Source organism: Centroberyx gerrardi, chromosome 19 (assembly GCF_048128805.1).
Source record: "Centroberyx gerrardi isolate f3 chromosome 19, fCenGer3.hap1.cur.20231027, whole genome shotgun sequence".
Lineage (NCBI taxonomy): Eukaryota > Metazoa > Chordata > Actinopteri > Beryciformes > Berycidae > Centroberyx > Centroberyx gerrardi.
Genome location: NC_136015.1, coordinates 25,159,530 through 25,222,240, shown reverse-complemented (window position 1 = coordinate 25,222,240; position 62,711 = coordinate 25,159,530). Strand labels below are relative to the sequence as shown.

Below are 62,711 nucleotides of genomic sequence, written 5' to 3'. Positions count from 1 at the left end.
TTTGTAAATTAATTCTTCATTTAAAGGCAGTAATGTCTCCCAGAGTTTCCCTGCCATTAAACAGGTGTGGTGTCTCTCTAGTTTTAGTGTCCCATGATGGTCTGAATGCTGTTTCAGAGGCTTTTCCACCCTGATGAGAAGAAAACTCTGGGGGAAAAACAATGAATACTTTTCTGAAAGTTTTGGGCATGAAAATGGTCAAATTTAAAGATAATGGATATTGGCATAAAATATCAGCTGTTGGCAGCTTTAATACCAAAAGTGTCGTTATCAGCCTTGAAAAACCAAATCAGCTGAACCATAAGGCATGTCGTCGCTGTCGGGTGAAAATCCTGGATCTCCAAAATGTCAGCTTCTGATCACCATGTGTTTCTGAGTTCATCTTAAAGGTTTCATAAGCCCACAGAGATCCATGCAATCCTTCAAGTGAAGGTACAGCTGCTATAAGAAGAAGTTGCTGCTGTAGGTGAGTTCAGGAGGAAAGACATAAAGTCTCAGGAAATTCAAACCGACACAGGAGCGACCCGCCCACTGCTCCTGGTGAGTGACAGCAGGAGTGACAGACTGAAAATATCAGCTAATGGCAGCTTCAATACCAAAAATGTTATTGGCTTTGAAAACCCCGTATCAGCTGAACAGCTGAACTAGAGCTGCAACGATTAATCGATTAATCGATTAGTTGTCAACTATTAAATTAATCGCCAACTATTTTGATAATCGATTAATCGGTTTGAGTAATTTTTTAAGAAAAATAAGTCAAAATTCTCTGATTCCAGCTTCTTAAATGTGAATATTTTCTGGTTTCTTTACTCCTCTATGACAGTAAACTGAATATCTTTGGGTTGTGGACAAAACAAGACGTTTGAGGACGTCATCTTGGGCTTTGGGAAACACCGATCGACATTTTCTGACATTTTATAGACCAAACAACTAATCGATTAATCGAGAAAATAATCGACAGATTAATCGACAATGAAAATAATCGTTAGTTGCTAGTGTGTCAGGACCTTAAGCTGAACCCTAATGCATATATGCAGAATGTATATTATCTCTGTATTGTGTTGTCTCTGCACCATGCGTCAGTAAATACTGTCTAATTATGTTTATTATCAGTATAGTTTTCCTCTGTATCAGAGTCACAAGACAAACTCCTGTGTGTTTGTTGGACTCGGTGAATAAAGTGATTCTAACTCTATTTCTTTCACAGACAAATCAGCTTCTTTTTAAAATTATCCGCACACTGAGCAGACGTTTAAACTCACATTAAAATAACACTTTGTCACTTGCTTTGAAAATTGCCTTTTAAGTAAAACACACATAAAAACCTCCTGCGGTCCAAGGGATCTCCCTGACTAAACCTCTTTTTTTATAGCAATTTATAGCAGGAGTTAAAAATCCTTAAATGGACTGGAAATGCTTTTATAAGCTTCATAACAAATGTGTTTGAGGAACGTTTGATTCTTTAACGAGGTCCACTCTGCTTGACCTGATCCAGGAACTGAAGCTTATTTTGCTGCTGAACTCGACTCAGAAAGTCGGATAAACGCCTGAAATAGAAAACGTTAATGTGAAGAACTCAAGCTGTTTCTCTAAAGCCTGATAATAATAAAAAAAACATTTTACAGCTTTAACTCCCCAGAAACACAAACTGTGTACAGAATATAGCTGTCTACACCTTCAACACCGGGCTTATCGGAGCTGGACTGAGCCTCTGTGTGTGTGTGTGTGTGTGTGTGTGAGTGTGTGTGTGTGTGTGTGCGTGTGTGTGTGCGTGTGTGTGTGTGTGTGTGTGTGAGAGAGAGCAATAAAGAGAGAGGGAGTGTGTCCGGTCCTGATAAGCGTCTCTCTCTGCAGAAACAATGGGTGTCAGGCTCCTCTCTCTCTCCCTCTCTCTCTCTCTCTCCCTCCCTCTCTCTCTCTCTCTCTCTCTCTCTCTCTGACTGACCTCATCTGTTTCTGTCTTTTCTCTCATGTGACGGAGACTGGAGACGAGGAAGAAAGAAGGGAGAACAGTGACGGGACGTTTTTACCAAACTCACTCCCACGCTTCCCGTTCCTTTTCTATGTAAGCGGCTGTGCGATGCGTCCCGGCAGCGGGTTTCCAGAGGCGGTGCGTCACGTCGGCCGCTCCACATTTGCATAAAGCTGAGGTCTAGTCGACTTTATGCAAATCAGGGGCGACCGAAAGAGACTCGTCGCTTCTCGAAACTCCCAAATCTCATGAACAAACCTTTAAACCAGCCGTTGTAGATCTAAAATGAGTCAAGATTCAGAAGCTGAACGGACGATTTCTCTCCTCAGATATTTTCAGAAACAGATTTTGTCTGTTAGCTAGAGCTGTTCGATTCCAGAAGTTTTGGAATTGACTCAGATTCAAAGAGTCTTCTTGATTCTCGATTCCAAAAACTAAAAGATTGGGGCTGCAAGCAGATCTTGTAAAATAAACAGTGCAACACCGACGTTGTTTTGTTGTAAGCCAGGCTTTTGTTGCAAATGTGACATCTTACTTTGCTTTCATCTTCCTCTAAACTGAAATACAGTCACACTACCGATGCGTCAGCGACAGAGTCTTAATCTAGACTCCATAGCGCCCGAGAGCGCCCGTCATTTTTAAATCGTTTAAAATGTACCAAAAACTGAAAATCAAGTTATCAGCTTTGTTTTATATATACTTCAAGTTGTCATCAATGAACCGGAACCGGAAAATGTATCTGGTGACACAGAGACGTTTGATTTCCCCCGGGTTTAGTCGTCCTCCACCGGTAGATCTAAAAATGTCTTCGCCGGCTAAGCGTCACGCTTTTAAAACCTTCTGGAAGCTGTCAGATTGTGCTGTGAGACAGAACCTGACCCGCCGTATGTAGTGGAAAGTTACGAAGACGTTGTGAGTTGAAGTGTTTTGATCGAAATCGCTTGTTCTTGTTCGATAAAACAAGACACAAGATCACCTTCACTAAACAGCGGGACCCGCCTGCTCTCACCGCCGGAGACGGACGCTGTTTTCCGGGAGGCGGTGCGCCGAAGAGTCGGTAGGAGGACCGGCCGGGTCGCCGCGACTTTTATCCATATAAGTTTGGCAACTTTTTCCATATTTGTTTGGCGACTATTACTGTCTGACCTTATTACTGTGTGGGCTGAAGCGCTGGAGGTTTTGTATGGATTTTGAAAGCTTATCGTTAGCCAAGATAGGAAGGATCTGTTTTGTTGTCATACTGTGAATGACACTGAAGGAGACGCCCTGAATCACCTTGCCATGTATTTGGTACCAAATTAAAGGGAAAGTTGTGTTTTTTTTAAATGGAAAAACTTGTGATTGTCAATTTCTTTTTTATTTTTGAGATATAGCTGTTTGTTTGGAATGAGGCAGAAGTGAGAATTCCCAGTGAACTGCAGCAACATTTTATAATTCTACTGGGGTCTAGAGGGTTAACTGGTCTAATCTCTCCCTCTCGCGCTCTCTGACTCTGTTGCCGGGCGAACTGGAGCCACTTGTCACTTATCAGAATCTCATCAGAATCTCTCACTTATCTGAATCGACTCCACAGCTTTGGAGTCGATTCTTGATTCCCAAATGCCTGGAATCGAAGAATCGATTCTTTTTGGAATCGACTCCCGGCCTACTGTTAGATGAAACGTTTCCGAACAAGCCGCCATGTTTTTCCAGTTAGAAAACAAGTGAGGCAGAAACCAAGGGACGGCCAAACAAGCGGTGTGTTCGACCAATCAGACGCAGCCTTCGGTCCGTGGCAACTGTTTTTACACAACTGCTGTTCCAACACAGTCTGAAATAAACCAGGAAGACGTTACAGTGGGTTTTGATGTTTGGGAGGAAGTTTCGGTAAAGGAGATCACCTGTCAATCATCTATCGGGACTCCGCCTACATTACACCGCTCGTTAACACAAACAGCCCGCTCCTCCAAACAGCCAATCATGTGGCAGCAACTCAATATATAATCATGCCGATGTATTACAAGTATAAAGTGTTTCTCCCAGATTTTTACCTGAACCAGGGTGGAAACATGGCTGGATGATATCCAATATTTAATAAAAGGCCAATATATCAGCAAATCAATATATTAGTCTAACCCTACTACTCATTTACTTTTACTCATTTTCTCACTTGGTGCTTCTTTTACTGTTTGTTCTCCTTCCTACACCTCCAATGTTTCCTGCTGTAATGATCCAGTTTCCCCTCAGAGATCAATACAAATCAATACAGATCAATACAGTTCAGTCTGTTTGACGACTCACTCTTGAAGGCGGGGAACATCGGCACGGTGTTGGTGATGAGCGAGGCGTCGTATCTGGACTCAGGAGACGTGGCCAGCTCTGTCAGCACACACACACACACACACACACACACACACACACACACACACACTATCATCATCATGTTCAACCATTTCTACACACAGAAAGGACTGTGTGTTGAATTAATGCGTGTTATGTTGCTGCAAACTAATGAGCAGTTTTACTCAAGGTTCCCAGTGCTCACTGAGATGTCGTCGTCATACGAACATCACAGAGAGACAGCAAAAACATTTCTGTTCAGCTCACACATGCAAAATCAACACATAAGTAATTAAATCAGTTGCCAGATCTGCATCAATACACAGTAATGTGAATAGGTAGCGATGCACCTGCACATCTGCTTCTAATCTGTAAATCGCTGTTTCTGTATCTGTATTCTTTCATTTGTTGCATTATTCTCAATGTGTTCTGTAGCAACTGGTAAAATAATGAGTGCTGGATAATCCCATAACTTATTTATAATGTATGCAATAAAATGTCTCTCTAAATGTCCAAAAAAATGTCCCCTCAAAAAAAACTAAAAAAAAAAAAACTCTGTAAATGGGTTGAAAATGTAATAAAACCTGTTCATACAATAAATTACATCACATCATCATATTAACTGGTAGTTATTGCTTCATAAGCGGTGTAACGTATTTTTGATTGATGATGTAACAATAATATTGACTAATCTGTATTAGCAATTTATCACATTAAAAGGCTTTATTTAATTTTCGACCCATTTACAGGGACATTTTATGACATTTTGACAAGTTATTTTATTATCTGGCAGTTGCTACATCTGCCAGTTTTTCTGTATCTGATGTTTCTAACTGAACTGAGGTTTGGTCAGGTTGTGTTTGGGCCCCTGGGAGCCGGACGGGCCGGAGGGGCCGGAGGGGCCGGATGGGCCGGAGGGGCCGGAGGGGCCGGAGGGGCCGGGCGGGCCGGGCGGTCGTACCGGGGGGGAAGAGGAAGCCGTGGCCCAGCTGGCTGTGCTGGCTGTAGGAGCTGCAGCTCTGGCTCTGCTCTGCTGACACTCTGGGATCCACTCTGACACACTGAGCGCCTGCTGGGACGTCCGGCACCGGAGTCATGTCCTCCTGAGGGACACACACACACACACACACACACACACACACAGACACACAGACACACATACAGACAAGTGGAGGCAGACACAAGCTTCAGTTCCCTGCAGCAACCTTTCACTGTCAAAATGTTTGCTGGGCTGCTGTCAAAGATCACAAACACTTCTGTATTCCTAGAATGATCATGTATGATAGAACATGTATGATAGAACCTGTATGATAGAACATGTATTGTAGAACATGTATGATAGAACCTGTATGATAGAACATGTATTGTAGAACATGTATGATAGAACATGTATGGTAGAACTTGGTAAAACAGATTTGTTATAAAGTTTGAATGTTGTAAAAACTGTTTCCAAAGCTGCTTTAATATGAATTTTTACCATGCCAGAATATCATATATCATATCATCATACTGTGAAAATGTTGTGCTTCGTTGGGTTGACCTGTCATTCGGCCTCCTGCAGAATGACAGGTGTGACTTTCAGTTTAGTGCTGTATTCACACAGGTTTCCATCATATCAGCATCTATTCAACAGCAAGCATTTGATAGGACTGTGATGTGCAAGTTGAACACCAACCCAAACAAGCATATTTTCCATAATAGAATAGAATAGAACAGAAAAACTTGAATGTCCTCATTGAGGCAATGTGGTTTGCAGTTTTAAAACAGTTAGCAGACTTATTTCAACACTCAGCACACAATCATATCACATGATAAAAGTGCTACTACAATAAAATGCATTCTGTGCAGTAATAATACAGTTTCTGAGTTTCAAGATGTGCCAGAATGATTATGGCACTGTAAAAAAATCATATTAAAACAGCTTTGGAAACTGTTTTGAACTGATATCAGCAAGGTATTTAGGTTCTGATTTCACAAAACGATGCAGGCAGCAGCTGTGGATGAATACAAAGGTCTCATCTGTCATGTTGGAGCTGAATTTACACCAGTTTTCAATGTTCATTCAACTGTGGATTAGAAGGTCAGCTACCTAAAATGTAAAATATTTGCTGGGAATGAGAGGGAGACAATGTGGAAGAGAGAGCGCAGGAGACTGTGTGTGTGTGTGTGTGTGTGTGTGTGTGTGTGTGTGTGTGTGTGTGTGTGTGTGAGTGTGAACGTATAACTGTGAAACAGAGGAAGAAGGAAAAGACATGAAGGAAGAAAGAGAGGTGAAAGGGTGAAAGAAAAAAAGAAGTGTGAGCAACATGAGATGATCTGATGTCATCAGCAGCAGCAGGCAAATAAGTAAGAGTGTGTTTCTGTTGCCAAAAGAGCCACACACACCTACTGCCACTGTGTGTGTGTGTGTGTGTGTGTGTGTGTGTGTTGAAGTGAAACAGTGCTAAAAAGGTGGGGGTGTCTGTACAAGTGCAAAAACATGTGCATGTGTTAATGCAAATGTACATGCATGCCTGTGTGTGTGTGTGTGTGTGTGTAGGTATTTACTCGTGTGTGTATGCGTGTGTGTGTGACCAGCTGCACCTCATAAAACTGGAGTTTGCGTGTTTGCGTAAACATGTGGTAAACACGCGTGTTGTGAGCCTGAGAGACGAGGCTTGTGTGTTTATTGGTGTTTTTGTTTCTGTTCGGATGTTTGGGTCGTGCTCCGCCTCACACACACTTCCTGCAAACACAAACACGTATGTTGTTGACGTGTTGCGGCTTTAGTTTTCACAGCAGACACCAGAGTAAATAAAACCCAGAGAGTCGTGACTTCGTTCTCTTCTAGTGTTTTCTAAGGGTTTTATTCATCTTGTCAACACTCAAAACGTAAAGCTCTTATTTTCCTTTTCACTTCGTTTTCTGTAAGCATTTCAGTACAACTGAGCATCGTCAGTGAAAGCAGTTTAGGAGAAGAGGAAGCAGTTTATTTACAAAATGTGTGAAAAAAGTGTTCATGGTTGCAATCAAGTGTTACACTTCACCTGAGGACGGCCTGGACAAAATGCTGCATGTCTTCTATTTAAAGTGTTATGATTGCAAACATGAGAAACCGTACATATGGCCGTTTTTTCAATCGTTTTGTAGATATTTTGGTGAAAATTGAAGTGGGAAAATGTTTTTGGCATTCAGAATAAATGTACAGTGTGTGTGTGTGTGTGTGTGTGTGTGTGTGTACCTGTGGGGGCAGTGTGTATGAGGTCCACAGCGGCATGGCCAGCTCCTTGCTGTACCCGCTGATGAACTCCACATGGTGCAGCAGGCTGAACCGGGTGTCGAACATCACCGCCGGCCGGCCGAACGGCAGCTGGGTGGAGTCTGGAGCGCAGCAGGCAGACAGGCAAGTTAAAGCTCTGTGTGACTCTGGTAGAGTCTTGTGTTGTGTCTCTTCCTCCATGATAAAACCCCCAAAATCAGTGATTCTGTGATCTGTTGCTCCGGTAGAGCAGACTGGAGAATTGTGTTTTTTTTCTCTCTCCATTCACTGACATTGTATGGAGGAACAGTCTGAAAATCACTTCTAGCGCATAAAGGAACGCCGACAAAGCAGATTCTGACTATACTTAAAAAAATAGTCCTGCTGCTGGATTGTGTTTAAGTGAATCTCTTTCTTTATGTTTATTAAACCTTTCAGTTTGAACAAGTGGAACACTCCGGTCGGAGGAAACTTATGCAGATGGAACAAAGAAAAATAATACGTTTATCAATAATTGTAAATAGGAGAAAAAAGTGAGAGACTTGTTTTTTATATATTGGCAGAATCTGCTTTGTCAAAGTCTTGTCTGCTAAAGGAGTTTAAGACTTTCCCGCCCCACTCTCAGTTTCATACATTTCAGCTCCAAAGGCTAAAAAAAAACCTCGTTCTCAAGCCAAAAAAAACAAAAGCCAAAGCAATTTTATTATTCCAGTATTCAGCATGGTGATGTATTCGCTCTTCACTAGACGTTTCAGTTGGGTTTCTGCTCTAATTAGCTAGCTTACGTGTCTCTATTGTCAAAATGTGACTTTAATATTAGTGTCTGTTACACTGTGACCTGCTGGTGTTGTTGCAGTTCCACCGGTCGCCAACAGAGGTCGATAAAAGTCACAGATTACTTGCTGCCTATTTAATGAAAGTCAGAGGGAAACTGGAATGATGCCTCAATACTGCAATAATACTGAGTCAGTGAACTGATCAGTTTGAGAAAACACTCTGGCACAAGTTAAAAACAGGCTGAAAAAAAAAAAAAAAAATCAACTGCTCTTCTTTTTCAAGTACTTGATAGAAATTCAAATATATAGTGGTGCAGGTCTGACGTCGGTTTAAAAGTGGGTTTTTTTTTACTTTTTATTGCATGCTTCTGACACTGCTGCTCTACTTTTGCTCCATCTCCAAGAGGAAATATTTGGGGCATCAGGTTCTGCTCTCTCTTCAGAAGTTACAGAAGCTTTCTGATTGAGAGGAATTTGGTCTAACGTGATCCTCCTTTCTACAATTCAAGACAGACTGGTCTGCAGCACTAATGCAGGGCAGATGAAGGATACACACATGGAGGAGGATTTCTACAACGGCTGCCATGGAACAAATCGTTCTTAAATCGTTGTCCGGTGTGCCTGCTGCACTTTTCACCGACTGTATTATCCATGAAGAGACTCCAGCGGAAGAGAAACCTACTGTAAGCGTAGCCTCCGTCTGGAGCCGGGCTGAAGGCCTCGATGATCTCCTCCACTTTGTTCTACAACACAAAGACACAAAATACACTTTTACACAACTCTTACTAAGGGCTTTCCTCAGTCGTAAAGCAGCGATCACTATGCTTCTGTTAGCGTTTCATACGTAGACTAATATTGACCAGTCAGTCTACAGCAGCAGTCACTTATAACAGCGGTTCTCAACGTGGGGACCGGGGACCACCAGGGGTCCTTGAGGGGGCTCCAGGGGGTCCCCAGCAAATTGATGAATTGTTAAACTTCACCGTTATTTCATTTACAAGATGTTGAATGAATGTAGAAGAATGACTGTTTTGATCATAGTTTCTGTTTTCTCTCTACCTACAATACAGACAGTCTTGGGATTCTGGACAAAATCATGTCTGACAATAAAAATATCCTCAGATTTGGGTCTGAGAGACAAAATCTCATCAAATGGGGGTCTGTGGCTCTAATGTGGACTAGATTAGGGTCCTTGATATGAAAAAAGTGGAGAATCACTGACTTCTAACACTGTAGAAGCAGATTATGGAAAACTAAATCCCTGATGCTGAGGCAGGATGCATCAAAACAAAAATACCTAGCGTGACTAATTAACATTTTATTGAATTGTCCTGTCACCATCCAATTATTTTCCTTTTTTCTTTTTCATTATATTTCCCATGATCCTTGTTTCCTTTCCTTTTTATTTCCTTTACTTTCTTTTTTACTTATCTGTATATTTGTATATTCATAAATATACATATACATTTTTAAAATGTATTTACTTATATGCTAAATTGTTATAAAAGAGGAATGTATCATTGTATACGGACATGTGTTGTAATGCTCAAATAAAGATAATTTAAAGGAAGAATTTGCATATTTTAAATATTTTTGTCATGAAACTCCTACTTTGTGTTTTTCTCTTCAGTGATATTTTTCATTACAGAGCAGCGTTGTTTCTACAGTCGTCTGAATTTGATCTGATATTTGAAACGATAATACTTTGCGATGTCACTGTCCTCCGCTCACCTCGTCATCGCAGCTGCAGCCGAGGTCGTGGGTCACGGCGGCGTCCGGGTCGGACGCCGGCGACGGTGATGTCACTTCCTGCGGCATGCTGGGCTGGTGCGGCGGCTCCCTCAGCATGTCGTTCAGCGTGCCGTGCGTCCCGTTGTTAGGAGCCGGCTTCAGACCCAACAAGTCTGGGGGGAAGAGAAGGAGGAGGGAGGAGGAGAGGAGGGAGGAGAGAGGAGGGAGGAGGAGGAGGGAGGAGGGAGGAGGGGAGGAAGGAGGAGGAGGGAGGAGAGAGGAGGGAGGAGGAGGAGGGAGGAGGGAGGAGAGAGGAGGGGAGGAAGGAGGAGGAGGGGGGAGGAGGAGGGGAGGAGGGAGGAGGAGGAGGGAGGAGAAGAGGAGAGGAGGGAGGAGGGGAGGAGAGGAGGGAGGAACAGGAGAGGAGGAGGAGAGGAGGAGGAGGAGGGAGGAGAGAGGAGAGGAGGAGGAGGAGGAGAAGGAGGAGAGGAGGGAGGAGGAGGAGGGAGGAGGAGAGGAGGAAGGGGGGAGGGAGGAGGAGGGAGGAGAGGAGGAGGAGAGGAGGAGGGAGGAGAGGAGAGAGGAGGGAGGAGGGAGGAGGAGAAGGAGGAAGGGAGGAGGGGAGGAGAGGAGGGAGGAACAGGAGAGGAGGAGGAGAGGAGGAGGAGGAGGAGAGAGGAGAGGAGGAGGAGGAGGAGAAGGAGGAAGGGAGGAGGGGAGGAGAGGAGGGAGGAACAGGAGAGGAGGAGGAGGAGGGAGGAGAGAGGAGAGGAGGAGGAGGAGGAGAAGGAGGAGAGGAGGGAGGAGTGGAGGAGGAGGGAGGAGGAGGAGGGGAGGAAGGAGGAGAGGAGGGAGGAGAAGGAGGAGGGAGGAGAGGAGGGAGGAGAGGAGGGGAGGAGCGGAGGAGGAGGGAGGAGAGAGGAGGGGAGGAAGGAGGAGAGGAGGAAGGAGAGGAGGGTTGGTACAGGTTATGGGTCCAGAATTTAAAAGTGATTTAAAAATTATTACTTAAAACATTATCAGGTGTAATTGGTCACAGGTCTTTTCGGTTTCGGGTCCTGATATTCCTGGGTTGGGTTTGGGTCCGGTCCTTTTATTCAGTTCTGTGTCTTTTGAAAATAGCTGGGTTTTATTTGGTTAGGATCTAAGGAAGACCTCTGTTCTGTACCTGGGCTTTTGAAAAACAAATTTCTCCTTCAGCGGATCCACAAAGTAAAAAATAGTTAGTTGAGAAAACAATTTTAAATTCCTTTGAAAATGTAAATCTTTGCACCAGGTTCTCTAAGAGTTTGACTCAAAGATGTAAAAAAGGTTTTGGAACTATTTTAACTAAAAGTGTTGACCTGTTCTTTACAGGCCCAATCCTGCTGAAACACTGTCACCTCATTATTGATTTACATTTTGATAAACTGAGGGTAAAACTTTTTCCCCCTCTCAAATCAATTGATGGAAGGGCAAGGGCCAAAACAGTATGTGATAACAAAACATGAATTTTAAAAAAGTATTTTGAGACTGTTTATATTGGTAATATCAATTTCTAGACTTCTTACCACACATGACGTTGTATAATTCTATATTTTCAAACGCTGGCACTTTTTTCTGGAACTTGAAGTTCGGTCCATGGCCCATGAAGATCGTCTGCATGGAGAGAGAAAAAAAACACTGACATCAGAAATTTAAGCAATAGGCCGGGAGAAACAGTAACACACCGTTATATTCAAATATTTAATAAATATTAGATTTTTAGTTGATAACAATTAAATACTAATAATTAGCCTAAATGTTATTCCCCTAAGCAAATACATTGATAGTTCTTGAACAGTAGCTAAACAAAGTGGTTGCTACAGTAACCGACACATAAGAAGCGGTGTGAGTAGAGGGATTTTCGGTTAGCGCATTAATATTTAAATTAACTGTTAAGTGCAGTTTAACACAGGTGTGTGTTTATCAGGTATTTTATAATAACTTAACCATGACTCAGCCAATCAGAACTGAGGACTGTGTAAAACACGTTAGCAAACATCCTTCTGGTTAGCGTTGGTCAGGAACCGGAAAATATATTATTTTCAAGCTTTACAGATGAAATGCAATAATCCAGTAACTAAACAGGTGTACCACAGTAAAGTATAGTACAGGAGACCAGAGTACAGAAGAGTAGAGAAGAGTAGAGAAGAGTAGAGAAGCAAGGAATACAAGAGAAGACAACACAACACTACACAACACTACACAACACAACACAACACAACAACACAACACAACACAACACAACACTACACTACACAACACTACACAACACAACACAACACAACAACACAACACAACACAACACTACACTACACAACACTACACAACACAACACTACACAACAACACAACACAACACTACACAACAACACAACACAACACTACACAACACAACACAACACAACACTACACAACACAACACAACACTACACAACACAACACAACACAACACAACACAACACTACAACACAACACTACACAACACTACACAACACAACACAACACAACACTACACAACAACACAACACAACACAACACAACACTACAACACAACACTACACAACACTACACAACACAACACAACACAACACTACACAACAACACAACACAACACAACACAACACTACAACACAACACTACACAACACTACACAACACAACACAACACAACACTACACAACAACACAACACAACACTACACAACACAACACAACAACACAACACAACACTACACAACAACACAACACAACACTACACAACACAACACAACACTACACAACACAACACAACACAACACAACACTACACAACACAACACAACACTACACAACAACACAACACAACACTACACAACACTACACAACAACACAACACAACACAACACTACACAACAACACAACACAACACTACACAACACAACACTACACAACAACACAACACAACACAACACTACACAACAACACAACACAACACTACACAACACAACACTACACAACAACACAACACAACACAACACTACACAACACAACAACACAACACAACACAACACTACACAACACAACACAACACAACACAACAACACAACAACACAACACAACACAACACAACACAACACAACAACACAACAACACAACACAACAACACAACAACACAACACAACAACACAACAACACAACAACACAACACAACAACACAACACAACACAACACAACACAACACTACACCGCCCAAGGTTTCTTCCAAGTTTTCCCACTAAGGTTTTTCCTGGGAGTTTTTCCTTGTGTGCATTTAGGGTCTAAGGCTGGGGTGCCGGGTAGGTTAGGCTGTATAGAATAGGCAGATTGTTTGTCTCGCTAAATCTGCTCCTTCCTACGTTGTGTTTTTCATTTTGCTTGTCCTACAAAATTTTGTTTACCACTGATTGTGTTTAGTTAGACCTAGCTAGACACATTCTCTGTAAAGTCCTCTGAGACATGCTTGTGATAAAGGGCTATATAAATAAATAAACTTGAACTCGAGCTTACCCTCATGCTGGTGATCTTGTTGTCGAAGCCGTGGTCACCAAAGAAGCCGCACCTTGTCCTCTTTATTTCCGGCATTTTCCTGAAGCAAATACAAAAATAAAAAGTTTTTCCAACAGTGAAACACCTCTGTGCCCTTTGGATAGAAATAATAGAATGTATGCCATGGATATTTTTATTTTGCAACAGAAAAAGAGGCTGTTTTTTATAAGACGTACCGCAGTGTTTCCCCCTAATGTTGCATGTTGAAAGGAATCAGCGAGAGAATTTGAACAGTTTGACGTTAAAACTCTCAAATCTTACTTAATCTTGTATTGTTTTCAGGAACTAAAAATAAACCGCCTTGGTTTTAGCTTGACGACTGCATTTTTCAGTCAATCCAGCTAACATTTTAGCGTAGCCGACACTATACTGAGTGATAGCAGCTCCATGCTAACACTTTAGTGGAGAAATTGGCACCCGAATTTCCCCACGGGGATTAATAAAGTCATATCTTATCTTAGCGTACACTATATTGAGTGATAGTAGCTACATGCTAACACTTCAGCATACACTATGTTGAGTGATAGTAAGCCACTAGCATTATCCAAAATATGAAGAATTTAGGAATCCTCAAAGCAAGCAATAAGACATTATTATATTACCTGTGTCACACTTTTTTATCAATCTCTCCCTGAGGAAGTAGACTAACCTCCTTACAGGAATTAGCTAAAGGGCCTTACAACGCCTCTTTAATCATATGATTCAACAAAAAAATCAGTTACCAATTTGCCACTAAATTTTCTCTACTTAAGGAAGAAGACCTTCCTGATTGCAGTAATTAGTCAACTGAGCTTATATGGTGTCATTTTTGATTTAAGAATGTCTAATTGCCTTCCTGTGAGCCACTTTCTCTGTTTCCTACCTGAGGAAGAAAACCTGTCTAATTACATCAAGGCATCAGCTGCCAACAGAAGACTGTGAAGTGAATATGAGAGTGAAGCAGGACTTTGCTTAAGAAGAGCAAACACTCAGCAAAAATAAAGCTGCTACATGTTGCATTTTTAAACACCAATATATCTTTTTTTTATTAATTGTGATTGTAATTACTGTAAACAAAGGAGAACATGATCAAGACGATTGGTTGCATCTATCTCATTCCAGTAGTATTGTTAGTGCCAGTGTTTCTCCACATTAAGACTACATTTCCCATCAGCCCCAGCAGATTTCCCTCCAGAGCCACCAGGTAAAGGAGAAACAATGGAGGATGCAGAGTAGAGGCTGATAGAGGCTGACAGGCTGACCGCTGATGGTCTGGTTTGTTTACAGTAATTATACTAATGTCTCAAAATTAATGTACTGATGATTTATTGATTTTGAAATGCTACATGTAGCAGCTTTAATCAATAATGAATTGATTACCTGGCGATGTGCCACTTCCTCTCCATCAGCAGATGGACGTCTTCTATCCTGCGGTTGTTGGCGTAGTGAAGCCTCTTGGGCAGATGCTGCTTCAGGTAGGGCTTGAAGTGCTGCGTCGGCATTTTACACTGAAACAACAACATGGAGCGAAAAGAGGTGAACGACCTGACCTCACACACACACACACACACACACACGCACACACGCACAAACACACACACATGCACAAACACACTGCACTGGACACAGAGAACTGACAGGAAAAACTCTGACCCAGATTTTTTTTTGCTTTTGCTTTTAACATATATATATATATATATATTGTGTGTGTGTGTGTGTGTGTGTGTGTGTGTTTTCTTTGAGTACTTACGGTAAGGTTTGCAACCACAATTTTTGGGTCATCTGGAAAAGGGGAAACATAATGTTATGATGTAATCTGCAAGATCCTCTTTCATCAGAAATGCTGACATCGATCTGTCAGCTTCTTTACTGCTGAAATCAGCAAAATCTACAGTAGAGCACTGAAACTGACATGTATCAGCAGGACAGACTGTTCATCCTGCAGAGAGAAGATGTTTGAACAACCTTGCTGTGAATTGTAAAGCTGTAATGGTTTAGTGAACAAGTGCAAAGAGGTGGTGAGCAGGTGACCAGCAATAAAAAGTTAACTTCCAATATGCTTTAGATCCATTTTGGAGAAAAACATCATTGCATACAATTTGTTTTTTAGCATCTAGGTGGAAGTATGGAAGGTCCAGTCTGTAAAAGTATCAACATTTTGTCATCTAAGGACTTAAAGGGTAACTTCGGCATTTTTCAACCTGGAGGGTTTAGGGTTAGGGTTAGGGTTAGGGTTAGGGTTTGGGTTAGGGCTATTTTCCCATCTTTTTGTGTCTAAGTGACTAAAGGGGACAACAATTTTTGAAATTGGTCCAGTATTGAGCGAGATCGCTTCAGCCGGCAGCCGCGAAACGAGCTGCGATGTAATCCGACGGGGCAAATCGCACCGTCAATGTACGTCCACTAAAAGTTCTTGTTTTTGCCACTGACAGGCTCAGATTGTTATTATAAGTGTATGACAACATTATGGAAAGGACCCTACAGAGAAATTAAACGTTTTTCTTTACCTTTAGCTTGATCCGGTCTGTGTGTAACCAAGTCTCGCGAGAGTTGAGTTGTTGCAGGAAGTTACATACAGACTGGATCAAGTGAAAGGTAAAGAAAAAAGTTTCATTTTTCTGGCTCGCTCAATACTGGATCAATTTCAAAAATTGTTGTCCCCTTTAGTCACTTAGACACAAAAAGATGGGAAAATAGGGTCCAGGTTGAAAAATACCGAAGTTACCCTTTAAAGGAAAAATCCACCCTAAAACACTTTAACAGTGTTAAAAACAGCTATTGGTGATGTACTTGTGCATTTCTGGGTCCATTTAGTTGTTTGGTGCATATTCTCTGAAGGTATGTAAGAGACTAATTATATATACATATGTCCAAAATCGCTAAATTTATCCTTTAACTGCATGTTTTCTGCTTTTCTGCTGCACTGTTGCCTCCTCAGAGGAATCGTCCAAAAAAAAAAAAAAAATACAGTATATATATCCTTTTTTCACTTTTTTAAGCCACCAGAAGGAATCGTATATGAGTCCACTGTTTGAGAAGCTGAGTTCTGTATCATGCTGTACTGCTGCATGTCTCTTCAGGTTTCTGCATCATTACAGCAACACAGAAGCAGGGCGGCAGCAGCAGATCCAGGATCAGCCTTACATGTGGTGGACCGGGGGTCCTGCGCCCGGATCCTGCCCAGGGAGCCGGGGATCAGAGAGATCTCGTCTATATTGAGCGGATAGCTGCTGAGGAACTCTGTCCGGTCGCAGTGCGCCTCCTCCATACCTGGGAAACACAAACCACACGGCAGGTGGGGAGGAACTGTCAATCATAAGATCGAATATCGTGGTTTCCACAGTTAGTAATCGCAGAATTTGGAGATACTGAAACGTGATTATATTATAAAGAAGAAGCAGGAAGGTTCGCTCCTAAACTTTTTTTTATCTCATGTAAAATAAAGGAACCTTTTCTAGAGACTTGGTGTGCAGCAAGAATTCATACTTTGCAACAGCGATTATATTTCATTTAATTTAGAACACCCACTGTAGTTCAAAACAGTCAAAATGTTGATATAAGATGCCAAAACTGCAATAAAATAATTCTGTTCTCCAAATTACCAAGACTAATAATCGTTCATTAATAATCCTGATCATAAGTAATAGCAAAATAATCAGGATTATTATTTAAACCATAATCATGCAGGTTTAAAAAGGGGTGGGAAGGGATCGATAGATAATCTAATCTAATCAAATTTGTCATGGGTTTGTACGGAAGCGTAATGCATTCACTTGAGAAAAAAAAAATTGCCCTGTTTTTCTGAATAAACGAGATAATTATCTCAGAATTCTGAGAAAAGTTTTCATGGAAAAAGAAAATTCTGCTCTGTTTTTCTGAATTAACGAGATAATTATCTCGTTAATTCAGAAAAACAGAGCATTTAAAAAAAAAAAAAAATTCTGCTCTGTTTTTCTGAGATAATTATCTCGTTAATTCAGAAAAACAGGGCAAATTTTTTTTTTCTCAAGTGCATGCATTACGCTTCCGTAGGTTTGCCTTCTTGTTCACAGTAAAAATAAAAGTGAAAATTGTACTATGTGTTGTTTTTGTTTTAAATTTGTCACATGATCTAAATGCCATTTTACAGGCCACTAACAAGAAAATACCTTGGAGAAGCAGAGGTGCATAATGTTACTGGTACCTATTATTGACAGTGTGATGTGTTTCTTTCTTGGGTTTATCTGTATTTGTGTCCCTCGGTTTCTGTAAATCACTCTGTAAATCAAATTGACTTGACTGGAGGGATGTGGCTAAAAAGAAGCGGCTTTTTGCAGCTTTATCGGTTGTTCAGAAGCGGTACCGTGGTCTCCGACGATGATGACGTTAACGCAGCGGTGCAGGTTCATCTGCTTCAGGCCGTTCATCAGGTGGCCGATGATGTTGTCGATCTCCTTCAGAGGGTTATCCAGCTGAGGGACGGACAGAAAGGAAGAGCGAGACGGACACAGGCAGAGATACGAAGCTGGAGTTGATTGTGGCTTTTTTTTTTTAGAAAACACACACACACACACACACACACACACTGTACATCACCATTTTTCATGTCTCTTTTAGCACTGTTTCTCTGTCGTAACCAAACTTCTCTCACACACTATCATTCTCTTTCTGTCTTGCTCTCTCTCTCTCTCTCTCTCTCTCTCTCTCTCTCTCTCTCTCTCACACACACACACACACACACACACTGTACATCATCACCATTTTTCACACATTCATCTCTCTTTTAGCACTGTTTCCCTGTCATAACCAAACTTCTCTCACACACTATCATTCTCTTTCTGTCTTGCTCTCTCTTTCCCTCCTTATGTCTCTCTCTCTCTCTCTCTCTCTCTCTCTCTCTCTCTCTCTCTCACACACACACACACACACACACCTCACTGCTGAGCGGTCCCAGTCGATGTCCGAAGGTATCCGGCTGCTCTGAGTGGACGGCGTAGACGTAAGGCCTGGAGAGAAAACACAGAGACAAAAAAAAATATATTTGCCTTTTTAAAGGTGCTGTGTGTATCATTTACACATCAATAAATCATTACCATATTAATTTCAAGACATTAGTATAATTACTGTAAACAAACCAGAGCATCAGTGGTCAGCCTGTCAGCCTCTATCAGCCTCTACTCTGCATTGCAGGAAGCAACGGGGCTGATGGGAAATGTAGTCTTAATGTGGAGAAACTCTAGAACTGACAGTACTACTGGAGTGAGATAGAGGAGAACAATCAGCTCCAACATTATCTCATTTGTTTACAGTAATTATACCAAGGTATCATGATTAATTTGACAGTGATATACTGATGTTTAAAAATGTTACATATAGCAGCTTTAATTAAAATTATTCCATTAAGAATTCCTCCAAGTCCGTCGTTCTCCTGAGTATTTATTACTACCAACATGCTGAGATACAGTGAAACACGTGATTAACAGATTTTAAAATGCTGTTTGTAATTTCAACACATTAAAAAATCCGCACACTCATGTCAAAAAGATGATTTCTGGCTGCTTTTGGCCTATATTTCCCCAGCTGGTAAACCACAGACAGTTTGTGAGCGTCAGTAAATCTGTCCCGCTGCCAAAAAGGCTTAGAAAGTGATTTCAGGAAGTCCAGTCATATTATCTTTGCTACACTTGCGGATATTTCTGCTAGTTTCAGGAAATTTTTCACTCAATTCAAATGAATCTCTTGAAACAAAACACTCTGTAATAAAGCAAGAGACATGTCCTGAAACTGGCTGAATCCAAGCGGCTGCCAATCCTTGAAAGTTTGTGAATTTCAGAAGAATAAAATACAGCAGGCTTAGCAGGTTTTTGCAAATGGATGGCCCTTGATTTTTTAAATTCAAATACAGCACCCAAATATATCAATATGCCTCAGATCTCTCTGTCAATTGGATCAACACTTCACATCCTGAGGAAAAACCCTGTGATGGAGATTTGTGTTCATACAGCAGCAGTTTGAGGATGAAGATTTGACTTTTTGGAGTAAAACATGAAGCCTCTATAATGTCTAATTCTGACCAATTTCATGTCTTCACTCAAAACATTCCGATTTCGAAACCATACATTTCACCAAACAATACTTTAAAAAATCACTGAAAAGTCGTTGAATTTAATGTCCAAGTGAGTGTGGTATCAAATTAATTAACACAGAATATAACTGTCTAAAAATACTCTGAAGTAGGCATGATAAGAAAACAAGATAAAACCATTTGCTGAGCTTGTTATCTCTGGCAGTGCACAGCTCACCTCGACTCACCCAGAGTCAAGACACAAAACAGAAAAACACCTGAAGATCTTTCTCTCTCAGCCTCTTCTCCAGCCAGCGACCCTCACTGACCCAGCAACTAAAAAAAAAACCTTTATCTTCAGCACTGACACTCTGACTAAATATAAGACAGGCAGCAGCTCTTAACCCATTTAAAACCAATTATAATCTAAGAAAAGCAGGGGCGTATCTAGGAGTTTCTAACTGGAGGGGCCAGAGGGGGGCACCGCTAACTTGGGGGGGGCCAAGAATCATAAGCATAAAAACGAGTGAGTGAGAGTTAAAAATGAACTATAATGCAATATAGTTTGTTTTTAATCAATTGTGTGTACCCAAGCTTGAATATGTTGATACAAATGATTGAAACAAATTATTACACGCAGGACAAAGTTTCTATTATTGCAAGGACTCATTGACTATTTGACTATTGTCCAGTGATTATTTAGGTGAAAAACAGACTCTGGACTGGATGTGAAATATCTGGAAAAAATGAAACACAACATCGACACCTGTCACTCTAAAAGGGCACCTTGGTCGCTTAAAACAACAAAATCTTAATCTTCAGGCAATTTCAATGTGTCAATCAGAGTTAAACAGCCAATGACGTGCGAGAAAATTGGTACCAAGCTTGGCCAGCCACCGTTTTGGCTCCGCCCCCGAAGAAAAGGAAATCTAAAAAGTGTCTAATCTTTTAAATACATATGCATGAGCACCTCATCTTCGCCAAAATTATACAAGTGAAGTCAAAAGCAAACAAATGTTCATATAAGGCTGATATAAGACACTCAAACTTCACTTCGACTTCACCATTCACATCCTTAACATTTACGCTTGAGCTGCATGAGTAGTTTTTGAATCTTTACCCATCTTCAGACTGAAGACTCATTTGAAGTAACCATCTATCACGTAACGATCTTCTTCCTCTTCTACTCTTAAAAAAAGTAAAAAAGTAAAGTAAAAAAAGAAAAAATCTGATTCTACGAACGCTACTTTTTCCTACTGAAGGCTCAGCTGATGGAGACTGAGATATACGGTCGGTTTGACTACTGCTGACAAAATACTACTATAGTACTTATTGTACGTCGCTTTGGACAAAAGCGTCTGCTAAATGACATAATGTAGGTGAGTCCATGGGAAAAATATGTAGAAACCTGATAGTTGAATGAGATAATAGAGCACCAATAAGAAAATGTCAGAAGATAGCCGTTTTCTGTGTGTGGGGGGGTTTGATTTTCCCCGAACCAATCACTAGTGACTGACGTTTCCGGGCGCTCTGACGTTATTTTATTTAAGTTGTTTTTGCAAAGACAATATGTTGGGTAAGGAGGTGATTTCATATTATTCTGCTGAAACGCCAATGGTTCAAACTTTTTCAAAGGCGCCGATTGGCCCGATCACTTTTTCCGAGCTAAAAATCGTCGTTGACCAGAGCAACACCAGACTCTCTGAATCGCTCTGAAGAGTGTGAGCGGGACGCGACTCAGGAGTCTGGAACCAGGCTAACGAAAACCAAGCATGTGTGTGATATTCATGTCTAAAACGTCCAGAGAACAGAGACGCACCTCTCATCGTCAGGCAGGTGCAGCCAGCGCAGAATGGTCAAGATCCTCCTCTCCAGGGGAATCACCCTGCGAGCACAGAGCACAAAGCTGCTGATGATCAACGGTTACAGAGATGGTTTATGATTTTCACTCCTTCTTCACAGAGTGGACCAGGAGCTCTGGTTGACACGAGGCTCTCATGTGTCACTAGCTAAACAGGCTGGTGTTTCGGCTGCTTGAGCCTTCAATGGCCTCCGTTGTGATTGATTGTGTAGGGGTATTGTCCTGTGTGTGTGTTCGTGTGTGTGTGTGTGTGTGTGTGTGTGTGTGTGTGTGTGTGTGTGGGGTCATTGTCAGTCAGTCAGGACGTGACGAGAGAGCAGCCTCTCTTTGCCCTCGTGCTTATTAGGTCATGGATATGCAAATGATTTCAGCAAGTGTATAAGAACGTATTTGGAAATGTCTTAAACATCTTTTCTGAAATGTTGTGTAATTATTGTTTAGAGATACAGAGAAACAGAGATACAAACAATATGTCCGCTATGTCATTTAGGAGAAATTAAATTAAATTCCTTTTATGTTTCATTGTTTACATGATGAGCTGAGCAGTGTGGTTTAGAGAAAAAACACTTCTATTTCTGCACATTTTCTTGGTCAAATGATTATAAAAGACGTGAGTTATGTTTGAGAAAAGGTGGATTATATGAGACAAACTGTATCTGTAAGCCTGGGAATATGTCAGTGTACTTTGTACGATGCCTGATTTGATCTTGGAGTGTGTTTATGTTTCACACGGCTGCACTGAGTGGGATGTAGAGTCTTGTAAGTCTGTCTGGGCTGATTACCCAAAGTGCTTCACTCTTGAATAAACTCAGTATCAATCGGTATCAATATATCGCTCCTGTATGAAGACTTTAATAAATTATAAAATTCTTCATGTGTGGGGATCTTCTGCTATATGTCACTTGATATTTTCTTTGATCCAGCACCTATCTTTTGGATATTCATGTTTTTCTTTTGATGTTGCTTTTCAGTATCAATATATACCTGACTCAGCTGATTGGGAGGTTTTGAGTCCGTGTCACTTAGGTTTTGGCTAAAGAGTGTTTCTGTCTCACCCCCGTCTTCCCATAGCTTCCCTTTTTAGTTATTTGGCTGTTGAATAAAACCCATATACTGAAGTTTCAGAGCCCAAGCTCTATTTCTGTGTTGGAATAAATTTTGAAAGAACTATCTGGGTCTGATTTATCACTCTGTCGGTGCTTCATGGTAATTTGTCGTGCTTCTAGGAAACAAGGATTTTGCAATCACATTTTTTGCCAAATCAACAATTCCCCACAAATATTGCAAGAGCATGCATTTTAGTCTTTTGACCTATTATCAGCAGAAAGTTGTCTCTCAATATGTTTCCATAAAGTAATATATTAGCTAAGATCCAAAAAAGCAGTATGGACTTCAGGATCTATCATATTATTGCAATGATTACAATTACATATACGTACTGGGATCATTATACAATACATTTAGAGAATCAGCAAGCAAAACACTCACTACATAAACATACAATCATCTGAATTTTTTGCGTCCAAACCCACTTTTATGGTTGAGGCTCCTGACTCTCTTTATTCATTGTTTATTGGCCTTATATAGAAGGAACAGTATAGAGCTGGGAAGTCTGTCTGTAGCTACTGAAAACTTCCCCAGTGCCGACTCACCAAGGCCAGAAGAAGGTTCCTGCTTTCACTCCTTGTTTCTCTGCTGTGATCCAGATCTAGAACACATAGAAAACAAGAACATTAATATTTCCTTCCAATCACAAACCACGTCCAGATATAGATATAAATATAGATATGGACACTCACAGGCTGCCCGCCCCACCAGCGGTGGTTGAGCTTCTCTCTGCCTCGCAGGTTGAAGTTGGCGTCAAACACCGGGTCGTGCATGTTGTTTCCCACAATCCCATGGGACTCTGGGTAAAGACCCTGCAGAGAGACCAGAAGACAGAGTCACTACAGTAACTGACCTCAAAAACATACTGTCAGCGTCATAACGGGGCTATAAGGAACAGAGGGGAGATAGAAAGATACTTTTGGTCATGGCTGTTGGCAAAAATGCATATTTACATTGCATCAAAACATCTCCGGTGTATTTTGCACTTCATATTAACAGACCTGCCATAGATTCACTCATTATATACCTGGATTGCACTGTTTACACTGTTAGAGAGACGATGAGAGCAAGGGAGTATTTCAGTGTCGCTCACACATGACCCAGGGTGACTTACAGTGGCGAGTGTATATAAGTTGGGGAAGGTCTTGGATGGGTAGACTGGCCGCATGTAAGGTGCCGATGTCCCACACGTTCCTGAGGGGAAAGAAGTGTAGATCTATAAAATATTATACTGACAAGTACAAGAAGAAGATTTCAATGACTCAAATCAAGCAGGTAAAAACCACAACCCTGTAAAAATGTTATTTAAAATCTTCTTCAAAATCTCCTTTCCTTGGAAACTACTGAAAAAATCTGTGTGGTTAGATAATTTCACTTGTTTCTGATGCAAAATAAGAATTTTCTTGAATCAAGTGGTGCAATCTGAATACAAATGATCTGCAACACTTCAACATCATCCCAATGAAAGTTTGTTTTTCTCATTTGTTTAAAAAAAAGATTTTAATATTGAATACAAGCTGTTGAAGAAATGTTTATGTTTATTTATTTACTGAAAGGAGAGTCTTGCAAGAGGAAGCGATGCGCACAGCAGGAGGCTACGTACACTTCTTCCTCTTGCAAGACTCTCCTTTCAATAAATATATATTCAAGTAAGACGAACCTCTGACTCCAGAACATTTCTTCAACAAATTGGAAAAAGAACTAGCACTCGAGTGAGCTTTTCTGTTGGGGGGGGGCCCTCTGTGTTAGCTGGTATCTAGGAACCTCAACAAGGAGCTTAGGGGGATGAGCTTTATCTAGGAAACTCAACAGAACTAGATGGCAGAGCTAAACCTAGGAACTCAGTGGGCTAGACTGAAGCAGCTTCATCTTGTTTGATATCTGTCCATCAACGGATGGAAGAGCTTTGACCAGAAAATCCTAGACTAAAGTGGCAGTGAGATCTGATATAAATATCTGATCAAGAGCAATCAGGATGGAGGGAAGAGTCGATATGAGCAGGAGGATTGAACTATTAAGGAAATAAACATATGGGTTCACTCACAAGGTTCTACTTTGTTGTCGGGCTCATATGTATTTGGATACGCGGAGGTTGGCTATTAATTAGTGGCTCTACTCCCAACTTTAAGGAGAGCCCAGGCTGTTTGGGCAGATCGGCCTGCTGCAGCTGACTGCATGTTCTATTGGCCAATTGTATGTGCAGTTGTTTAGTTTCATAAGGTTTATATATTGTGCCTGTACAAGGGAATATTTAGCCTCCCTTCATTACCCTTTTTCTGTGTAGAGGACCTGTTTTGTGAAATGATAACAATTTGTGAGATATATGTGCAGAGACATTTAGCTATATTTTTTATTCTTCTATTCTTATATTATATTTTTCTTGATATTTATTTTTTCCTAAGTGTTATGTCTATGCTGTGGATTGTGTATTCCTGGTAGTTATCCGTACTTAGTGGGGGAACCTGGTACGTTTATTTATCGTTGATCGTGTATTTTTCATATTGATTGTATAATTAATTGAATTGTATGCATGTATGTATTTAAGTGTCACTTCCGCTTGGAGCAACACAACGCTGATGATGGCTTATTGCTGAAACGTTTGTGCTCTATAGCTGCCCATTCAAATATATGACAAAAGGACATTAAGAGTGCTGGCTTTCCTTTCTTCATTCACCCACAAGGTGCAATTGGATATAAGAGTCAAAAAGAGGTTTCGCGTTGAATGTATACACCCTCCCTTTGCATGTAAAGAATGCATGAATTAGGCATGGACTTTTTGGCATGAAAAGATGGCATAACTTCTCCTATGTGAAAGTTACTGTGTAGTGTTAACATTTCCTGTTATAATCCTTTAAACCTTTCAGACTGAAAAAGAAGAAGAGGAGAGTGGGTTATCAGTAAAGTGAGACAACCACAGCTGCGAATTGTAAGTCTCATTTTTGATTATTTTAATTGGAATAAGAACAATATGACCATTCTCTCACTGCTCTGGTTGAAGGGTAGGGAGTGAGAGTTACCTTGACGTTTGTAAAGATAAAGACAAAACTTTCTGAAAAGGTATTTCATTGTGCTCAATACTTTGTGTGGTGTTCATCCTGTTGAATTTTCTTCCACACAAGCTTAAGATCATTTTAGCAGCACATTGTAACAGTCAACTCTCCTCCAGTGACTCTTTCTACAATTCCCTGAAAACCCTCTGTCTCTGATAGCGATGTTTGATTATCTCCACTAATTCCGATCCGAGTCTGAATGATGTTCAGGTGGCAGCAGGTGAGTCATGGAGGGAATGTAAACATGTGTCTGTTTAAATTGGCAGGAATCTGTTTTTTTTCTCCCATTTTGTCCATTTTTTGCCCCCACAAACCATTGACTTACTTCCAGGGCTTGTATGAAACAGTTCACATTGCTGGTGAGGCCACTGGGGGAGTTCAGAAAATGTGAAACAAGGACAGGACAGATTTACTGTGTGGAATTAAAAGTGCCAAATGACAAAAGTGGAACACACATTTGGATGATGTGTGTTCATCAGGAAGCTTGAAACACAGGAAAGAACACGTTAAAAACACACACCGGCAGTTTTCAGCATGTGCTTTCCCCTTGTTTACTGGGATTATAGCACCACAAGTTTTGCCATAGTTTCCTTATTTGCTTATTTAAAAATCATGTCACATGTCACATTTAAAAATCATGTCCCCTGTCACATGGACTTAAGATCTGCGGTCTCTGTTGACACTTTTAAAAAGCAGCTAAAGACTCATCTGTTCAGACTGGCCTTTGTCTAGCTTCTTGTGTCTGTATTTCTGTGTGATTTTATGTCCTTTGTTTTTATGTTTTATTGTTTCTTACTATTTGATGGTCTTATTTTAACTATTTTACTCCTGTGAAGCACTTTGTGACTTTGCTCTGTGAAAGGGGCTATATAAATAAACTTTACTTACTTACTTACTTACTTACTTACTTACTTACAATTTTAATCACTTGAGACTTGACTTGACTTGGGTTCTGGTGACTTGGGACTTGACTCTGACTTGTACTTTGATGACTTGAAAAGGTTTCTAAAGTCTTGACTTGAGATCTTGTGTTTGTGTAAATGACTTAGATTGAAAGTGATGAGATTTGTTCCAGCGGACGACTGAATTTAAATTCTGTTTTCTGAATTTGTATGGAATGATTGAATTTATTGAAGTTGAAACTGATTATAGAAATCAAACTCATGATGCTCTTACCAAGTTTTTATCCTATTAAAACCATATTGCATTGAAAAGTCCTAGATATTTAGTTTTCTTTAAGATATTAAATTGATACTGGACTCTTGATTTGTTCTGACTTGACTTGCTGTTCTACATTTAGACTTGAGACTTGACATTAATGACTTGGACTAGACTTGTGCCTCAAGACTTGAGACTGACTTGGGACTCGAGCAAAGTTGACTTGGTCACACCTCTGGCTCCAACTGTACAACATGAACAGGACATTAAGAGTTTCTCTAACCAGATTTCCCATTTTTCAAGCTTCTACAAGCACTCCAACTGTATTTAGGTGAAGCAGTTGTAGGATGGAGGATCAAGACTTACTGAGTTTCTCTATGTTGGGGATGACAGCTTTGCCCTTCTTCAAGTAGGAGGCTCTGAAGCCGTCCACTGACAGCATGATGAGGGGGGGGCGGATGAAGCTGAGAGCAGCAGGACGACAAAGACACACTTCAGGATTAATAAAAGGCAGCTGTGGCAGGTTTCACTGTCGTTTCAAGGCTCTCAAAGCCTCTCACTGAGACAGAAGAAGGATGAGAGGTTAAAAAAACGTCAATCAGCTCATTGATTTTATCCTTTACAGTTTTGGAGAAGGTCGTCCATGCTTTTATCTCACCTAGTACTGAATACTGAAACTCTTATTCAGTGAAAAAAGATGTTACTGGCCTTGAAATACTGAATAAAGATCATTTTAGTGAATCACTTGCTGAAAGAGAGAAAATGCCATCCATCCACCTACCCTTGATAAATACAGGTTAAATAAAATCAATGTAAAATACAGTACATGATGTATTATGGTGTTAGCACACACCCTCTTATGTATGAATGCTGTTTTTGGATTTGTTTTGCCTGTAAATGACACACCACATACAGAGGTACAATGTATTTGAAATAAAAAATCTTGAAATCCTAAATGGTAAAGCTGAAATGATAGCGCATGTATATAGTGACCATTAAGAGTCAGATCACAGAACTTGGTCATTCCCGTTCAAATCAACGTTCCTGGACGGTCGGAGCGGCGGCCATCTTGCTGTGACCCGTCGGACTAGCTTCTGTATAAAGCGACTCACAGCAAGTCACTGAGCTGAGAGGTTTCACAGCAAGAACCAAAGCAGCTTCTCTGTCTCCTTGCTGCCATGGATTGCTAACATGCTAATGTTGACTAGAAGAGCTAGAGAGAGAAGTACAGTCTGTGATGAAGCTACGTTAGCCTCGTCGCTAATTTTTTTAAGTCTTTATCATATTAGATTTAAAGTTGAATTAATGGATGTAGAGACAGAAGTTCTCTTAGGGGAGGCATGGTTTTAAATTGTATTACATTTGTTGACTATATATATTTAACCCAAATTGTCTATAACAGAGTTGACCAATTTTTCTGTTAGTACGCTGATTTTCAGAAACAATATTTAAAATCTTACAGGTTTAAGATCAGCAAACACTGACAATGTTAAATTTAAAATGTGTTCTATGATAATACAACATGTTGAATGGAAAAAACATTTCTATTTTTTGTTTTCTTTCTGTACCTGAAATGTACCCGCAATTGTAGAATCAGCCCTATACTGAAGTTAGATTCAGTCAGCAAGGCCGGTTTCTACTCACCCTGCAGGACATTCAGCGCTCTTGATCTCCTCACAGTCACCTTGCACCCAGGCAGTGTCAGCTGCCAAGGAAGAAACGACAACAAGTGAGCAGTTATCTACTTTAATTTATGCACATTATAATTCCATTTATATTCAGGATATTCAAATATTCCATTAATGAGCTGGCGCATGTAAACACCATCTCGTTAACCGGGATAAGCCCATATCCTGAATATGGAAAACTTGAATATGCTCGCTATATGTTTTATGGCAGTGGTTCTCAACTTGGGGTCCGGGGACAACCAGGGGTCCTTGAGGGGGTTCCAGGGGGTCCCCAGCAAATTGATGAAGTGTTAAACTTCAGCATTATTTAATTCACAAGCAGTTAACACAATTAGAGAATGTAGAAAAATGACTGTTTTGATCATAGTTTCTCTGTTATCTCTCTACCTACAATACAGATAGTCATGGGATTCTGGACAAAATCATATCTAACAATAAAAATATTCTCAGATTTGGGTCCGAGAGACAAAATCTCATGGGTCTGTGGCTCTAATGTGGACTAAACTAGGGTCCTTGATATGAAAAAGGGTGAGAATCACTGTTTTATGTGACTATTGAAGTCTTTATATTTTCCTAGTCCCGACCTTTGCAGAGGGACTTGTAGTTGGTGCAGCAGTCTCCTCTCTCCAGACAGTCCTCGGAGCAGTGGCAGGCGTGATCATCGTTCCTCTGCTCCCCACAGCGATCATCTGTGCACTCGAACCCCCCCGCTGACACACAGGAAGGATAAAGGGTTCAGTTCTCTCCGATAGGTTATGCATATCTAGTCGTTGAGGTGAAAATTAGCAGCGGTTTGTTTTACGGTGATCTCATCCGCTTTCGAAACCTCTCTCCGAGACAAAAGGATGATTGGAATTGAAAAGAGCACGAATCAGCTCATTGAATCGGGAGAGACTGAATCCCAGGTTGCCTTTCTTTGCTCCAACCATCATGGAAATAGTTTACCTTGATGCAGTTTTGTATTTGATTCATTTGCTGCCCAATAACAAGCAAACCAGGGCTTGTAAATCAAGGTCACATAGATTCACCAGTAGTCAGTTATAGGACAGACATTTGGAAACCTGCCATCACGACAAGTTAAAGATTTTTTTTTTATTTTTTTTTTATAGATTTGGATGTTTTGAAAGTGTCTTCAGTGTTGCTTGCTTAACGTTTTTTTTTTTTTTTTTACATAAACCTGCTAACTGTGGGGGAGTGGATGTACTTGCCCTTTGTCCCTGTTAAATAAACTACAGCAAAACCTAAAGCACTTATCATATTATGTAAACTGAGCTTTCTGAGTATTGGAGATGTAGTGTTGTTGTGGTGTTCTAGCACTGTTCCAAGCAAATTTCTATAGTAGTAAATGAATAACTGTACTACTACTACTACTTCTGCTAGTAGTAGTAGTAGTAGTAGTAGTACTAGTAGTAGCATTAAAGTAATAACAATAACATTTTCATATGAGTAAATGTCCGTTTATGTCGGTCTACTTTCCATCACTGCCTGGTCTAACCCAACAGTGATTCAGCCTATATCCAGTTCATAAATCTTCTCCTCTGTCTGTTCTAAACAGCCGGAGTCTGGTCGCTCTTTCCTGGGAAAAATCCTCTGCTGCACAGGAAGTGATGCGTTTCACGTTTCCGGTTTGTTTGGAATAAACAGCAGAAGAAGAACTGGGTAGTTAGCATGAGCAGCAATAGCCGCCATGGCTGAACAGACAAAGAAGAGAGAAACTCAAACTGCATCGACAGAAAATCCAAGCTCCGCCCCCACACTGTTTGATTGACAGGTGATCTGTGGGAAGTGCAGTGCAGAAACACCACAGGGATGAGCGCTTAGCAACAAAGATAGAGACTTTTTTGTATCTAAAAATCTTAGAAAGTGCTGCAAAAGGAACAAAACAAACCAACAAACCTGTTAAACAGCTATAAAATACAATAACACATAAACAAACAGCATGTTAAAGAAGACAAAGCCCATTAAAATGAATGAGCAGGGCGATGTCACACTGACCTGTTTTCAGGCAGTGCTCGTCGAAGTCGGAGCAGCAGCTGTAGTAGGTTTTACACAGATTGTCACATCTGCATCCTGGAGGCTTGGCCTCGTCCAGCTCGAAGCAGCGGCCCTTACAGGAGCCTGCTGAGCTCACCCACAGGGAGTCAGAGATGGCTGGAGGGAGAGGAGGCTCGTTTACACACAGGCCACGGAAATACAACTACGCTGCAAAAATATTCATCTTAACAAGCCATTTGATCTTGGATTCAGTCATAAAATGTTATTTTTTCTCAAAATAAGTTGATAAAATTTGCCAATTGAGTGATGCAATTTCACTTGTTCCCCATGCAGTTATTTGATATAATAATCATTTCACTTTATAATAATAATAATAATAATAAACTTTATTTATATAGCACTTATCAAAACACAGTTACAAAGTGCTTTACAAAAGAGGGAAAAATAAGAACATAAAAAGACAACAATAAAAGGCCTTTGACTTGCTTCTAATGCAATATCCACTTTACTTTCACTTATTTCAATACATTTCCTGAGTAAACATCTTTAAACTAAATATGATCTGCCTTATTTAAAGATATGAAATTGTTTTAAAAAAAAAATGCATTCATCCTGTAACAGGTTTTGAGTGGAGGTTTGTCTCACTTTTGGTCTGAGGCGGGTTGTCTCCTCCCTCTCCGGGCCGGCTGGCTTGGAACACATAGGCTCTGCTGACCTCGGTACCCAACAGGCAGAACACAGCCACTACCTGACAACACACAGCAGGGGGCACAGACACACTCAGACGCTGCGTTACAGATAACCACGCATAACAAGTTATTGATTCCAGGCGTGAGAAGATCTATTTTCACTTCCTCCACAAGGAAAGGACAATTAGAGCAGTCGGATGCTGTATTTCAAGAATTTCACATAGTTTAACGTCAGTGAGAAATCTCTTTTCTCTTGTCCTCCTCCACAGAGAGGTCAGAGGTCAGAGGTCAGAGCTACAGAGCAGAAACCCCGGAGCTGTTAGGGATTCAGCGTCTTGTTCAAGCACATATATTATTGCCAACACAAGTGTTTGAACCTGCGTCTTCCAGTTAAACAACAGTCTCCCTTCTCTCTCCAACAACGAGTTTGTTTTCTTTCCCTCTCAGACACACATCCATGTACACGTTTAACCAGAGGGGTCAGAGGTCAAGGGGCAGCCAGGAAGGGCACCGCTGGAGCAGGTTAAGGTTGAGTGTCTTGCTGAAAGACACTTCAACATCACTCTATAAATAAATCATGGTGCCACTAACACCGTCAAAGTCAGGGATTCAGTTCCCACCGAGGCTACTCATACTTACAATGTGCTGTATATGCACTCATGATAGCACTTTAGCACCCACCAAATGGTTATGTAATGAAATAGTGATCATTAAGATATTCACAGCAACATCAGTAGGGTTGGATCATCTTAAACTGCTTCACAGAGCCAACATCGGGTTCATGACTGGAAAAACATTATCACAATATCAGCAGAGGACAATTTTAAGTGTCGACATCAATTTTGAGGCGTCTAAAGGCATCAAAAAGCCTTCCTCTGGTTTTAAGTAAAGAAAACTTCTGTATAGAAAATCAGTGGAGCTCACTCTGATTCTACTTGGAAAAACAAATGTCAGGAACAAGATGCTGAGCTGACTCTTCTCAAGCTACAACTCAGAGTGTTTTGGAGTAGAGACTAGGGCTAAAGACAAGACAGTTTACTGTGTCACAGTAACCAAATCCACCTTATCACACTATTCACTTTTACTGAGAACGTTACTGAATGGATCTACAGCCACACCACAACTAGCTAGCTCTCTGTTTCTTGCTTGTTACATGTAGCAGTTATTTGTGTACAGTCAGTTCTCCGCTGGGCGAGGAGCCAGACGAGGCTGCTGGGAGATTTGTGACGCAACTGCAGAGCCTCTGTGTGCTCCAGCTGTGCTGCTCAGTGACCATCGGTAGAAGACTGGTTGTACTGGGCGGCTCTCTTGCTCTTACTATCACAATCACTGTCACTCTCCCACAGCCCACAGCTAAATGCAACAAGTTCATGCCCGTTCTCTGGGGGTTGTTGCATTCTGGGAAATGTAGGACATCAATAACTGAAGTAGAAGTAGATGAATCAGGGTAAGGGAAAGTGGGTTCACCAAAAAACTAAAGTATATCCGAACATGGAGTTTTCCTTTAACAACTGCAACCTAAAAAAAAACTTTTTATGCTGAGTTATTCAGCACCCTCCTATGTTGACTAATCCCCAGCGGTTCTCAAACTTGTTAAGGACCTCCAGAAAAACACATTTTATACCTCAGACCCTCATTTGATACAGATTTTTTCCCAGGACACTGTCTGTTTGCAGGCTGGCGAGAGGGAAACCTCAAAAGAGTCATTTTTACACATTCTCTATTTCAGCTAATTTTGATTAAAATGACAGAGAAATTGAACTAATGCTGCAGGGGAACCGCTGGAAACCCCCGAAGGACAGCTGGAAGACTCTGGAACCAAGTTTGGGAACCAGAACCACCTGGAAACCAAACCAGCCGACTTGTTCATCTCAGTGGGCCAACATCTGACTTGAATAAGGTGCATGCTTAAGGCAAGAGGTGCACTTCATTTAACTTCAATTACATGTTCCCATCAGAATCTAATGCAGAACAAAGTGTTCCCATGTGTTCTTTAAACTATGGGCAAGGGAACATTATATAATCCTATAAGAAATCTTAGAATAATATGTACAAATACACAGTTTACGACATTGTTTACAAAAGTGTAAACAACATCTAATCCTATAGGAATATTATAGCCATATTTTAGTGATACCAGGAGATTAAAAATATATATATATATATATAGGCCTAGCATTAAGCACGATAAGGTAGCCCTTAAGTACCACAGACAAATCATAACATTCCTATAATATTTCTATAGGAACTTACAGTGTGTAAGTTCCTATAGGAATATTATAGGAATGTTATGATTTGTGGTTTTTCATTAAGGAAATTTAGCATATTTACTTTCTTCAATACAAATGACTGGCATAGCTTTCTGAGTTATTTTCCTAATTATTTTCTCATTTCCTCTAATGATGATGATGATGATGATGATGCCTCACTGTCAAAACCAGCAGCGGCAGACAGGCAGACATGGTATTAGGTAAACGGCACCGGTCTATAGGCTAACCATTAACCCTCCAGCCTGTTTACCTTTACCTCCCCCAGGTAAACAAGCGCGTGTGTCACTGTTGACACTGAGCTGTCCCGGCTATTAATCATCACGGTGTGTTCAGTCCTAATTACCCCGGACAGTGTCGCGCTACCGAAATAACAGCACGACAGCCTCTTCTGCTACATAATTCATATTCCGGGGAGGGTTATTATGTAATGTCCTCTCTTAAGGTAAGGCTTTCAAATATCAAGATTTGCATTGATGCGAGGCAAAGTGCAGTTCCCTCTGTCACAGGTCGATACGGCTACATCAATTCTGCAAGAGCGCAATTATTCTCTGGGGGCTGGGAGACACTTCAGCCGTCGAAATAAAACCACAATAAAGCAATAATGTCATGGGAATTAAACAACAAAACCGGCACAATCTTACCGTACCAAATTTCCCAGTAGCATGTTCCAAATAGTGAATCCACTTTTTGCATGCCCCCCTAAAAAAAACCTAAAAGAAATTGTGGGCAACGTCCGATAGAAGCTCCTCTGTGAGCCTCTCCAAATCGATGGCGCAGAGCGCAGGGGTCCAGCTCTCTCTCTCTCTCTCTCTCTCTCTCTCTCTCTCTCTCTCTCTCTCTCTCTCTCTCTCTCTCTCTCTCTCTCTCTCTCTCTCTCTCTCTCTCTCTCTCTCTCTCTCTGTCTCTCCAGTTGTTTGCCTTTGCCTTGCTCGGTTTGCCTTGGGCCAATAAGCATGAAGTAATGGTAACAGCTGCGCTCTGGTACAATAGTGCGTCGGGTCGGGGTGACGCTCCGGAGTCCAACACAGTCAGCACTGGACTGATCACTCACTCCTACGCAATGAACAGAGAGAGAGAGAGGGAGAGAGGGGGAGAGAGAGAGAGAGAGAGAGAGAGAGAGAGAGAGAGAGATAGGTAGATAGAGGGAAAAAGGGGGTTTGTATTATTTCCAACTTTCCCCTCTGCAGCTTTCTGCTTTCTTAAAGTAAGACACCAAGGTTTTGATAGACTGTCCCTTTAGTCAGCTTCACCCTGAAGTGATGAGAGCACAGACACCAAAATCATCCAAGTGTCCCCCGTAGATCATGGGCTCTGCACTATGTTGAGTGATACTAGGCCACTGGCATTATCCAAACAAAGAGGACTGACCTTTTAGTAATAAAGAATTGTGAGTGGGGTTTTTCATTATTATATGTCCTGTAGATTAATAACTTTAAAAATGAAATATTAAGTCAACACAGCTGATGTATCCAGGTTTGTTTCTGGAACTATTTCAGGTGAGCAACCTCATATTCATCCGCTGCGGAGTGATTTTTAGCTGCACACAGTCTCCAATCACCAGCTTTCACTATTGACAGATTGGAGACTTTCAGAACCTTCTGGCAACTTTTTCTCTCAAAAGCAACAAGCATCAAATCTAGCTACTTTTTCAGACCATCAGGAAAAATGTGTTTTCACTCCCAAAGCATCTGGTGACAAATTGAATTTCTAATGCCAATGCACGTACACAACTATGTATAACAGTATGCACTATGCACTACTTGCTTGTCTAGTCCAAAGAGGCCCATTCACAGCCTGAGAAGGACAGCCTGTCTCTTTATAGTCAACACACTGACGGTTCAGTCACATGAGAGAGGATAAAAAAACTTGCCCGCTCAACTCAAAACTCTTCTTGATGCCCTCAGGCTGCAGACTCTTGTGCAAGCAGGTTAAAAAGGAGGAGGAAAGTCCGCACTACCAGATAAATACAAACATTTATTATAATGCACAGCAGCAGACAAAGAAACAAACGTGTTTCAGCACTAAGCCTTCATCAGCGTTTCCACTGAAGAGAGAAGACCCAACGACAAGCTCTCCCTCTCTTTAATCTCCATCAGTGCAGCAAATACGTTCACATTCAAATTAGCGCATGATGTCGACTGCTGACGTGTCATTTTAGCCCGCTAATTTTAAATGTACAATTAAAAAGTGCAAAAGTACAGACAAGAGATCCACAAGATAAAAGACTTAAAAAGTAAACTAGTGCAGTTCAAATCAAGTGAAATAGAAAGATAAAAGAAAAGACAGTGCAAGAGGATTAGAAAAGTGAAAAGTGCGTTAAAAATCACATTTAAAAGAAAATAAAAAAGATATAAATAAATAAATATTACAGTGCAGATGAGTGTTGCCCTAGATTTCTTAAAAAGCCCTGGCGAACAGAAACGTTTTAAGCCCTGATTTAAAAGATTGTAAAGTGGACGCAGACCTCAGATTTTCTGGAAGTTTGGAGCATAAAAACGAAAAGCTGCTTCTCCATGCTTTGTTCTGACCCTGGGAACAGTAAGCAGACCAGCACCTGAAGACCTGAGGGGTCCGGCGGGTTCATAACACTGAAGGAGATCAGAAATGTATTTTGGTCCTAAACCATTAAGTGATTTATAAACATGCAACAGAATTTTAAACTCAATTCTTTGGCACACCGGAAGCCAATGCAAACCAATTCGGCATGGAATTACCAGAAATCAACACTTTTTAAACCTCTCATCAGTTTCCCTCTCTGCAGGCCCTTTGTTGACTAATGTCCCAATGCAAAGAGAACAGTTACCCAATGTTACCGCTGTCCAAGGCTGCACAGGCAGTCCTGTGGGTGGTGAGTCGCCCACATCGCTGCCTCAGTGTGCCTGCAACAGAGAACCGCTGGAACAACCAACAGTTCTCCTAACTTGTCTTACTCATGTCGGACAGGTGGGGGTCAGTCTACTCTGCAGCTGACGGGGAGTCGGTGTCTTGCTCAAAGACACTTCAGCAGGGTGGAGCTCGAACCTGGATCCTCTGGTTGAAGGACGGCTTCCTCCTCTCGACACCCTGCTGCCCTGAAGGGAGGATGTGAAGGAGGATGGAGGCTTCAATAGACGAATTGGTAACACTTTACAAGAAGTGCCACTAAGTTAAGGGTTAGTTAATGCTTAATAAGGGTTAGTTAATGCTTAATAAGGGTTAGTTAATGCTTAATAAGCATTAACTAACCTATAATTAACAGTTAACTAATGTGTAATTTACTAATGGTGTTCATGTTAACTAAGGTATTAATTTATACATTATTTAATAGTTTATAAAGATGACTATTAAATAATGTATAAATTATTAGTAAATGATTACCAGACACATTAGTTAACTGTTAATTAATGGTTAGTTAATGCTTATTAAGCATTAACTAACCCTTAACTTAGTGACCCTTATTGTAAAGTGTTACCGATGAATTTTTACATGCATCGTCTCTCGACTTACATCTAACATCTGGAAGTCTAAGCAATACAGCCTAAAAACTAAGACAATCATAATGTTAAGTCCATCTTACCGTACGGGTCTGAGTGCTGGCGGGTTTCAAAACCGACATGAAAAGGATCGAGGCGTTCCACAATGGATGCCTTAGAGGAATATGATGCATCTTCTGGCCTGAAAAGATCACCAAGCTAGAACTCTACAGGAAGACCAAAAGCCAGAATATCACCAGTGAAATAAAACAAAGACGTCCTCCGAATGGAGCAGGATCGCATCCCGAAAATTGCTTTGAGATGGACTCCACCGGCAGAAGAAGACCTGGAAGGCTTAAAATGACCTGGATCAGACCTGTGACGGACGAGCTTTCCAAGATGAAGGTTCCCCTTGATATTTTGGTACAAAAAATGAGTCTTTCATATAATGTATCTCTATAAACAGGCCTTTACCCGTGGTATAGCGATTTTTGAAAATGCTTAGGCGGATGAAAATTTAAATTAAAATGTCTTAAATTCTGAAATTCTCTTTTGACCGTCCTGTAATGGCCTTTCCAAGCTTTCCTCCATTCTTATCCTCCTAATGAGGTTTTCTTGGGTATTTTTCCTTGTTCTCATTGAGGGTCCAATGCCAGTGGTTGTCGTTTTTATTTATCATTTCATGATGTGGGTGTTGTGAAGCCCTTTGAGGCTGTAGCTGTGATTAATTGCTCTATAAATGAACTTGACTTGACTCAAAACTACTCCAATCACAGATGCATGGAGCCTTGTTATCCCAAGATTGTGAGATTACAGGAATAGATGTGTAGGAGGAGAAAAGAGTTTACTTACTTCGTAGCTCACCATGCTCGCTCATCGCCCACCACATAACCTGCGAAAGAACACCAGTCCTTTCAAGGCTATCAGGAAGCGCTGTGTGTACAAACCGCCCACAGCCCGTCCCGTCCTGGCCCGCACCGTCCCGCACCGTCCCGTCCCCAGATAATGATCAGAGTACGGATGTAGATTTACTGAAGGACCCGCTCTGCCTTTCAGCTCATTATAAAAGACCTTTAAGAGCACTTTAATCGCCACGTAACACAGAGTGGATTTAGGAATTTGTTTCTCCACATTCCCCTCTGAGACACACATACATGTAGACGTTTGAGCGGAGGGGTCAGAGGTCAGATGCAGCCGGGTCAGGGTTTAGTGTCTTACATGACATTACTATACAGTATATCATTGTCAAATTAATAGCGCTGCCTTGATAGAATGACTGTAAACCAATGAGTCCAACTGTTCTCCTCTCCAGTAGTATTGTTAGTTCTAGTGTTTCTCCACATTAAGACTACAGTATTTCCCATCAGCCCCGTTGCTTCCCTAACTCTAACGAACCAAATACAAAAATGCAACAAAGACCAAAGGAAGGCAACTCTAGGTGTGACTGCACCCTAAAGCTCTATGTCCAAAGATTATTTATTAGCTACTAACTCAGAAAAATGACTTGTCCTGGCTGCTGCTGTTGCTTGTTTGAGAATATTGAAAACCTGAAAACCACCTGGAGCTTCTTTTTGTTATGCTCAGTTATTTTTCTCTTCTACCTTTTCTCTTCACTGAGCTCTCGGCGCTGTCGGAAAAAAAAACAGCCGACTGAGACAAGCAACAACATCGTGTTCTTTTCCTTTTGTAAACACTGAGAAACACTGAGAGCCAGGCGGTGAAGACAGCAGAGTGCAGAGTCTGGATCAATATCTGCTCTCAGGTAGACAGGTGCGAGGCCCCGTGCGATGCTTATCTGCTGTGTGATTTTCCAGATGAATACCGCAGCAGGCCGCAGCGTCGCGCCTCCTCGCCGCTATCAAAACACGCCCGCCGCCAGGAGCCGCTCAGAGGCGAGCGCTCGCTGACATTCTGCATTCTGGCGCTTTTTTTTTCTCCTCCGGGAACATTTTGTTAGCGGGGGAATAAATCTCCCGGCTTTGAAACTGATCTGTACATCCTCCGCCTCAGGGAAACATCCTCAACTTACAAAGACCACACACATACATAAACACACACACACATACATAAACACACACACACACACAGAGGCACACACACACGCGGAGGCACGCTTGCCTGCACATACAAAGGCACAGACACAGAAATACACACACTGGAACACACACACACACACACACAAAATACAAATATCTGACAATGGAGCTTCATTCATCTAGAGCTGGGTGAGTCGAAGGTGAGGGACAAAGCAGAAAGACACACACACACACACACACACACACACACAGAGCCCCTGGCATAGATTAGCTTCCATAAGCCACGGAGCGATGTGATTGGCCACCTGGGGCGACGCTTAGCTTCCTGATCCTGACAGGAAGTCAAACTGCGGCTTGAGTTTCAGCACCTGGACTCTGAGCTCATGAGGATCAAACTATCAGCGGGATCCGGACAGGTACGGACCCACAAGCTGCCCGCCACACTCTGAAAAGGGTTTTCAACACTTTTTCAACAACTTTTCAACACCTGTAGTTTGGGACAGTCAGGGTTATTATAGTTTGGGATTTTTCATTATTCATTTATTTGTTTTAGTTGTCAATTTTTGCTTGAATATCAGTTTAGTTTTAGTTACTTTTTGGTGCAGGTTAGTAGTTTTAGTTTATTTATTACAAATGTTTAGTTTTTATTTAGTCTCAGTTCTAGTTTTATTATTTTTTTATAGTATTTTTTAGGGCTGGTATATTTTAAAGGCATAATGATAGAAGTTCAGAACAGGTATTTTTATGTTTGCAACACGTGTTGTGCAATTCAAACAATAAACCAAAAAATATTTTCAAAATTTATTTACATGAATTTTTCAATCAGCTTTGAGTCTTTTTTTTTTGTATTGGTATTTTGGTTTACCATCATCTTTACATAAAACAGAGCAGGACATCCAGAAAAGGTAAATAAAGGCAAATGTGCTGCAGCTAAAAAGTGCTTCTGTTGCTCATGTCCCCGATATTTACACCCTGTCAGTCATAAAGCTCTGACTTCATCCTGGATCAAAACTCTGACACTTGACCTTCACCTGCCCTGAGGAGGAGCTTATGGAGGAGAAACCTCTGGATCAGAGGAGAGATCAGCAGTTTCTGTCTCAGTAACATCAGACTGAAGCTCAGTGAAAAAGACAAGAGGGAAGAGAGGAGGAAGCTAATATTCTCTCTATCCATACTAAGTTATCTAGGTTATCTAGTTAGCTAGCTGACCTTCAACATCATGATGTCATGCAACAAAGATCTTGGGCAGGATTCAAACCCAGGACGATGCATTTACATGGTACATGACTTAGACCTGATCCACCACTGATAGATATTCACTCAGCAGAGAGAGAGAGAGAGAGAGAGAGAGAGAAGTTCAGAGCAGATCAGCACTCAGATACAGATCAGATCAGTCCTGCTGACATTTGTGCATCGTAATTCAGGAGCACTAATGTACTTTGGAAGTACAAAGTTTGTAAATATTTGCCCCACTATGCTCAAACACACACACCTACACACACACACACACACACACACATACACACACACATACACAAACAGCATGTTCCAATGTTCACATGTCTCAATTAACATGTAAATGTCCTATATGACACACATACTGTACATGACACACACAAATTCACACATCCCTCTTAAGACAATAAAACATCCTGAGCGCTCTTTAATGATTTTTGCCATAATAATAAATAATAACTTTATTTATAGCAATTTTCAAAACCGAGTTACAAGATGCTTCACAACTTCACAACAAGAAAAATAGAGTTTAAAAAGTCAATAAAACATCATATGACATAAAGGACTTAAAAATAGAAAAGAAAAGAACAGCTTCTAAAAGAAGGAATACAATTAAATGGAATAAAATAAATAATAGAATGAAATTGAATACATTAAAATAAGTTAAAATAAACACTATGAGAGAAAGTAAGAATAAGAAAGTAAAGAAAAGTTGATATTCAAGTAAAAGTTACTAAAAGTATGTAAAGTATTTTCTGACACTGCAGAACCAAATATGTGATTTGGTTTCGACCGTAAACAGTCCTTCCTATAACATTATGTCTGAATTAATAGTGAATTATTGTTAATTTTGCAGGGGAGACTTCCACAGAACCCGTCAGTTTGCCTTCAGAAACTCTTCCTTTGCTTCAGTCTGTCCTCCTCTTCTCCTCAACAAGCAGAAACACAAACACTTTTTTTGGGGAGAATAGAGTGAGAGGAGCAGGAGGAGAAACCAGATCAGTCTGTAACACTTGCGCTCCCTGCTGGTAGAAACAGGAAGTAAAAGCTCATGTAATGGACAATAACACCAGTCATGTGTTGTATTCAGCCGTGATGGACCGGTGACCTTCTGCCCAATGCATGCTGGGATAAGGAGATAAGCGGGTAACGACAGTTAATTAATGAATACATTGTAATACTGGCCTTACATCTACATTTAGCTGACACTGACACTCTTATCCAGAGCGACAGCGAGCTAGTCGGGGTCAGCATCTCGCTCACAGGACACATGGTTGTTGATTGATTCATTTTGGCTGTTTTGGTGATCAAACCTGTGGCCTTCTGGGTACAGGACAGTCTCTCTCATCATCAGACCACCGTACCAGCCCATCCTACCCACCAATGCACATGCAAATTATCCTGCAGTACACCCATACAGTCAGTGGATTTCATTTTTATCTATTTTTACAGGAATCCTAAAAAAAAAAAAGACTGCTTAAAAGCTGTTCTTGGCCAGAAAATCCAGTTTATGGTGGGAGGTTCCTGTTAATAATGAAAGGAGAGAGAGAGAGAAAGGGAGGTAGAGGAGAGGAGAGTGGAGGAAATGAGAGAAACAAGAAGCAGCATGAAGACAAAAAAGAGAGAGGAAGAAGACAAGATGAGTGTTTTTTTTGTTTTGTTTTATATATGTCTAGAAAAGCTTTTAACAGTGAACATTTTACATCTGCTTACTGTGAGTACCTGGACTGACTGTCCAGCAGAGGGCAGCAGGAGAGAGAGAGAGAGAGAGAGAGAGAGAGAGAGAGAGAGAGAGAGAGAGAGAGAGAGAGAGAGGAGAAAGACACTTTGAAGGTTTATAAAAATAGGCTACTGTACTCAAAATACTACTAGACACCTATAAAAGTACACCAGTGTTCTCAACTACATACTGTTCCTACACTGAAATGTATATTATTGTATTTGTGTGTACATATTCTTATGTGTATTCTCCACAGTGTTGGGTTGCTGTTGTCGTTACTGGAAAAAACTCATAAATCACACATTACCTGTTTGTTTTATTAAAAGTAATGAATCACTTTACCTATTCTCAGAGAAAAGTAATTAGCTATTCTACTCGTTACTTTTTTTACTTTTAAATTACTCAATCAATTACTTTTGTGTTACACCCTAAAACGATTATGCTAGTCTTACTGGCGCTCAATATTGTGGAGCGAAACCACATTACCGCAGAAGAGTCTAAATAATGACACTAAATGACACTAAATCTTTTTTTTAAAGGTCCATATTCTCCACATGTACCAAAAACACTCTCAATCCATTTCTCCATGTTCATTTTCCAGCATCTCTCTGAGCCTTACCAAGAACAGGCCGTTTCTGTCGCCGTGTCTTTAAGACTCATTAATATTAACGACCCCTCTGCTCCGATTGGCTAACCGTTTCGAGAGTGAAACGTGAGACGCTGCGGCCCGGCGGCTACAGGTAGGGAAAACTCTCCGGTAATAAACGATGACGACCGCTCAACCGCTTTGAAAAAAACACTTTGTTAGTCTATTATTTCTTACAGAAATGATAATGAGCGAACCTTTGTGACGCCACAAAGTTACGGAAGTCCAAACGGCTCGTTTAGAGGCTCGCTTTTCTAATATGGATTGTGTGGATTTAGTTGGCGACCGTGCGTTTTGATACTTTCACCATGTTTAGATAGACCATCCAACTCCTTTATCATCACAGAGGCAAGGGGAGTCCTGCTTTACATTATATGGGACCTTTAAGGTTTTTAATAAAGACAGAGCCTACAGCATTAATATTTCCCTCTTTGTTGCTTGTTCATGTCGCTCTGCTGTAATTCTGATATTTCCTTCATGATTTGAAGGCAGCAGAAGACGAGGGGAATCTTTCTTAGATATTACACCAGTAAAGAGGTTAAAGAGGCTGAAGGATGAAACGCAAGTAACAAGCGATCTGTCAGATCAGTTACTGTAATGTGATTACTGAAACTGGAACAGTGATGCTTTACTTTACTCTGCTACAGTAAAAAGTAATGTGATTACAGTAATGCATTACTTTCTAACACGTTACCCTGTCTGTGTATATGCATGAGCTTTTTATGCTTACAGTGTGTTTGATCCTTCCATAAGTGAGTGATGTTAGTGTCTTGTAGGCTGATATGAGCCGGGGAGCAGCCAGGTGTTTGATACTGAAACACAATAAATCAATGACAGAATACATAGAATACCTGGCTGGAGGCTCTATATGACTCTCAGTGTTTGTACAGTATATTGACTGCAGAACGGGAGCTTATTGATTCACCTGATCAATGAGCTGCAGCAGCATTAGGTCATCAATCTGCTGAGTTACATCATCAGTATGTGACTTAATGAGGGAACTGGTCAGTCATAGATGCACCAGTCAATTTGAATATTTACCGACAGCTTGGTACATGTATACATACACCGGTCAGTTTGTACATTTACCAGCAATGTGGTTAATATTCCCACATATCCCGGTTTATCTGCACATGCTCTGGTTCATGTGAAAACTACATTTACCGGTTTGTTTGCAGATTTCCATCTGCACCACATAGGCCGTAACATATACGATACAAGTCTCATGGAGGTCTCATGCCTCAGGATCTGGTTTTATATCACGTATCCATGTGGTCTAGATTAGAATTGAAAAAGTGCAAATTGAAAAAGTGCAAATTGAAAAAGTGCGACTGTTCACACTGATTAGGAAACATCAGATCTGAGTCACATGGGAGGGAAAAATCAGACTTGGAAAACTTTGAGCTGCAGTGTGAACGGAGCCATGATGTCGTGTGAAAACTAATCCCAGGTCCGAAATGACATCAACTAACGCTAAAATGTTTTGTTTATGGTTATTATCAAGGTCACTCACCTCTAAACTGTTATGCAGTCATATTGTTTTACAACTGTTGCTGTTCATTGACTGTGATTGTTTCCATTGAGGCAGGGAAACAGAGGAAATGACTTGGCACAGATATCATGGTATCACAGTATCATCAAAGTGTCAACAAAAGATAAAAACCTGCTGAGGTTGTTCTGGGTGACCGACCGTCCTGTAACCAGAACATCACAGGTTCAATCCCCGCAGACACCATGTGTCCATCAACACTGTGCTAAACTGAACCTCTACCTGCTCGCTCACTGTGTGTTTCTCTGGATAAGAATGTAAGGAAAAAATTCTAAAAATGTGAATTCAAAATGTTTATACATCTAGCTACTATATAAAATAATAATGACTAAGTGTGAAAGGAGAATGTACAGAAGAGGGCCAGGTGAAAAATCTATTTGAGCTCTGAGATTAATCTCAGAACTCAAATACATTTTTCACATGTGGCCCTGACCCTCTTCCATAAGAATGTGAATGACAGGAGAATAGTTGAGAAAGAATATCTCTGTGATACATTTGGCTCATTGACCTTTAGAGCTTCAAGGAAATCCAATAAATGACGTGGCAGAGATACTGCAGTAATCCAGGTTCATCATGGTGAAAAGTAAGTTGTTTAAAACACACCTGGTCTTCTAGACTTACTTTAAATCTTGGTGGGAATGTTTCAGATTAAATTACAGATACCTGTAACAGAAAGAGAAGAAATGATTAGAATGCAATTTAAAGAGAAATTAAATCCCAAACCCAAATATGTGTAAAGTCTGATAAAAAACATGCTGCTACAGGTGATGATGTCACCACCTGTTGTACTTTATAGACATCATCACCTGGCACCAAAGATCAGCCAATAGCAGATGGCCATTTTAGTAGCATACTTTTTATACCTTAAGATGTCAGATTTGGGTTTGAACTTGGGTGTGACTGGACAGCTCCTTGATATGAAACATTCCTGGATGAATATACACATGTTAAATGAAATGTTTAAAGGGGCATTAACTAACTATTATTATTATTATTATTATTCTTGTTCCAGCAAATGTTTTCTCCCAGATCACGCAGCTCTCTCAGTGTGAATGTATGTAACTGTATGAATATGAGGCAGGAAAATGCTGGAAGAGAAGAGACCGTATCAGCTGAACCCTTCATGGATGAATGAAGGTTAGTAGAATGTTGTTTTGTTTGTGTTGGTGTCATCATCTGCGTTTGTTGCCCTGTGACTCATGTTGCTATCTGAGGTGTGACGGGACAAGCTGGCTGTTCGACACATGATCAGGAACTGGAACAGCAACATTGATTGATCAGCAGTGAACTGAATGTGCTCAGAAGTCAGGAATGCTCTTGATTTCTTCCCTGCAGACAGAATGTGGATTTATCAGACGTTTGTGTTTGTTCTGTCTGCAATATGCTGCTGCTGTTGTTGTTGTTGTTGATGATGACGACAGCGGCATATTTCTTTGCTGTTGTCTCATTAAGTCTGTTGAAACAAATTGAGTGCTGTTTATTTTTGGGGGCAAGTGTTACAAAACAAGTCCTGATATTCATTTCTAGGGATTTTACAGAAGCTAAATAAAGATTTATGTTCCAAACAAAACTCTATAATCCACTGGAGGGAGAAAAAAAAGATCATTACCTGAATTTCATCATGCATGATTTCTAAAATACAGAGGCTCCAGTCTGTCAAAGTGTTATCATTTTGTCAAACAATGACTTTAGTCACCTTATACCCTTTTTATAGCACTGCACCCACTGAGCAATTCGACATTGATTGGCCGTTTAAAAGACATCTAAATGGTTCTAGGCTAAAATGAGGATACAGAGTGTTTAAAGTGAAAGTTTAGTAACGTCATCTTCATCTTAGACTTCAGCTTCTGGGGTAAATGACCAAAATAAAGTATTATCTTGTACTTCTCTGGTATATTTTGTTTTATATTTACCGTATTGAGCCAATTCCAGGCATTGCCGTTGAACATTAGTTACCATTTCACAGGTGCTGGTGAAAAACAGAAAGTCCCTGATTAGTGCGTTCCTTGTTATTTGCTGTGAATGATCTGATACTGGTCTTAACTTGAAGAGTGGTATCCAGCATTTCTGCATTAATTCTTTGTTTTGTTATTTCGACTGTTGTGTGTGTAGGATTACGGTGTGCAGATCGGTCCGAAGGTTCTGGCTATAGGTTTGTGACTCTCTGCACACGTCCATCGATCACGCAGTTCAATGGAAAGTCAAGAGAAGGCATGGGCCGACGCTTCTTATTTGCTGTACACCTATACCTTTATTTTATCTCTGGTCCTTTTATTCCTAATTAGGGTTGAGTTCCCCATCAGTCCAGGAAATTAACTCAACAGATGTCACTTGACAGCCGTCAGTGTCAAACCAAACAGGACAGGGTTCGTCTGTACACACGGTTTCAGGACAGATTTTCAGAAGGAGCCAGTCAGGAAAGAGCCTTTATAAATAAGGGAGGAGGATCAGTTTAGGATCAGTTTAATGACTGCGAGACGCTTGACAGACACAGAACCACAGACCCAGCTGCAACATATCGGCCGATGGAAAGCTCCGCTGCTTTTTTGCCTTTGGCCCAATTCTTCTGTATCCATCAGAGCAGAAATGACCCTGGTGTTTCCTCTCCAGCCTCCTATAGTCTGCATAGCAACCAGGCCACCAGACCAGGGGAGGAGATACATTCACAAGTCGTCCTCCTTCCTTGAGTCTTTACCCACTTCGCTCTCACGAGTCGCAGATTTGATCTCGTCCTCGTTTGTAATCATGTTGTTTGCTGTAAAGTCACCAAATTCTAACCAAACCATCATTTCCTATTTTTTTATGTAAGAATCCACCAGTCTCATCAGTATAAATCACAAAGTGAGGCTGCAACAGATACAAGCGTCCCATCCTCTCTGACTGCTGTAGATTTGCCCCATTTACCTAAATTAATTTCTGGTGTCAGATATGAACACTGGCAGGAAATCTTCTCCACCCACAGTAAAGTGACAAATCCAAACACAAAAAAAAACACAAAAACACTAAAAAAAAAAAAAGGATTTTGGGGCTCTAAGAGGCCAACGAGCTTTCAATTAAAGGAGGGAAAGATAATTATAACAACTATTTCACTGCATGATTTTGAAAATGTAAGAACCCTGGTTTGGATAGAAATTGGGTCTAGGAAAAGTAATGGAGAAACATTTAGAAAGTTTTTCAATTCTAAAGTTAAAAACAGCTGTCAGCTGACCATGGCTTGGCCTTTCTGGAGTTTCTGGACTCACCAACCATGCTGAACCTCTTCACCCCCTCCACCTCCACCTCCACCGGACACTAAGAAGAAGAAGACATTTAGTTTACTGACGTTACATTACATGATTTCTGGAGTACTTCAAACTTTCAAAAAACTTTCAAAAACTCAAACAGTTGGGGCTGCCCAGGTGCAGTGTTGTCTAGTATTTGTTTTATATACAGGGATGTCATGGGGGGTAAACCCAGCGGTGTCAAAGAGCGGTAAGAGGTGAACGATTTTTCTGACCACTAGAGGGCGACAGAAACTGCAACACCTTTGTAAATAACACACAGCAAAGCCACTGCACTACGGAGGCCTACGAAGGACAAATGGAAGGTTTACTCACTCGAGAACTTTTTCCAGCAGTGGGAGGGGGTGAGGGAGGAGCCAGGCTTAAAATGAAAAGCTACTGTGAGTGGGAGGAGCTTCGTCCAGGATCAGAATTTGACATCAAAACTATGAAATAACACAAATGGAATTATGCAGCGACCAAAAAAAGTGTTAAACAAATCAAAACTATCTTATATTTTAGATTCGCCCTTTGCCTTGATGGAAAGGCTTTAGAAAGAAATTCATACATAGGATCAACTTCACTATTTATATTTGTCTAAGAAACTCATTCCAAGCATTTAAGCAGAAGCCTTTAGATCAAAATGGCTTTAAGAGAATGAAACACAGAACATTCAATCAGGTGTGTCCAAACTTTTGACTGGTAGTGTATACTGTGATTATAATTATTCAAATACTGGGAAACCTCTTGCTTGCAGTGTGTCTCTTTGTCCCTTTACCCACCCCACCCCCCCTCCTCCCCCCTCCTCCCCTCCTCCCTCCTCCCTCCTCCCTCCTGAGGGTCAATTTGTTTGTTCAAGGGTTTAATATTTAGCTTACCTTTTTTTTTTTTTTGCTATGCCGGATGACTACCCTCGCTTTCAAGTCTGTCAAAACACACACACACACACACACACACACACACACAAGTTTAACTGACCAGCTGACTAAGTAGACTCAGCCGTCATCTGGCCTCTGCACATTCATTCAGAGCTACAGGACTGACTGACACTGACTGGCTGTCTGGCTGATTGGCTTGTCAACTGACTGACTGACTGACTGACTGACTGACTGAATATATGAGAAGTTGAAGGTTTTCTCGTGGATTCAGCCTCGGCAGTTTCCTCTGAACGTTTGGATAAAGGACAGAGGAAGGATGGGACCTCGCACAGCCGGTAAGAGCTGCTCCGGTCCTGTGAAAACCTCATAATTCTGCTTTTAGACGGATTAGGCAGTTTACAAACACTGCAAGTATGCAAATAGAGATGGGTGATAACTCAATATTATCATTTATCGTCTTTCTGTGGAATTATATGGTGATGATATGGAGAATTCTGCTGTCTGAACTGATGATAACAAGCTAATTTTATTTTTTTTTAAATCTGACAGAATGAGATATGAAACATTTTAAGGAATGTTAGTTAAAAATTTCAGTTTTGTCTGACATCACACTTAACATTACCATTCGATTCAATGGGATGAATATTAATTTGATTATTTAACGTGATTTTGCATAAGTGAGTGATATTGTGATATACAGTATATCGATATTGAAAAAAATCCTTATGATTATTGTGATTTTGATTTCAGCCATATCGCCCAGCTCTAGTACAAAATATAAGGAAGGCATTTACATTTTAGGCATTTTGTTGACGCCTTCATCCAGAGTGACAGTGAGTGCAACAGTAGAAGAAGCTCCATTTCCTACATTATCAACATTACAGTCGACAAATAGTAAGGAGGTCAAGGGTCAGAGCCAAGAGAGACAAGATGTTACACTAATGTTTCAGTGATCTTTGAATTTATACCAGGATGCAAATTTAGCCGTAGAATTCCCATTTTTACTGCATGCTCACTGAAAGAGTGACGCATTTTAGAGGAATTGTTTGGAAATATGAAGTTGTGCTCCATCACAAGTGACAAAATAGTCTGGTAACTGGTTGGTTGAGAGCAGAGCACTTTTATTACACTTTGTCACTTTTTTAAATCGTATATTGTTTCATTTTTAGCTCAAATTTAGTAGAAAAAAAATGAAATTCCCACAGCATCTCGTGCTGCTGATTGAAAACACACAATATAAGAACAGTTGATATAAATGAGTTTGGTTTACTGGTTTAAGAGCAGAGCAGTTGTCTTGCTTTGCATTTTAAAACAATGATGGACAACACAAACCATATTACTTCACTTCACTTTATTACATTACTGGGCAACGCAAAAGTTCTCTCTCAAGGGACACATGAGAAAAGATGAATAACATTGAGCACATTTACATGCACGCTAACAACCCGCTAACTGGGAATAATCAGGTTTCCATGCGCTCTAATGTGATAACGGGGAAAACTCCAGTTTACATGATCCAATCAGTTGATTTCTCTCTTCAGGGAAGTGACATAAAACTCAAACTTCCTACCGGTTGTTTTGGATTTTGGACATGGAGCCGCACACAGCTGATTTTCATCTGGTTTCTGTGTCTCATTACTTCTTACACGTGGTTAAAATGCACCATTTTGAGGCTTTTTGATGCATTTAGATGCCTCAAAATTGATGTTGACGCTGAAAATCTTCCTCTGCTGATATTGGGGATAATATTTTTTCCAGTCATGAACCTGGTAGCAGTTTTAAGAAGATCGACCCCACCTGATGTTGCTGTGAAAATCTTAATGATCTCTGTTTCATTACATAATATAAAGAAAATTCAAGTAACAAACTCTTCTCTTTCTTTTCAGTCTTTAAAGAAAAGAGAAGAGTGTGCGACTTGAATTTTTATTCACTTTTACGTGATATACAACTGCCTCAGTCAGACTATGATCGGTTTATTAGTGTGTAAACAGGCTCATAATAAGGCACTGCGAAATATACATTGATGTGATATTAGATTTGCTTTTTAGGCATTTAGATGGATGAATTTACAGGATGCATGTCCCTATTTAGAGGATCAAACCTGTGACCTTCCACTTACAGGACGGTCTCTTTATCTACCAGCTCTACCTGACAGTTTTTTACGGTAGTATTTTGGTGATGTTATGTATCTAAGTGCAGTAACCATGAAGCAGCAGGTACAGATTATCTAGATCAGGAAGTGTTGTTGTTATTCGGAGACAGAGGCCGTGAAATGTTCAATCAAACAGCAAACAAACGTACAGTAAGGTTTTATTAACTCAGTTTATTATGTGGACGTATGAGGTCATCTGTCCCGGGTTACTGGGGCATCATCCCATCATAACATGACCCCATTAAAGGTGTGTGTGTGTGGGTGTGTGTGTGGGTTGGGGATATAACCATGAAAATGATACGTGTATCATCCATAGCAACTGGCATGGAAAGACAAATGTTTTTGCTCTTGATATCACATTTTATCATCAGAACAACATCACTGTTCTTCAAAAAAATACTCCATTAAAGATAAAAGTTCTGCATTCAAAAGTTTACTTCAGTAAAAGTATAGAAGTATTATCAGTAAAATGAACTAAAGTATGAAAAGTGTTAAATTATTGAAGCATTAACCTGTCAGAAGTATTTTAATGTTTAAAACTCTAACAATGCAACATATTTTATGAGCTTATCGTATGTTTTGCGTGTAAAACCTTATTCTGCAAAGTAACTAGTAACTCCAGCCGGCTGATAAATGTAGTGGAGGAAAAGTAGAAATACTCAAGTAAAGAGCCAGAACCTCAGAACTGTACTTGAGTAAATGTACTTAGTTACTCTCCACCTCCTGCCTGATAGCAGAGCTGGTTTTCAGTGTTCAGGACGCGTTGCAGTGTTAACAGTCACGCTGTGTTATGATGAAACCAGATTTCATCACTATATTTGCGATCGTTCATTCCTCTGTTGACACTGTAGAGCTGAAACCAGGTCAGAGCTGATATTAGATATTTTTTCTACAATGTGTGACCTGTTGATCTGTCTTATCTCGAGCCATTTAAAGAAATCAGGTGTTTCAATCCGTGTTTGATCAGGAACGGTATCGCTCTTCGTCTCTCAGGAGAGAAAGATGAAGTGAGGAGGTTCAACACAAACTGAACTGGGTCAGTTTTCAGTGATGAAATGACATGAAATTTAGAAAAATCTATCTATCTCTATTTCCCTTTGTTCACCTTTATGCCACATTGCACTTTTAATCTCTGTATCACACACGCACTCACACTCAGTAAAGTAAATGAGTAAATGGAGGCATCTCCGCAAATACTAAGCAATCCGGCAATTTGTCTTTCTTTCCATTGTTTTATCTCATTATCCTTGCTATCCATCCATGCTAATTGGCACCAAAATTATGACAACTGTCTCAGGAGAATGACATGAGAATGAACACCATCAACATTTTATTTCAGTGTTCAAATACAACGATTTTACCCTGATTAGCCATTTAAAAGATGTCTAAACTGTTAGGTGTCCAGGCTAAAATGAGGCTACAGAGGGTTAAACAGTTCAGTATGTTTGACTACGTCTCCTGAGGCAAAAATAACAACAAAAATGTCAAAAATAAAGGATTATCTTGTACATATGGATTTCTCAGGTGCATATTTTTGATACTTACAGCTGTTAATGCATTGTTAACACATCTGATAATGTATTTGCTGACTTGGTATAAAAAAGATCCTTGGCTATATGAGTCAAGTCAAGTCAAGTTTATTTATATAGCACAATTCGTACACAGGGCAACTCAAAGTGCTTTACATGATTAAAAGAGATAAATAAAAACAGAGATGGATAAGATAAAAGTAAATGATAAAGATATGAGAGATATGAAAGATATGAGAGATAAAGAATTGAAACAAAATTGAAATGACATCTAGTGCTCAGTGGGAAGTCACATGTAGGTCTCATGCCTCGGGATCCGATTTTATATCAATTGGGAAACTTTCAGCTGCAGTGTGAACAGAGCCCGCAACACACTGTCTCTCTATCGCTGTTTCTCTTCTCATTCATCTTCTCTCTCGCTCCTCTCTCTCCACCAGTCGCTCCGTCTAAGGAGGTGAAGGCGGTCGGAGGAGGAGGAGGAGGAGGAGGAAGAGGAGGAGGAGGAAGAGGAGGCGGAGCCAGGCTGAGGAGCAGCAGCGACGGCAGCAGGTACAGCAGGAGAGAAGTCGTCCTGCCCAGCTCCTCCTCCCCGGTGCTCTCCAACCCAAAATCAGGTAAATTACACATGTGGAGAAGTAGTATCGCACTTTTTTCATACATATAACTTTATACACATATAAAGTTACCTGATTGATTCCTGTGCGTCGCTTAATTTTTCAGTTACACAGATGATTACACACATTCAAATCTCTTTTATAAGCAAGGATCTTGAATGTAAACATGAATATATCATTGTCAAATGAATTGTGATACCTGTGATTGTGATACAGGTGATTAGAAAGCACTTAAGTGTTTTTAACAACAGTTAAAGGTGCTACATGTAGAATTTTAAATATTAATATATTTTAGTCAAATTAAAAGTGAAACCTTGGGATAATGACTGTAAACCAATGAGGGCATGTTGAAGCTGATGGGTCTCCTCTATCTCACTCCAGTAGTATTGTTAGTGCTAGTGTTTCTCCACATTAAGACTACATTTCCCATCAGCCCCTTTGCTTCCTGCCCCCCCCTCCTCCCCCTCCCTGAAGAGGATCAACATGTTGGAAGTGATTTCTCCATCTTCCTTTCCCTCCTTCCACCATCTGCTGCCAGAAACTCTTTCAGCTTTAGCTCCGTTTGCTCTGGAAGAACAGAACCTCTTCCTGTTTTGTGCCGTAAAGCGATCCAGCAGATTTCCCTCCAGATCCACCAGGTGGAGAAACTATGGAGGATGCAGAGTAGAGGCTGATAGAGGCTGACAGTGAGGGTCTGGTTTGTTTACAGAAATTATACTAATGTCTCAAAATTAATGTGCTAATGATTTATTGATGTTAAACAGCTGTGTGTAGCACCTTTAAGATAGCTGACATTCCATAGTGAGTTTTATTTTCTTGCCAGCATTTTGCAACTTATGAAAAGTTCTTCAAACGGTCGATATCTCCTTTTGGAACGAAACTTTTCCACCTATAATGCATCCAAACTGCCCACTGCTCAGTCATCAGGTAGAAACCAGTGTTGAAATGACGAGTGAAATGTGTGATTGTGTGTGTCTCTAGTTTTATTTTTTGTGTTTTGTTCTGTGCTTGTATTGTTGAAAGCATGAAAATGTTTCACTTGAATCATAATATCTGTTTGATGTCCAGTCCTGAAGCGACCGGTGAGCACAGAGGAGCTGCAGACCCCGGGCGGACCGTACATCAAGAGAACATTCACAGTACGTTTCCACATTAAAGGGAGAGTTCACCCAAAAAATTAACATTCGGTCGTTATCCACTCATCCTCATGCCAGTACAAAATTGAATGAGTGTTTTTTCTTCATACGACTTACCAGGAGTTCTGTGTCCAAAAAATTCAATGTTCAAAAAGTTCCAAAAAATGTCCATAAATGTCTCCATACAGCTGCAGGATAACCCAAGTCTTCTGACGTCATGCAATCGCTCTGTGAGTGGAAAAAAAATCAAATTTTACCAATTATGTAATGCAAATCGAGTCTTTCCTCCATTCTATTCAGCTTCCCGCGTTCTGTATGGAGACATTTATGGACATTTTTTCCTTTTTGAATAATTAACTGCATTTACTGCAACAGTTTGGAAGAAAGCTTCTCCAGCAGTGACCTGGAGAACTGCTGGTATAAGGTGTATGAAGAAAAAACACTCATCTGATTTCGTACTGGAGTAGATAATGACCGAATTTGATTTTTTTTGTGTGAACTATCCCTTTAACCTCCTCTAACACATGGTCATGGAATGGAAAAATACTCTTTTTCATGGAGGCAGGCAGAGAGATTATCTGCAAAATTTTTCTAGGAAGAAAGAAAAGGTTTATTTTGTTATTCAATGCACACACAGTTTTGAAATTATATGGTTCAGTTTGAACAGGTTTCATCAGCCCAAAACTTTCTCAACACACATTTTTACCTGACAATAATTCTTATTTAACAAAACCCAGCTCTCCCATGTATTCACACTCTCAGAGGTATTTCTCTGTTGCAAAACACTGTTCCATTGCCACTATTTTCACAGTATTTCCCAACCTGTGTGAACGATTTTCCTGCTGAAAATCGATAGAGCAGTTGTAAGAAAAGAATGAGATAACGGAGGAGCCTGCACAGTGGGTTGATGCTGTCTTTTGTAGTTTATTCAGCACAGTTGAGGTTGAAACATTGATGAATAAACCACTAGAAGAGTACCGATCCATTGTGCAGGTATCTGGTTTTTCCCACCTTCAGTGAAAAAAGTCTGTGTCCTCAGATCGTGGGCGATGCGGTGGGCTGGGGCTTCGTGGTCAGAGGGAACCAGCCGTGTCACATCCAGGCTGTGGAGCCCTGCGGCCCCGCTGCTGCTGCCGGGATGAAGGTAGGCATCATGGGAAATGGAGTTCTTAAAGCGAGTCACACATTGAGACCCGTGTAAATACAGCACCAAAAAACTGAAAGTTCCGCAATCGTCCAGAGCTGCTGCCTGCATCATTTTGTGTAATCAGGACTTAACTATCTTTCTTATATCAGTTCATAACAGTTTCCAAATCTGGTTTTTCATATGATTTTTTATATGATATTGTCAAAATTTTGTGCTTGTTCAGCTTGATGTTGAACTTGGACTGTTCCCGTTCATCCCTGTCCATAGAAAGCTTGCGGAGCAGAAACAGAAATTAGTTTTTTGGGAATTTGGGATGTTTCCAGATTTTTAATACACTATTAGCCATTATAGAAGTCCATCCAGTTCACATCTATCATGTCCTGGGACTGCACAGTTTTCTGAACAATTTCTAAGTGTCACTTCTACAATGACTACATCTAGATGTTGTTAGATGTTTCGCAGAGAAGAACTATCCAAGCCGCCTTGGTTGGCGCCGTCATGAAGGTCCATTGGAGAATTGGCTGCATGCAAATATTAGTTTTAACTCTCTCTTTCCCTCTCTTCTCGCTCCTCTCGATGTTTCCTTCTTCACCTTCTTCACCTGCAGGTTTGCCAGTTCGTGGTGTCGGTCAACGGTCTGAACGTTCTCCACCTGGACTACCGGACCGTCAGCCACCTGATCCTAACCGGACCCAGAACCGTGGTGATGGAGGTGATGGAGGAGACGGACCACTGAAGAAGAAGAGGAAGGAGGAAATGCAGATGGATGGACGGTACGAGTCACGGGGACATTAGCATATCCTGGCAACTTGTAGCTAACCGCATCACCTTGGAGCCCAAGAACGCCCCCTCTGGTGTTCTGGCTTTTATGAAACAGTTACTAATGCATGTGTACTGTCTGAAAAGTTCCCTTCAAAGGACTGAAAAAACACAAGGATGTATCAGGGTACAGCGAGAAAGAAAGACTCTCTCCCTGGTTAGCGATTGCATAGGAACCGACTCTATTCTTAAATTACTGTCACGCTGTTGGAAGGCGTCTTTTACTGGTCAGATTTCTTGACTGAAGACAACACCTTGTCCTTCGAGGCCCTTTCACAGGCAGCCACATCTTCTGAGTAATGAGTTGGGCGTGTGTAATGGCTCAAGTTTTGAATAGCGACGGAGGACCGACCCGAAAAGAGTCAACAAGCTTGAGAGTCGGGTCGGCTCTGGTAGTCGAAACTGAGCAGAGTCGACCCTCGGTATCTGTCGATTCTGACTTTTTTGTTTGTGTTTGTTTGTGTTTGTTAGCTTTGGGTTTGGGTTTTTCGTGTCAAACAAACGGAGGTCTGGAGAAATTCAAGCAGAACAGTTGGATAGAAAAGGGGCGGAGACAATGTGGGCTGACATCATGCTTCAAACCAATAAAGGGGGAACGATGGCGAGAAAGACAAACCGTAGGTGCCGTTTCTGCGGTGTGGGTTTTCAAACTTGGAGCCAATCGAATGGCTGCCTCTGGCTCCGCAAGGTCTCGATATCCAACATTTTCTGACGAGAAGTTCTCCAGACCTCCGTGAGTTTGAGACGGAGGTCTGGTGACGTGAAATTACTGTTTGGGTGCTGCATGCACAGCAGTCTCAAATGTAGCTGTGGGTTTATCTATAGGAATCAAGGAGTCGATTCCAGTGACAGTTACAATCAGAGATGGAATCGACTCCGGATCCAAACTTGGGAGTCGTGCACCAACACTTTTGAATCCTGAAAGGGGGCCGAGAAGATATGAAGGTGCTGGGATCAGTCTGAACCTCCAGCTTTAAATCATCCAGCAGAAGAAGAAGAACATCCCGCACACAGGAAATCTCTGCATCAACATGATGTTCTGATGTGCAGGAGCGACTTCCTGTCTGCAGGATTTTCCTCTTGAAATGTTAATCTGCGAGATCCCATTTTTTGTTTTTTTGCGAAGCGCTCATCGCTGTGGTGTTTCTGCACTGCACTTCCCACAGATCACCTGTCAATCAAACAGTGTGGGCGGAGCTTGGATTTTCTGTTGATGCAGTTTGAGTTTCTCTTTTCTTTGTCTGTTCAGCCATGGTGGCGATCGCTGCTCATGCTAACTACCCAGTTCTTCTTCTGCTGTTTATTTTAGAGCTGCCAGACACCGGCTGTTTAGAGCAGACAATGGAAAAGCTTTATGAACTGGATATAGGTTGGATCACTGTTGTGTTACATCAACTGGTGACAGAAAGCAGATGAACAGACATTTATTTATGTGAAAATGTTGCAGATTATCACTTTAAGACATTTCCTTTAAGATACAGGTGGATTTCAGACTCTCTGCAAACAAACATGTTGACATCGGTCCAACAGTCGGTGTTTTCTTGACTGGACTTTTAACCTGTGTGCCACCTCATTGCCTCCTCCTCCACACCCACACACACACACACACACACACACACACACACACACTGCACGCTCACACACACGTGCCTCCTCCTCCGCTGTGTTTACTTTTCCATCCACTCTGTGCGATGGCCGCCGATTCCCAGAAAGGAAGTGTGAAGTGTGAAGAAGTGTGAGGCGGATCAGAGAGGAACCGCACTCCACTGAAGTGCTTTGTTATTGAATCTGTGCTGAAGGCAGTTCCTTTTCTTTTGGTTCTCTTATTCTCTTCCTTTTATACTTTTTATCTACAATATTTTTACAGTTCATGTGTATGTGTGTGCATGTGTGTGTGTGTATTTGTAGAATTTTTTTCTGTTTGTCTCATGAAATATCTCTCAGCAGGGAGAGGTTCGCTATCTGCAGAGTGATTTTGGAGGATCTATGAGTCTCTTGGTTCCTCTTCGATTCTTAATGGTGATTTTCATGGAGGCAGTTAGCGAGTTGAATCAAATCTTGTTTTGCAATACAGAATACTGAGATGCCTGAGTCAGAAATTTAGCATACAGGCTAAAAGTCACTTCATACTCTTATTGAAAACAGAGGCGGCACTTTACTTGAAGTGCACCGTGATGCATTAAAGCAGATTATAAGCCCATTAGAGGGAGGGATAAACTTTTCTTACAATATAATCATCAAACATCATCAAGGCAAAAAGCATTTCATGTCATACACAGGGAAAATTCAATGTGCTTCACATAAAACGCAAAAAGTACATGATTTGTCTAGTAAACTTACATTAAGAAAGAAAGAAAGAAACAAAAGATAAAAAATAGGTAAGTAAGGCTTATAAAAAAACATAGAAATATTATTTTATCATACTTCAGTATAGCAACGAACCTCTATGCCTACACAACTCAATCATCATCAAGACAAAGCATCAGAAAATTACCTTCAGTTTAATACCATGTCATTAAGTTGCCCCGTAAAGTATTCAACACACTACATTTTTTGCATGTGTATATCATGATCTCTGATTATAATATTTATCATGCACTCACAGTGTGTTTAGAATCTGCTCATGACGCCTCATGATGCTTTACTGCACCACACAAAATAATAAAAAAAAATGTTGTTGTTTTTTTTGTTTTTTGTTTTTTTTTTTATAATTTTTTATTGGGTGAGTAAGGGTCTGAATACAATACATTCAATCTTCAACATGTTACATAATCATCATTTCTTCAAAATAAAAAATAAAAAATAAATAAATAAAAAAAAGGAAGACAAACTTCATGATTTGACCCTGTTTAAGTTGCTCATCCACAAATATCATACCTATGGTTGTCATCACAGGTAATATAGCATCCCCACCCACACATACATATACACACTTATCACACATACACACACACACGCAAACACACACGTACACACACACACACACACACACACACACACACACACACACACAACACACAACAAAACAAAACAAAATAAAAACGAAAACAGGGTTCCTTAAATTTTATGGATGCTGGGTGATTGTGATTTTGCGGCTCCGCTATCTACAAAGCTTCATAAATTGAGCTCCATATCTTGTGAAATTGTTTCTCTTTGAAAAAAAAAAAAACGTTTAAATGCACAAATACACAATTCAAGCAGGGAGTTGTAATGTTTGTTATGTTTGTAATGTAACGGTGTTACTGAACGTGTTGTGAAGTTTACGGTATATTAGAAGTGAATATCAAGTATTGAAACCCCATGTTGAACCCCACATTTTGTGTTAATGTAACCTCTGTATGTCAGTTATTGTGTTTTCATGTCCAAGCACTTCACTGATTTGTGTCTCATAATAGCACTTGATAGGAAGATGGGAAACACACTGATATTACTCACTATTACACTGACATCACACTGACATCACACTGACATCACACTGAACAGTAACATAACTGGAATACTGTATTTCAGATCAATCAACAGACCAAAAGTAGAAATGTATTTGTTATGATTATGTATATATTATGTGCCTTTGTCTGCAATGTCTATTAAAATATGATGTTTACTCATTACTCAAGCCTCTGTGCTTTTTAATCAATACAACATTACTTTTCATGTTTGATAAATTAAAGCGGCCATGATCTGTTAATTGGAGCAGAGGATGTTAGAGCCTGAATGCTTAACATGAAAAAATTGTTACCACATTCATTTTGAATTAGTATCCATTACAGTACAGTGGAAGGAGGGAAAGGAAGATGGAGAAATCACTTCCAACATGTTGATCCTCTTCAGGGAGGGGGAGGGGAGGGGCAGGAAGCAACGGGGCTGATGGGAAATGTAGTCTTAATGTGGAGAAACACTAGAACTAACAATACTACTGGAGTGAGATAGAGGAGATCAATCGTCTCTCATTTGTTTACAGTAATTACACCAAGCTATCACTATTAATTTGACTATAATGTATTGATGTTAAACTGCCACACACAGCAGCTTAACATTTATTAAAAACACTGAAGTGCTTCCTTATCAACTGTAAAGCTGCGGTTCAGCAATTTTTGAACCTACATTTAAATTAAACAGCGACTCACAGGCTTATGAAACCAATGTGATCTTTGCACTGTGTGATAAAATTGACTGAGGTTGACAGGACAACTCACAGGTAACAAAAGAAGTTTGGGGTGCGCTGTATGTTTGAATATCAGTGATCAACAACAGGTAAACATAACAGAACATATGACAAGATTTCAGTCTAAATCACAAAGTGTTTCTGCAGCAAAGTGTCTCATCCGCACTAATTGAGACGCAGTAGATTCACTCTGTTTGCCCAAATTTAATTCTGCTGTCTGGTATAAGATCGCTGGCAGGAAATCTTCCACACAAACAGGAAGTGACGAAACAAAACTTTAAAAAAAGCGAAATACAAAACTTCCTCCTAAACAGCAGCTCACCTGGACACTTCCAGGATCAACATCATTCACCCTGAACAGGTCAGCTTGAAATAAAAAAAATTACAACTTCCTGTTTACAATGAAAAGTCAACAGAAGAAGAAGTGTGTGATGAAACCACGTCACAGCAGCAGGAACTTTAAACTGCAGTAAAGGTTAAGTATTACATGATGACTAACAATACTCTGATACTCACAGCTGTAAAATCACAATCCAGATTTGACTGGATGGTTTGACTTGTTGTGTTTACCACATTTAGTCATGTAACAGATCCACACCTCTAATTCAACCTCACTTTCTTTCTTTCGTTCTTTCCACAGATAAGTTGGTATCACGGCGGTATTTCAAAATGCAACTATCATCACAATTATGGTATTATCTGTTTTCTCTATTGATTTGTATTGTAAACACATTTGTGCCAATTTGTGCCCAATTGAGTGTAATAGTTTTATAATATATAGTAGTAATAGTAGTAGTTATAAAGGGGAGAAAATACTCATGAAGTGAAGTGAAGTTAGATCCTGGTTATATTCTCTCTATATTCTGGATCATGACTTTACGTAATGTGGCATTTACTGTAAATAAATAGTGACTAGTAATTTATGCATAATAACTAGCAGAATTGGATTGGCAACTAGTTTAAATAGTGACTAGTGGGTAATGAAAAATGTAAATGTGTAGCCCCATAGGATTCAATAAAAATGAGTATATTTTGCTAGTCAGAACTCAAAAGTGCCAGGTAAAAATGACATTAGTCACTAGTATCTATAAAATAATTTATAGTATTTATTAAATTGACCCTGTTATAAAGAGAAAAGTGATCTGCAAAAATAATTGTCACGTATCTATTAAATCAGTACTAGTATTTACTATATAGCAACTAGTAAAACTACAACAGTGATTAGTAACTGGCTGAAGAGTGACTAGTGAGCAAAACATAAACTAGTGGTGAATATTTATCTTTTCTGACAGGGTAGTTTGCAGTTTTACCAGATGGTGGCAGTGTGTGTGTGTGTGTGTGTGTGTGTGTGTGTGTGTGTGTGTGTGAGTTGTCCATCATGTTCAAATCTCTGCTGTGCTGTGTTTACTGTTTGTTATCAGTGGGATTAACTTGGTTACTCTGTGTGAGTTTAAAGATCGAGTTATGATGACACAAGATGAATGTTTTGGAATTTGTCCATTTCTTTTTCTCTGTACTGAGCCGATGATTCTCCTCTCCCTCGCTCATTATCTCTCTCTCTCCTTTATCTCTCTCTCTCTTTCCCCTTTTTTCTCGCTTTTTACTGGGGATGCAATCAACAAAAATACAGATGGAAGGAAAGAAAGAAGGAATCCAGCAAACATTGAACCAATGCTGAAAACCTAAATATCAAACCAGTGAAACTCGTCTGCAGTCGTCCAGCTGCTGCCTGCTTCCTTCTGTGAAATAAGGACCTGAATATGAAAAGAAAGAAAGAAAGAAAGAAAGAAGGAAAGAAAGACAGAAAGAAGGAAAGAAAGAAAGAAAGAAAGAAAGAAGGAAAGAAAGAAAGAAAGAAAGAAAGAAAGAGTTAGTTTGGGTTGCTGTTGAACTTGGCCTCCTCCTGCACTTTGAAAGAAAGAATACAAAAGAAAGAAAGAAGGAAAGAAGGAAAGAAAGAAAGAAAGAAAGACAGAAAGAAAGAAAGTTAGTTTGGGTTGCTGTTGAACTTGGCCTCCTCCTGCACTTTGAAAGAAAGAATACAAAAGAAAGAAAGAAGGAAAGAGAGAAAGAAGGAAAGAAAGAAAGACAGAAAGACAGAAAGAAAGAAAGAAAGACAGAAAGAAAGAAAGAAAGAAAGAAAGAAAGACAGAAAGAAAGGAAAGAAAGACAGACAGAAAGAAAGAAAGACAGAAAGAAAGAAAGAAAGAAAGAAAGACAGAAAGAAAGGAAAGAAAGACAGACAGAAAGAAAGAAAGAGAGAGTAACTCACTGTCACACCGAGCCTCTCTGCTGACAGAGGGAATCCTCTCAGTGATTGGTGGTTATTAGTCGGCTCATAAAAGAGGTCAGAGGTCACGGGGTCAGGAGGTCACAGTGAGGTTCAACAACATGGACAGCTGCAGCCAGAGGTCAGAGGTCACCGCAGGTCAACTCATCATACGTTTACATGTTTTACTACTGAATTTAGTATTTACTGTTTAGGGAAGGGAAGTTTATTTCTACAGCACATTTCATACACAAAGGCAAGAGTGCTTTACACAAGATATATAAGAAGAAATAGAGATAAATAAAAAAACAAATAAAAGGATATAAAGTGTATAAGAAGAAAGAATAAATAAAGAATTAAAATGCATGAAAAGGCAATAAAGATCAAGTTGCATAGGCAGTGCAGAACAAAAAAAAAATAGTATAGAGTTTGGAGTACTAGCCAGTTCAGCACAGAGATCATTCATTCATTCAGTCATTCATTCATTCATTCAGTCATTCAGCCTTTATTAGGGAAACACCCTGGGTTAGGGTGACATGAAAAAAGACAGAAAAGAAGTTGATATTTAAATCCCATCAGTGCAGCCTGTGGGCTCTGAACCTGCTGTTCAGTGTGTCTTCCCACACACACACAAACACACACA

At 40.4% G+C, this 62,711-nt stretch overlaps 1 protein-coding gene across 1 annotated transcript; it reads right to left on the bottom strand.

Moving 5' to 3' along the window:
- Positions 1-1,968: 1,968 nt before the first annotated feature.
- On the bottom strand, positions 1,969-34,293 carry LOC139919266 (autotaxin-like). The gene is made up of 23 exons (XM_078290197.1): positions 34,107-34,293; positions 31,147-31,249; positions 30,502-30,657; positions 29,091-29,216; positions 28,463-28,523; positions 27,185-27,282; positions 23,725-23,804; positions 23,303-23,422; positions 23,156-23,211; positions 21,462-21,527; positions 18,512-18,584; positions 17,942-18,050; positions 16,744-16,869; positions 15,350-15,381; positions 14,980-15,107; positions 13,582-13,660; positions 11,587-11,674; positions 10,037-10,209; positions 8,988-9,048; positions 7,512-7,651; positions 5,253-5,394; positions 4,253-4,330; positions 1,969-1,982 (listed from the first exon to the last, which is right to left on the bottom strand). The coding sequence occupies exons 1-23, from the start codon at positions 34,122-34,124 to the stop codon at positions 1,969-1,971; spliced, it is 2,127 nt and encodes a 708-aa protein (XP_078146323.1). The 5' UTR covers positions 34,125-34,293.
- Positions 34,294-62,711: the final 28,418 nt, after the last annotated feature.

What these genes read in the sequence shown, in the direction of transcription:
- LOC139919266 (XM_078290197.1), bottom strand. An exon ending in CCCCAACATAGAGAAACTCA is followed by an intron (nt 23,805 to 27,184) that starts GTAAGTCTTGAT and finishes CTTTCCCCTCAG; the next exon opens with GAACGTGTGGGACATCGGCA. An exon ending in CGGCTTCCTCTTCCCCCCCG is followed by an intron (nt 4,331 to 5,252) that starts GTACGACCGCCC and finishes GTGTGCTGACAG; the next exon opens with AGCTGGCCACGTCTCCTGAG.